Source organism: Urocitellus parryii, chromosome 6 (genome assembly GCF_045843805.1).
Source record: "Urocitellus parryii isolate mUroPar1 chromosome 6, mUroPar1.hap1, whole genome shotgun sequence".
In the NCBI taxonomy this organism is placed as follows: domain Eukaryota; kingdom Metazoa; phylum Chordata; class Mammalia; order Rodentia; family Sciuridae; genus Urocitellus; species Urocitellus parryii.
Genome location: NC_135536.1, coordinates 132,114,840 through 132,171,376, shown reverse-complemented (window position 1 = coordinate 132,171,376; position 56,537 = coordinate 132,114,840). Strand labels below are relative to the sequence as shown.

Sequence of the window (56,537 nt, the reverse complement as noted above, 5' to 3'; positions counted from 1 at the left end):
TTTATTCCCACTTTCTAACCATTATATCCACTTAGCTCCAAACACTTTCTGGTTGCACTCAGCGATATAGGAAAAGGAAGGACCAGTAAAAAAGATTATGGTTACTCCTAATATTCAGCACAGGTTTAGGCGGTGCTTAGCACTTCACTCTGGCAATTGTTGAATGAGAATTATTCTTCTGGGCTTTATTAGTCCTCAACCCATTTCCCTCCCCTGGTACTGGGAAATATAGGCTGAAAGGATGGAGGAGGTTCGATTACTCTAGAAGCATTTATTAAAGCCCCTGATTTATATTAGATCCTGGGAGAGGTAGGGGAAGACACAAGACACACATCCAGAAGAGTTCCTGCCTCCAGGATGGGAGTCACCAATGGAGATGGTTGGGTTTGGGTAAGTGGACCAGCAGTCTAAAGGGTCATGAAGGTGGGGGCGAGGCTGCTGCCACAAGAGGCCTGGATCTTAGACCGCCTTGGCTCCTGTGGATCTAGTTCAAGCTCCCAAGCAGCATGCCTGGCTCCCCATCCCTGGGGCTGCTTCTCGAAATCAGCTTCGGGAGGTTCCTTACTGGCAAAATCCGAAGGGAGCAAGAAAGGAGTGTGGACAGCAGCGGGGGTCGTGGGGTCTCCATTGAGGGGCCCATTCACAGTTCTGTTTCAAGCACAGCGCTTCCCTCCTCCCTGGGCTTTGCGCCGCCACGCCAGCGCAGCTTGACAGCCGTCGTGGGTCAGTGGAGGGGTGGCCAAGGGACTGGGCGCCGGCCCCTCCAGGCGTGCCGTGGCGGGCCGGCGGGGGAGGGACAGCAGCAGGTGACGGCGCGGTTTCGGGCTATAAATAGGGGAGCGTCGTGCCGGCTGCAGGGGCCGGCGGCGGGGCTGGAGGCCGGCTGGAGGGCGGGCAGGGCGACGGCGCCATGGGGTCGCGGAGGGCCCCCAGTCGCGGCTGGGGCCTGGGCACGCGGGCGGGGACGGGTCCCGACGGCGAGGACGATGGGCCGGTGTGGATCCCCAGCCCGGCCAGCCGCAGCTACCTGCTCAGCGTGCGACCCGAGACCAGGTGAATAGCGCCGAGGGGCTGGGCAGCGCCGGGTAGGGCTCCTTTGGGGCGGGCGAGGCTCAGGGTGCGGCCTGCGCCCCTGCTGGCTCGGGCTGCTCCTCCTTGGAGACCTGGGTGGGGCCCGGGCCCTCGAGCGCTCAGCCTAAAGCCTAAGGCTTGGAGATAGGGACAGGGACAGGCCAGAATGCCCCTCATGGCTTCTCCTGACCCCTCGAGGCTCAAGGGCCTCAGGCCTCTGGCAACTGAGAGGCCCAAGAGAGGAGCAAGGCCCTATTTGGGGGATTTCACAGGGCCTGAAGGTTTTCCTTATCTCCCCACCCCACACCCGGCTACTCCCTGGGACTGGATTCCAGAGCTAGCGATAAGGAAAGTCAGAGTGGCTGAAATTCCTCCCTGCTGGTAGGGAGGGGGAGCGCACTGGTGGCAGGGGAGAGGGACGGGGGACTGCCCTGAATGGGACCTGATTAGCTCAGGGTGGGGGACATAGACCAGGAAGAAAGAAACCTTGTAATAAGTAAGGGTCCTCCTCATTGGTCTTCTTCCCAGGGTCTATATCAGGGCTGGTGAGATGATGGGGTGGAATCAAGGGCTGGTTCCTATCTGGGATACCAGGGATTGAGGACCTGAAGCTCTGAGGGAGCCAATTGTCCTGCCCTGTTGGGGGTGGGGGTGAGGTGCCAGAGAGGGGTGGAACTGATGAGCCCTTCACTGGTCTTCCCAGAGGTAAAGAGTATGGAGACTTTGTTTTAGGAGGAGGCTGCCCACAAATATACGGACACATAGACAACTGACAAGCATACAGGCACTGAGAAGGATACATGTATTGCCAGGAGACTGACACTTCCTGCCCATTCTGGGCAACTAAGTTTCCTTTCACTCTGGAGCCTGTTTTCAAAGGGGAATGTGATGGTTTGGCTATTGGGATAGTGTTGTTTCCTGCTCAGAATTTGTTGTGACCATTTGACGTGTGTTATGCAGAAAATAGACTTTACTGTGGGACACTGTCTAGAGATCTGTTATTCTCCCTTCATTAAACAGCATAAAAACAGACATCAAGGACGTTCGGGAAAAGTCCTGGGCACTTCCTCTAGGATTGGCTGAGTCCTATTGACCTTGGAGTTGGAAAAGTTCAAATGTAACCGGAACCTGTTTCTGTATAAAACACGTCAAATGGTGTCACATGTCTGGGGCAGGGCTGAGGGCTCCTGTTAGTGACTGAGTCAGACTTGAGAAGGTCCCTGGCTGCCAGGAAAAAATGCCCCTTCCTCTTAAGTACTGTCTGTACTTAAACACGGGAATGAAATGTGGTCCTTTGTTCTGGTCTTTAATGAAGGGCACTCCCTGTGGGGGCCTCACATTTGTCACAGTGACTTGTCTGGGCTTTTAAATTTTTTTTGTTTTTAGTAATGGGGATTGAACCCAGAGGTGCTCTACCACTGAGCCACATCTCCAGCCCTTTTTATTTATTTTTTTATTTTGATATAGGTTTCCCTAAATTGCCCAGGCTGGTTTCGAATTTAAGATCTCCTGCCTCAGCCTCCAGAGGCACTGGGATATAGGTGTGCACTACCATACCTGGCTTATCTGGGGTCTGTCGCCTGCTTCTGGCCTTGTCCAATACCAGTGCAACAAGGAGAAAGAAAGCAGGATTCTTCTTAGAGCAGTGATGAGGAAGAGAAGGAAAGGTGGTTCAAAATCCAGGTGGATTGGGGAAGACTGTTAGGAACAAGGCTGGAGAGTGTTCGAAGTGCTGCTGTCTGGCTGAGCAGTTGTGTGATGGACATTTTCATTGCATATTTGATGTACTCAAAGTAGTGTGTCAGCCAGAGAGCAGCAGGTGGGAAAGAAGTGGCAGTCTCAAGGCCCCTTGGACCTGAATGGGGATGCTCATAAAAGGACTGAACCTGAGGATTGAACCCAGGGCCTTACACATGCTAGTCAAGTGCTCTACCACTGAGCTACGTCCCCACATCCAAAAGGAGTCTCTTTGCCTTTAGAGGGACAGGATAGGCACAGTGGGAAAGAAGGTTTTTCAGTCTTGGATTTTGGACTATGTTATGCCCCTGTAGTTTTCTGTTTCATGCCAACTGGACACAACTGGACCCCTACCCCACCCCCTCCACAGGTTCTGTGAGACAAGGAGAAAGAATTATTTGGCCTCTGGAAGAGCCTTTGGCCAAAGAGGGGACAATGTGAATGGAACTGCCTGGGGAGGGCCAGCTGGAGGAGGCACCACAGAGTCTGCTGTCCCCCAGAACAGCCTGACTGCCTGTGGGGATGGGTAGAGTGCCCAAGGGAGAAAGAGGGTCCTTTAAGGACCTTGTCAACTATATCTGGCTCCAGTCCAGTTGAGCCTTGACTATCCCAGGGTCCTGACTGTAAGGCAAAGTTCTGCCCCCCACTCACTCTTGACGCCACTCAACTGGGTCTACCTGGAGACCAAACATTTTCTGGGTGTACTTTTACATGGAGCTCTTGAGGCATTATTCTCATGGGTCCTTGTGAGTGTGGGTTCTCCCTGAGAGTCTATGAGCAGCTGGGCAATGGCTGAGGCTCCAGAAGCCTTGGTCCCGGTCTAGATTCTATGTCCCTATGCACATCTTCCTTCCCTCTGCCCCAAGACCCTTGGAGGGGTTTCCAGTCCAATGACAGCTCAAGGATACTTACTGAGGTTAAAGGTGTGTAGAGCGTTCCACCAAGCTGTCTGGACTGAGAGGCCAAGCCTCTTCAGTCTCCCAGCCCGTAGGACCTCGCTCCTATAGGAAAGTGGCATATGGCTTCCTAGAATAGGATGAGGAGTGAAAGCATTTATGATGAATTTGGTTTTATGGGACACACAGACGTTTTATTTCAGATGAGATCGGGCACATTCTGGTTGGTATGGCTATAGGTAGAAATTTCATTTCATTTCATGGAGTCCCAGGTCCTGGTAGACTCAGAGGAACAGCAGAACTATCATGTTATTACAGATAGCTCCAAAACAAGCTTTGTTATTCTTTAGGGTTGGATGTCTAGGGTTAGGGTAACTGAGTCCTCAGGCCAGGACTTTCCATGTGTTTTATGAAATGCAGAAACAACGGCAGGCCCCCAGCTTCTATGATACTCCTTGTTCCCTCCCCAGGTCTACTTTACTTCTTTATGCAGACATCTTTCTTTCCTGGGCCTTGAATTCCCATTCTAAAATATGAAAGCAACACAAAGAACTCTTTAAATAAAGTCTTTCTGCCCCAACATTTGATTTCTCTGATTCAGAACTCCTCAAAGACAGCAAATGTGGAGCTCCCTGCCAGGGCCAGAGCCAATGGGGTACTGGCAGGTCTTCTACCTTCTGAAGACAAGGAGCTCCATCAGCCCAGGATTCCTCCTGATCTAACATGTAAGAGCAAGACCTAGAGAAAGCAGGACTTGGGGCCAGGATGCAGAACTTCACAAACAGCCTGGAGAGAGCTGGTGGGAGGGCTCATTATTCTAGTTCAGTCCCATGCCCACGTGCAGGTGGAACTTGTCATTTCCTCTCTAATTTAGAAAGCTGACTCTCCCCCTCTCCTTCCCAGGGAAGAAATCCAAACCCAAAGAAGGAGAAATATCTCATTTCTAAGAAGAGAGACAAAGGAAGTTTATGGTCCAGGAAAGGATGGAGTTGGCCAGTGCCTCAGAACCAAGGGAAGTTCGCCCACACAGCCTCCAGAGGATTTTTAAGGCTCTGAGCAAAAGCAGCTGCATTCTTGCTCCTTTTTACCATTTTTTTTTCTGGAGCAGTAGCTCCCTCTGGGGGACAGGACCCTTCCTGTTTGACAAATGCGATCTTACACTTCTTCTCCCCTCCCTGTCTTCCCTTCCTCCTTCTTCCTTTCTCTCTCCTTTCCCCTTCTCTTTTCAGAGAACGTGGGTTGAATACGTATTGTATGCCTGGCACTGTGCTAGGAGCTACAGAAACTACAAAAAGATCTAGATTTGAAGGCTTAATGGGTAGGACTTAGTTGAACAGAAGGAAGGAGAGAGGACTTTTAGAGCTGGGAGGACAAAAGTAAAGGCCATGGACACAACCATGCCAATCAGGGACAGGTCTGGCTCCAAGGAACCCGAGTTCCATTGGGAAAGTGAGAGAACCGTAGTTGTAGTGTGGCTGAGAGCAGATCAAGGAGGGCCTTAAATACAGAGTCAGGGAGTTGGGTCTCAATATAATGCTGATCCTGCAGCATTTTGTTCAGAGGTGGAGTTTGGGGTTAAAGAGGAAGGAGACCGAGGTGATCATCAAACATGGAGCCATGAGGATCTAGATCAGAGTCCAACAGTAGGAGCAGAGAGAAAGAGAAAAAGGCTGAGAATTACTGCCTGACTAGATTTGAGGCATGGAGGAGAGAAGGAGTCCAAGATGGTATATTTTGATCTTAGGAATTTGAGAGAATGCTGGTGGTATATACAAAACCAGGAGTATTGGAGGGAAAGCCAGGTTTTAGGGAACAGGATACATGGGTTTTGTTTGTTTGTTTCTTTGTTTTGTGTGTGTGTTTTCTTTTGGTGGTACTGGGGATTGAAACTTGGGTTACTCTACTACATCCCCATCCCTTTTATTTTATTTTTTGGTACCAGGGATTGAACCTAGGGGTACTTAACCACTGAGCCACATCCCCAGTCCTTTTTATCCATTTATTATCTTAAAAAAAAAAAAAAATATATATATATATATATATATATATATATATATATATATATATAGAGAGAGAGAGAGAGAGAGAGAGAGAGAGAGAGAGAGAGAGAGTGTCTCCTTAAGTTGCTTAAGGTATCACTAAGTTGCTGAGGCTGGCTTTTAACTTGTGATTCTCCTGCCTCAGTCTCCCAAATCACTGGGATTGTGGGTGTGCTCCACCATGCCCTTTTACTTTTGATTTTGAGGCAGGGTCTCACTAAATTGCTGAGGCTGGCCTGGAACTTGCCATTCTCCTGCCTCAGCCCTGAGTTGCTGGGATTACAGGCATGTGCCACCATGCCCAGCTAAGATCATTTCTTTAGGATCGCAAAACCAAACCCATGCCAAACGCAGTGGTGCATACCTATAATCCCAGCTATTCTGGAAGCTGAGGCAGGAAAATCACAAATTCAAGGATAGCCCAGGAAGCTTAGTGAGACCCGGTGGTTTCAATATAAAAAATAAAAGGACTGGGAATGTGGCTCAGTCGTAGAGCACCCCTGAGTTCAATCCCCAGTACGAAAAGGAAGGAAGGAAGGAAGGAAGGAAGGAAGGAAGGAAGGAAGGAAGGAAGGAAGGGAGGGAGGGAGGGAGGGAGAGAGGGAGGAGAAAGAAAGGCAGGCACAATAGCTCACGCCTGTAATCCCAGTGGCTCAGGAGGCTGAGACAGGAGGATCATGGGTTAAAAGCCAGCCTCAGCAATAGCAGGGTGCTAAGTAACTCAGGGAGACCCTGTCTCTAAATAAAATACAAAATAGGGCTGGGGATGTGGCTCCGTGGCCAAATGCCCCTGAGTTCAATCCCTGGTAGAGAGAGAGAGAGAGACCTACAAAACAAAAACAACAACAAGTAGACATGGGCACATGCTGTATGCAGTCTTAGAGCTTTCTGTGGTTAGAAATGTAGATCACAATTGCCATTGTACAGGCTGGGCTGTCAAAAAGGAAGGGAGAGTATTTCTGCAGCTGGAGGGGATATGGGCTGGTGGCCTTGGCCATCTCCCAAAGAGCTGAGGTCCAGGGCTCCACAGGAGATATTTGTGTTAGAAAAGGGAGAGGGAGAGGTAGAAGTCAGTCTACCAAGGGCCTAGAGTTCCCTTGGAGCAGCCTTGTGTGGGGCCTCCTCCCTTGGTGCACAACCAGGCCCTGGTTAGTGCCCCAGGCAGGAGGGTGATCAGTGCCTCAAGACTGGAGGGGCCTCCTGTTGGTCTGAGCAATCTGGGTCCCTCGGGGCTCCTGCTGGATTAACTGCTTTTTTTTTTTCTCCTCTTCTTCACTCTCCCAGCTGGTTTGCCTTGCTCTTTAACCAACTTTAACATATTAATAGTGGGTGTTCTCCAAGCCACCTGTCTTCTTCTTAGCTTGTGAAGGGAATTTCCAGGAACAAGGCTCTCCCTCTCAAAAGACAGTGGAAGCAGGAGCTGCCCCCAGCCTGGTGTGCTGTGTGCTGGGGAATTGGCAAAGGCTCCTTCTGAGGACAGAGACCCAAGTGCCCCAGGCACACCTCTCTCCCAGCTCAGCCCCAAGGACCTCCTTCCTGCCTAACCATTTTTCTGGACTCTGCTGCCTTTAACCAGCTCTTGGTTTCAGATACATTGGTGTCCAGTGGTGAGGCCACTTGCTAACTGGAGCAAGCCAACTAAGACAGCTGGTCCCTTTTAATAGAAAGGCCTCCGGGGCCCCAGATGGTGGCCGATTAATACTTCGAGACTGTTGTTGATTTTGCCTCATCCTCTCTTTGCTTTTTTGGCCTAATGATTCCATTTGCTGTTTTTGCTTAGCTTATCAAGCAACCGGTTGTCTCACCCCAGCTCTGGAAGGTAAATGCACATTGCATTACATTTCTCGGACTGCTTTTTTCTTGGGTCTGGGCCTTGAGGGGCCAATGGGTGACTGCTTGTGCGCTAACCAGACTGCATGGGTTGAGGGGAGGGTGGGAGGTGAGAGGGTACTCACGTGAGCATGGACAGGAACCAGAGATGATGCTTGCATGGGCCATTTCAAAGGGGCACAGGGACCCAGGAATAGAAATATGGGCAGGGCTCTCAGATAGATGCCTGCAGTGACCTCTCTTTGCCTTTGGGACAGATACCATGAGAACAGAGCAGAGAGCCACCAGTCACATGACCCACTCCTTCCTCATCCTAAGTTTTCATGTTTTTTGTAACTACATATCTAGGTTTGACGCCTTATTCATCTTCTAACCATGGCTCCTGCCTTTTACATTAATATTTTCCCACAGTCCCTTAAGTTCTTCTTTCACCTTCTCTTTCTCTGATTTTTTCCTTTTCTTGACTCCTCTCCGCTGCTGCAGACTGTGAACTCCGTGAAATCAGAGAATATCATATTACTGTATTCCTGCATTAGCTTGTTCTCAACCTGCTGCAGAGCCAAGGCAGGGCCTGAGCAAGCCCACGGTTGATGTTTACTAGTGGAAAGACTGTTTGTCCTCTTGCCTCCCAAGCTGGGGACAACTCTCTACCCCTGTCTAAACTGTTACCATCACAGTGGGAACATTTCCTGGCTACTTCCCACCCCATGGCCCCATCCCAGACTCCAGAAGATTCAGGGAGAGTGGCTACCTTTTCATGACAGAGGATGTTTTCTGAGTAGCTAACCATGTCTACAGGCATGGTTAGTGCCTACTAAGCACATGTCCTTGATGTTGATGAACATCGAGGAGACTTTGTTCTGGGTGGCTCAGGGTTGGAAAGGAGTATATCCCAACTGATTCAAAGAGTGTGGAAGTGCTGAAAGAGAAAGGATCTGGGGTTTATTCAAAGCAAGGTACCTACCAAATCTAAGAGCAAGGTTAGGTTCCATTGAACATCATGAAAACCAACGATTCCGATGTTCTTTGGAGACATGTGATCAGTGAGTGATGTCCTTATGAAGTCATGGAGTGGGAAAGACTCAGAGATGTCAGGATTGGAAAGATCATTCCCAGATGTGCACAGACCTCCCGGCTTTCTAGGGGACCTGATGGAGCACACTCAGTCCATGCACATCTGAATGGTTTGGAGGATAGGAACAAGAAGCTGTAGACTTTCAGTAGAATATGACAGTGTATACAGTGATTTTCCCTGTCTCCCCAGATGCATCCCAAGCCCACTTCCCTAGAGGGAGGGCTTTCTAGCCACACTTAGTTTACCTATGGTTTTCTAATATAAACTATTTTTTTTAAAGATAGAGGAGAGAGAGAGAGAGAGAGAGAGAGAGAGAGAGAGAGAGAGAGAGAGAGAGAGAGAGAAGGAGAATTTTTTTTAATATTTATTTTTTAGTTTTCGGCGGACACAACATCTTTGTTTGTATATGGTGCTGAGGATTGAACCCGGGCTGCACGCGTGCCAGGCGAGTGCGCTACCACTTGATCCACATCCCCAGCCCTAATATAAACGATTTTATGATATAGTTTAGGTCTTTGTGAGGAAGATTCAAGAAAAGTTTTTATTCCATTCAAAATGAGTCTAGCATGAGCACTTATCTCTGCAAATTTTCTTGAAGCAGTTTCCTTACTTATCCAGTAGTGAAATGATTTTCTTAGACTTGCCCAAGAGCTTTCTCCCTAAGAGTCTAAGCAGAATATTAGATCCAGACTTGTACACAGATGAGATAGGATATAAATTCTGTAGGGGGTCATACTTAGGGATGTTTTGAATTAGTTACAGAATCATAGACATTGAATTACATTTGGCCTGGAATTTTCTAGAAAGTGTTAATGGAAGTTTGGTATTTTCCCAGTCAGAAATTGCTATCAGTATGACAGCAGCAAGAAACATTTCTAGATGTTAATATTTTCTGAGTGTTCAGAGAGTTGATAGCTTTGGTCTCAAAAGACACTCTGTTTGAGTGACTTAGCTTATCGGACAGGTGAGTTCTAGGTGAGAGGGTACTGCACAGAATGTTCAGAATGCATCTGACTGCAGCTGTGCAGTGTGCAGGTGTGTGAGAAGTTGGGATCCCCATCCTCAATAGAATTTTTGGGGGGAGGCCTCCTGTCAACTCCCTGAATGTCCCAGTGTCTGTGGAAAAGCTACAGTAGACCCCCATCAATCCAGAAGTCTTTTTTGATTTGAGACGCTCTTTCTTCCTGGGTCTCAACCTTTCTCCTCAAACTCAAGTCCAGAACAATATTCACAGAAAAGATACACTGAATGTAGAGCTCTTCCCTGAAAAGTACTTAGGTTGCTTGTGCTCCCATAAACTCACTCCACCCCTGATGGAGAGTCATAGACAGATGACCGTTGCCCTTGGGGGACCACCTCTTCCTCCGAGACCTGGAAAAAGGCACCTTTGAATGTTTGTCTTCCTCCACAGTTCCTCCTGCTCTGCCCACTCTTTCCCCTCATTGTCCCTGCTGCTCACAGAGGGTGTGTGCCTGGGAGGGGGAGGGGGGCTGGGCACAGCTTGAGCACCACACCACCTGTCTATGTGGTTGCGCTTCATGCCTGGGAACGCACTGTCTGCTGGCCCGTGAAAGGGGTTGGCACTGTGGTTTGGTTTGCTTCCTGTGTCCAGGAAAGAGTGGACCATAAGCCTTGAGCAGTTTTGGTGAGTTTGTTTTGAACTCAGTAAGCCCATGGGTGACCCTGAATTCTGGGAGATGGACCATCACAGGGGCACTAAGAGTCTCTGGCTTTTGCAAGAGTGGGTCTGTTTGGCTTGGCAGTCCGCTGGTTGGTCCTGGATCTGCCAGCCCTGTTTTCACTTCAGCATGTGGTGTCCAGGGATGGAGCAGGAGACTCACCCCTGGCTTTCCAGTGCTGGTCCAAGGCCCTGTTTGGGGACCAGGAGCCTATGGGCAGCTGCCTGCCTGTTGTGATGGGTGTGGGTCAAGATTTCATCCAACACCTTGGTACCATCCCTACCCCACCTGGCCAAGAGGCCCAGGCTTCCTTGAAGAAAGAAAGGGCTGGAGCTCTGGCCATAGGATGACAGACAGACATGGTAAGATTTAAGCTGTCCTGGACAAGTTCAGGCTATGGTAAGTTTCCTGGGGGAGGGCCGCTCTGAACAGCTCTTTGCCTTTCCTAGGAGCACCTTCTGCTCCATCATTGCTCAGCTAACAGAGGAGACCCAGCCACTATTCGAAACCACACTCAAGTCCCGGTCTGTGTCTGAGGACAGCGATGCCAGGTTCACCTGCATTGTCACAGGTAATGAGACTGTCTATGATCCATGCCAAGGCCTCTGCATGGAGCAGGGTCCAGGGTGGCTGGGGGGACAGGTGTGGCGGGGTGATGGGTCATGTGTACAAAACTGTGCAAGTTGACATTTGCTTTCCAGCTTTGTCTCCGGTTTGATCTCTCCGTGTGGGCAAGTGTCCCTTTCTCCTCCCCTTCTGGAGTCCCATATATACACTGTTATTCTTCAAAATCTGTCCTTAGTAAAGTTTCCTCACCCTCAGGCATACTTACATCCCTGATGAGTTGATCTTTGAAGCCATCTCTCTGAATGCCCCATTTTCACAGTTGAGTAGTTTGTGGCTTGCAAGTATCAAGCCTGAGAGGCAATGATGTGGTAATTCTGATTGCAGATCCTAGAGGCAAACTGCCTGACTTGGAATCCTGGCTCAGCTCCTTTGTAGTATATGGTATTAAGTAGCTTATATCACTTCTTAGCTGCCTTATCTGAAAAGTGGGAACAATAATACAATGAATTTCATAGGATTGTAAAACTGAGTTAATACATGCAAAGCATTTGGAACAGTACCTGGCATACAAGTAAGTACTATGCAAGTTTTAGGAATTAAGACTACGGTTGTTTGTATTTCACTGAGCTCCATGGTAGAATTTGGAGTAATTTTGGCAAACTAGGAAGCAGAGTGATACCCTTAGAAGGGGAGAATGGGAGCTGGGAGCACTGGGAAGTTGGCTTCAGGAGTCATTCCCTCCCCTCACCAAAGCACAGCCTAGTTGCAGGGACTGACCTGCTTCAGGGCCTGCAGAATATCCACCTCCATGGGTCTCTACCCCTCCCAGCTACCCAGCCACCAGGTCAAGGGTCCCTATCCCAGCTTCCTTTGAGAGCCCATTTTCTCAGTTAGTCAAGGGCATGGGTGATTTCCAGCTGTGACATTTCCTGATTCTGGGGCATTCATCCACCCCACCCAGCTAAACAGCTTCTTTGGGATTGGGATTCCCATAGACAGTTCTCTGCCTTCCCTAGAACCCTGCAGCATCAGGCTGAGAACACTGCTCGAGGGACAGAGTTACCTGTATCCCCTACCTGGGCCCAGCACAGTGCATTTTGCAATATTTGTTTCCATTGTCATTGAAACCTTGCAAAACCCTGTGAAGTAAGTGCTATTATTAGTCCAGTTTTGCAGAGTTGAAAGCTGCCTGGGTGAGCTGTCTAGTTCCACAGGACTGGTGAGGAGGAGGTCCTGCTTTTTCTCTGCAGTGTCCACATCTGCATTTCCTTGCCACTTTAGCACTAACAGTTTTCTAGAATAATCCGGTTCTTTCACCACTCTGTGGTTTCTTCTTTATTTAGGATGTTGATAATCCCTATTTTTGAAGAAAATTAAATTTTATCAAATTAATGCACGCATGTAGTTCAAATTATACTAAAAAACATTACCATAACAGTTCATGCCTCCCACGGATTTGTCTTCCCAGAAGCAACCATTTGTAGCTTTTAGTGGTCTTTTGCAGCCTGTATACATTTCCACAGTGCTGAGTAATAAGTAAATACTTCTAACTCTTGAGTCTTTTTTTTTTTTTTGTGTGTGTGGTACTGGGAATTGTACCCAGGGATACTATACCAGTAAGCTCTGTCCCCAGCTCTTTTTAAAATTTTATTTTGAGACAGGATCTTGCCAGTTTGCCAGGTTGGATTCAAACTTGTGGTCCTTCTACCTTAGCCTCCTAAGTAGCTGGGACTATAGGAGTAAGACATTGCACCCTGCCAGAAATTATCTTTTGTATCTTCATTTTCTCTATTTCCCTTTTTTATCTCTTCCATATAGTTATAATGTGATTTTTGCTTAAATCAATATTTACTGTTTCCCTTATTATGCCTTTGTGCTATGAGTCATAACTGAATATTGTAGTACATAATGTTATACTATAATAGTGTACTATGTTATAATCACACTGCCAATGATTATATACTTTGTATATACAATATATGAGCATGTATACATAACATAATAATTATGTATACATTGTAGACTATAATCATACTGTAGGTGATTATATTTTCTCTGTTTTTCCTGAAGTTAGTGCTTTCCTTAGTTTTTTATTTGTTTAGTTTTTTGGTATTTCTAATGTTTTATTTTTCTTTTTGTTTTTTCTTTTTGGTACTGGGGCTTGAATCCAAAGACACTTTACTACTGAGCTAAATCCCCACCATCCTCCCTTCTTTTTTTTTTTTTTTTTGTGGTGCTGGGATTGAACCTGGCCAGGGCCTTGTACATGCAAGGCAAGCACTCTCCAACTGAGCTACACCCCCATTACCCCCATCCTTTTATTTTGGGGGGACATGGTCTCATTAAGTTGCTGAGGTTGGCCTTGAATTTGTGAATTTTCTGCTTCAGGCTCCTGAGTAGCTGGGTTATGGTGCACATCACAAGTCCCAGGTTTTTTATTTGATGGTAGGAGGAGATGTGGTCTCACTATGTTCTTAGGTTGGGTTCAGACTCCAGGGTAGGTGCATGCCCACATGCCCAGCAGCTAATTTTTCCTATACTTCTTAATATACATATTAGTTGTAGATGGACACAAAACCTTTATTTTTTAAAAAACAATTCTCCTTAGCCCTCTCTTTTTGAGAGAGAGAGAGAGAGAGAGAGAGAGAGAAAATTTTTAAAAATGTTTTTTATTTTTAAATTTTTGGCGGACACAACATCTTTGTATATGGTGCTGAGGATCGAACTCAGGCCGCACGCACACCAGGCAAGCACGCTACCGCTTGAGCCACATCCCAAGCCCCTATTTTTATTTATTTATCTTTTTATGTGGTGCTGAGGACCAAACCCAGGGCCTCACATATGCTAGGCAAGCACTCTACTACCAAGCTACAACCCCAGCCCCTAAGAACTTTTTTTTTAAATAACTTTATTTTATTTTTTTATTTTTATGTGGTGCTGAGGATCGAATCCAGGCCTCACATGTGCTAGGCAAGTGCTGTACTGTTGAGCTACATTTTTCTCTTTCTTGATTACATTCTGGTTTGGGTAGTTTCCTAGAAATACTGCATGGGAAGTAAATGTTGGACTTTCTGTAAAAAATGTCTCTTTTACTACTTTATGCTTGGTTGAAAGTTTGGCTGGCTATAGAATTCTTAGTTGAAGATACTTTTCCTTCAGAATTTTAGACACTACCCTCTTATCCTCTTGCTTCCAATGTTGCTGCTCAAAGTAGGAAGACAGTTTGCTCCTAATTCTTTGCATGTGACTGTTTTCTCTTTCTGGAAACTTATAAGAGTGTTATGATATTTCATAATGATGTATTTTGATATGGGTCTCTTCATCCTGCAACACGCTTGGATGCTTTTAGTCGGAAACTGAGAGCCTTTAGTTCTTGGAAATGTGGGATTGTTTTGATGTTGATTATGTTGATTTCCTTTTATTTATTTATTTTTTGGTGGTGCTGGAGATGGAATCTAGGGACTTGCATGTGCTGGGCAAGCACTCTACCACTGAACTACATCCCCAGCCCCTTGATGTTGATTTCTTACTCCTTGTTTCTCTATTCTTGCTTCTCCTGTGGACTTACTCTCTTCTTATTATTTTATTTTTTAATATTATTATTATTATTATTATTATTATTACATTGCTGGGGTAGAACATGCTGGGCAAGTGCTCTACCAAAGAATTATACCCCCAGCCCTTGTTCTGTTTTCTTATCCTCTCTCCTTTCATCTGTCTTTTGTTCTACTTTCTGGGAGATTTCCTCTGTTTTTGTTTTGTTTTGTTTTTTACTTTTGGTACTAGGGACTTATCCCAGGGGTGCTTTATCACTCACTGAGCTACAACCCTGTCCTTTTTAAAAATTTTTTATTTTGAGACAAGATCTTGCTAGGTTTCCGAAGATCTCACTAAGTTGCCAAGGCTGGTCTCTAACTTGCAATTCTCCTGCCTCAGCCTCCTGAGACACTGGAATTACAGCCACGGACAACCATACCAGGCTCATTCTGCCTTTTAACCTAGGAGCCTACTGCTTCTTTGCCTGGCAAATTCTTCTTCTCCTTTAAGGTCCAGCTCAAAGGCTGATCCCCTGGAAAGTCATCTCCAGCACTTCCAGGGAAGCCCCTGCTCCATGGCACAGCTTGTTCACACTTCTGTTTCCAAGAAGATCATGAGATCTGCAAGGACAGGTCACCCCCTGTCACTTCGTGCCTCTCTGGACCTGGTACAAAGAAAACGTTCAGTATTTTATATGTTTGCTAGATGACCACAGTGAACCTTGACTTGTGCTGATGTCAAAATCAGTATCTTCTCTACTTTCCACATTGTCTGTTTACCTCAGCTGTGGCTTGGATGCTGAGGTAACAGCAGCTGCTCTGTCTGGGGATCACTCAAGAGGAGCAAGCATCAGGCACAGCTCCCCCTTCTTTCCTGTCCTTTGAAGTCATGAACTCTGAGAGAAGTGTGGAGATGCCAGAAATTCATCTGGCATACATACTGGCATATATAATCTTGGGTCATTATATTGAAAACTCCCAATGTCATTATGGAACTAAGTTTTTCCTTTTTCAAGCCCAATCCAAGTAAGCAAATTATTTATTTATTTATTCATTTCAGTTGGGAATCAAACCCAAGGCCTTATGCATGCTAGGCAAGCACCCTACCACTGACCTATATCCCTAACCCTTTTTAAATTTTGAGACAGAGCCTTGCTAAATTACCCAGGCTGGCCTCAAACTTGCAATGTTCTTATCTCAGCTGTGCTGAGTAGCTGGGATTATAGACATGTGCCATCACACCTGGCCAGTAGAAAACTTTTATACCTTATCTTGTGACCACCAGTCAGGGCCTTCTGCCCTGGAGCACCTGCCTGCTAAGATCTAAGTCACTACCAATTGAGTCTACAGTTTCTAAGGTTCTGGCTGTCTTTCATATCCACCCCTTAGTCCATTGTTTCACTTTCCCTTTACCTGTCCCCACATACATCCAAAATCTCAGGTTATGCTGGGAGAGGATAGCATATGCTTTATAATCCCAGAAACTCAGGTAGTCTAAGGCAGGAGGATTCCAAGTTTGAGGCTAACCTGGGTAATTTAGAGAGACACTGTCTCAAAATACAAAATAAAAAGGGCTGGGGATATAATTCAGTGGTAAAGTACCCCTGGGTTCAATTCCCAGCACTAAAACCAAAAACAAGCAAAAAACAATGATGACAAGAATGAACTCGGGTTGTCTGAGTTTTATGAGGCAGATTAGGAAAGAGGTCGCTGTCACCACCCCTTGACTGGAGTGCTGCTATCTTCACTGAGCCTGCCCATCTTGGTCTGGCATGGTGGCTTCCCTCTTCCGCTCTCCTCAACCCTCGCTGGTTCTATGTTGGGATATGTGTGCAAGTGCATGCGAGTACATGTATGTTGGAGTGGGAGGAGGAAGCATCAGCCATAGGCAGGCTGGACGGAGGGACTGAGCCTTTAGAAAGAACCAAAGTTCCAGAATAAGTCTTTTTTAGAGAAACATGTTTACTATGGCTGCTGTGAGCAAAAAGTCATATGTTGGTCTAAGAATGCCTATTGGAAAGGGCACTGGAAAAAGAAAAAGGAAACCTGGGGCTATGTCACATGCTGCCGTGTGACCCTGCACATTACTTAGCTTCTCTGAGCCTCCTTTTCCTTTTCTGTAAAGTAGGGATTAAAACACCTGCCATTTTATAGCAGAGAGAGATTTAAATTCTGGCTCTTTTGCTTACTAGCCAGATGACTTGGGACAGGAGCCTTAATTTCATGAGCCTTGATTTCCTCTTCCTTAAATTGAGGGTTTGTAACAGCATATTCCTCATTGAATTTTTGTAAGAATTAGATGATAATACACAAAAAGAGCCAGTCCTATAAGTACACACCTATAATGCCAGCCACCCAGGAGGCTGAGGCAGGAGGATTGCAAGTTCAAGACCAGCCTTGGCATAATTTAGCAGGACCCTGTCTCAAAATTTAAAATTTTAAAAAGAGCTAGGGATGTAGCTCTTGGGTTTAAAAAAAAAAAAGTCCTGTATACGTGAAAAGCATTCATCTCAGTATCTGGCATACAGTAAGTCTTCAGTAGATGTGAACAGTTTTTTTGCACAGAGTTATTCTGAGGCCCAAATGAAATTATGTATTTGAAAGTTCTTTGAAAACTTTAAATTTTCATTTCCTTTTCTTCTGAATCTGAGCTTCTCTTAACCAGGATCCATTGGAGTGAGACTGCAGATCTCTGAGTTGGCTTCCCCAGTCAAACCTTCTGGCTGTGAAACAGAGATCACGGAGTGGGAAAGGGCAGAGGGAGGGCCACATGCTCAGGAACCAACATGGTACTGCAGCCCAGAGCCAAATGTGTGTGTAAGCACCTTACCATAAGCACACATGTGAAAGCATGCATGTGTGAGCAGCTGAGCGAAAAGCACCCAGACCCCCCTGTTTTGTTTATTTTAGAATATAGATGGGACAAGGCAGTATTTTCTCCCAAATAAATTTGCTTCCAAGTCCAATGTCACTATGAAGCCCTAAGCTGTTGACCTGCACTTTGTGTAGAGGCACAAGAGGGTGGCATGGGGGCTGCGAAGTCCACTCAACATCCCTCTCCTTGCCCCGCCCCTCCTCCCTCCCCCAGCTTCTCTGGACTCAGATGCCCTGGAGGCTGAGGCGTGCTGGGCAGGTCATGGGGGCAGGGAGACTGAGCTGGGCCCTTGCAGGGATGAGATCATTCCAGGGGATGGTGAGGACACCTGTGCTGGCCGTGGCCGCACACACACACACACACACACACACATACACAGAGAGAGAGAGAGTGATGTAACCAGGGGCTTTAACCACAGTGGAAACATGGGGCTCACTTTACAGCCAGGGCTGCCTGAAGTTTATCCTGGTGGAGCCAGCTGCAGCCTTGCCTCCCTTGCTCCCTGCTCCTGTACACAGTTCCCCAGAGTGCCCTTTGCTTTCCCTCTCACACTCTGTTACTGTTGGGTTTTTGTCAAGCACACCCTTCCCATCCACTTCTTGTTTGCTCACTCATTTTCTTACTCATTTACTCACTCATCCAGCAGGTTTAAGTAAGTAACTACTATGTCCCAGGTACCATGTTAGGTTAACCAGGCTAAATTCCTGCCCACATGGGACCTGAGACTAGCAGGAGAAAGAGACAAGGAAATAGTCTATTACAATATTATAATTAGCTATGAAGGAGAAGTACAGATGGTGTTAGAACTGATTGGAGGTGCTAAACCCAAATTTTCTGAAATTCTGCCTATTCTTTAAGTCTAATTCAAATGCCACTTACTCCAAAAGCCTTCCCTGATTTTCCAGCTGGAGTTGATTGCTCCCTTCCCTGCACCCTGAGCTCTTTGGACGGTGCTTATGTATTCATCTATAAATATTTAATGAGTGTTGATTCCATATCAGGTGCTATTCTAGGAACTGGGGACACAGCGGTGAATAACACAGATAAATCCCTGCTGTCACAGAGCTGATATTCCACAGTGGGTGGGAGACAGTGTTGGGCAGGATGCTCATAACCTAACAAACTCATAGTGTATATCAGGTAGCAATGTATTCTTTGAAGACAAATAAACATTAACCAGGATCAGAGCTGTGTGCAGTGTGCATGCCTATAATTCCAGTTATTTGGGAGGCTGAGGCAGGTTGATTGCAAGTTCAACGCCAACCTGGGAAACTTGGCAAGATCTTATTTCAAAATAAAAATAAAAAAGGCTAGGGAGGTATCTCAGAAGAATATGAATACTCTTGGGTTCAATCCCCAGTACTGACAAAAAAAAAGTTGGGGGTGGATAGGAAGTTCTAGGGGGGGCATATTTTGCCCAGGGCATAAGGAAGGCCTCTATGAGGAGGTAACAGAAGAACAGAGACCCGTGGGAATTGAGTTGTGATGCTTTTGTGGTATGTTAGGTGAACAGTGGGACCACGTGACTGGGGTGTGGTAGGAAATGAGGCTACTGCAGCACCTGGGCCCTTACCAGGAGAGCTTGGGTGAGACAGGAGCTGTCAGGTTTTGAGCAGAGGTATGCCATGAGCTGACTCTATTTCAAAAGGCTTATTCTGGCTGTTGTGCCAAGAATGAGCTGAAAAGAGGTCAGGATGGGAGTGGTGAGATCAGCTGAGTTATTGCAGATATCCAAGTGGAGATGATGGTGATATGGACCACACTGAGGCTGGGTGGGGAATGGCAAGGTGATCACACTTGGGATCTATTCTGAAGGGAGGGCTGATGTGATTTCTAAGGGAGTAGATGTGAGCAAAAGAAAGGAATGAAAAAGGATCAGTTGGGTGCAGTGGCTCATGCCTATAATTCCCAGCAGCTTGGGAGGCTGAGGCAGGAGGATCACAAATTCAAGGCCAGCCTGGGCAACTTAGTGAGGTCCTAAGCAGCTTAGTGAAAAATAAAATACAAAATAAAAAAGGGCTGGGGGTGTTGCTCAATGGTAGAGCACCCCTGGGTTCAAGCCCTGTACTGCAAAAAAAGAAATAAAAATTTGTCTATACTTGCTATCTTTTTTTTAAAAGAGAGAGAGAGAGAGAGAGAGAGAGAGAGAGAGAGAGAGAGAGAGAGAATTTTTAATATTTATTTAGTTTTCAGCAGACACAACATCTTTGTATGTGGTGCTGAGGATCGAACCTGGGCCGCACGCATGCCAGGCAAGCGCGCTACCGCTTGAGCCACATCCCCAGCCCTATACTTGCTATCTTAACTCCCCTCTTCCAACCAGGCTTTTCACTCATCACTGCATCAGAATTGCTCCTGCCAAGGTCACCCACTTGGCATTACTGAATATGATGGCCAATTCTTATGCCTACATAATGGCTATATCCATAGCCCTTTTTTATTAAAAAAACATTTTTTTAGTTGTAGATGGACATAATACCTTTATTTTATGTGGTGCTGAGAATCAAACCCAGTGCCTTACACATGTTAGGCAATTGTTCTACCACTGAGCTACATCCCCAGCCTCATAGCCCTTTTCATTTTTTATTTTGAGACAGGATTTTTCTAAATTGCCCAGGCTGGCCTTGAACCTGGGATCCTCCTGCCTTAGACTCCCTAGTCACTGGGATTAGTAGGCGCCCGGTTAATATACAACTTTTAAAAATACTTTTGCTGTAAAGGAGAAAGTAGAGAAATGGGGGCAGGCACTAAGGAGGATGTGGGACCAAAGGAAGTTCTTTATAAAGAAGGACAACACTTTAGCAGGCTTATATGTAGACAGAAATGATGTAATAAAGAAGAAAATTTGGATGATGTAGGAGAGAGCAGGAACGATTGTTGGAGAGATGGCCTTGATTGACGAGAGGAGGTGGAGTCCAGTGAGGGTCTGCTCTTGACAAAAGTGTGGTTTGTCCACAGACAGGAGGGAAGACAGAGTGCGTGCAGGTGCCAGGTACACTGCTCCCGTGTGTGGGCACATATCTTAGTTTTTCTAAAGAAAGATAAATTCCCTGAGAACAGAGTCCCTGGCTTACATGCTGTGTGTGTTTAAGTAAATGAATGTTAGGAGTCTTTGATTTCTAACAAGTGATGCTAATCAGTTGGAGGTAGCTCAAGAAATGAAGCAGAATTCATTGGTCAGACTGTGTGCAGACAAGGAATGGAACCAGTATTTGGAAGCAGTTTTTGGAAGCTCTGATTCTATCCTGAATGTCAATTTCATTTTCCCATCACACTGCAGACCAGCTTTATCTACTTCTTAGTTCATGTGGCAAAGCATAACTACTTTGCCCCTTTGAGATATATTTCTAGACACAATGGTAGACTGTTTCTTGGTCCTGTTTCTCAAATCCTAGGTCAAAGGATTGGATTCAATTAGTTCTTTTGATGTCTACTACTGGGCTGATCAGCAGTGGCCAGACGGGCAAGAAACATTTGACTGTAATAGTTGGGATCTCTTTTCTGTGGGTGGCTGGGTAGACACCTCAGTCAGTCTCACTATAGTGACTGAGTGGGTAGACAGGTGTGGAAGGGTGTATAGATGGGTGAAGAATGAATGAATGGATGGATGGACAGATGGATGTTTTAGTTGTGTTGTCAAATAATGCAGCCCAGGAACTTGTAATGAAAAGAGGAGGGCTCTTGGCATTGATGGTAGTAGTGGAATTTTGGGGATACCTCTGAGGATGAAGCCCTTACTACAATTGAGGAGGTAAAATGGGCCACATAGAAAGAGATCTCATTACTACCAGTCAACAATTTTTGGAAATTCTTCACTCCCATTTCTACATGAAGCTAGGAAGTTTCTCCTCCATATTTCCCTTTTAGCTGGAAGTGTAAATGTTTTCAGCTCTCACAATTTTTTCTAATTTCTAAAAATAAGCTGAGTCACACAAAGGGCCCTGTGCTTCCAGGAGGCCTGAGGCAGGTGGTCCTGTCCAATTCTTTTCAGGTGCTCTGGGGAAATCCTGGCTTCCTTTTCTCTCCTCCCACTATTTTGAAACTCACCTTCCTGAAACCCAATCTGCTTCTTTCTCAGGATACCCAGAACCAGAGGTGACTTGGTACAAGGATGACATAGAACTGGACCGATACTGTGGTTTGCCAAAATATGAGATCACTCATCAGGGTAACCGTCACACACTGCAGCTGTACAGGTGAGGGAGAGTGGCCTGTTTTGCACTCTCTGCCCTCCTAAGGGTCCTGCACCTGGATTGTGCCCTCAGAGATGGAGCAGGCTGGGTGGAGGTACCCAGGCACTATCTGAAACAAGAGGCAGGTCTGCCATTGAGTTGAACCACCTGGATAACTGTTTGCCTGCCAGTGGCCGGGATCTCCTAAGGCCAGGGTGGGAGTATTTCTGACAGTCACAGAGCTGAGTGCAACCAGAGGAGATCCTGACCCACATTTTCCATGAGGTCAGCAGCCAAAAAAAGCAACTCTGTCATCGTTACTTCACAAGGGGCTGCGCTGGTCACCTGCTTCTGAAGGGAGCTCTCCTGAGCCCCAAGTCTAATCTAATCCCTTCTGGGACAGCATGAACTTGGTCAGCTGCCACCTTCTTGTTGTGGCCTCAGTTCCTTCAATTCTAACAGAGGGTGAGGGCTGTGGTGACATCTGAGATGGGATGTGGCACTCAGGGCCCGTCTGGTGATGGGGAGGGGGCGCATGCTCAGCTCTGGAAGATTCTGGCTGTGGGGAGCGGCGGGGGGGGGGGCTGTCACCTCCAGGGTGGGGGGTGGCACCTCATGCTCCTACTTCTAGGTGTCGAGAAGAAGATGCCGCCATCTACCAGGCCTCTGCCCGGAACTCCAAGGGCATTGTGTCCTGCTCAGGGGTCCTGGAAGTGGGCACCATGACAGAGTACAAGATCCACCAGCGCTGGTTTGCCAAGTTGAAGCGCAAGGCTGCAGCCAAATTGCGGGAGATTGAGCAGAGCTGGAAGCATGGGAAGGATGCTGCAGACGAGGCGGACACCCTGCGCAAGCTCAGTCCTGACCGCTTCCAGCGAAAGCGGCGACTGAGCGGGGCTGAAGTGCCAGTGTCCTCAGCCCCAACCAGGGAGGCTGAAGATGGGACCTCGGCAGCTTGGCAGGAAGGAGAGAGTGAATCTGAGCACCCTGGTCTGGGTCTGATCAACAGTTTTGCTCCTGGAGAGGTGCCCACCAATGGGGAGCCTGCCCCAGAGAATGGGGAAGATGGGGAGCATGGCTTGCTGACATACATCTGTGAGGCCATGGAGCTGGGGCCTCAGAGAGCCCCCCAAAAGGAGTCTGGGGCCAAGAAGAAAAGAAAAGATGAGAAATCTAAGCCAGATGGGCAGAAGCCAGAATTAGAGAAGGCAGCCCGAAGCCACCGCTCTTCAGAAAACTCTGTCTCCAGCTCAAACACGCCTGGTCCTTGTGGGATACAGGGTCCCATGGACATGGAAGAGGTCCAGACCCATCCTAGAGGCAGGGTGGCACGGGGACCTGAGTCTTCTGGAACAGATAGCACCAGGCAGCCAGCCTCTACTGTGGGCACTCAAGACAAGGCCCAGGATGCCTCTGCCCTAACCCGTTCCCAGTCCCCCGCCCCTGTCCCAGCCCCAAGTGCAGACCAGCAGGTGTATTTCTCCCTGAAGGACATGTACATGGAGAACTCTCAAGCTATCGGGCCTCGGGGGGAGGAGGAGTCCCCACCCCCAAGTGTCAAGGCATCTAGAAACAGTCCCTTGGGGAAGGTACCCATCAAGGCAAGAGGTGAGGGGGCACCTGCCACCTCTGGCCAGCCTACACCCTCCTTGGCTCCCCAGCCAGCTCGGCCTTTCAACAGGAAGAGATTTGCCCCTCCAAAGCCCAAAGTTGAGCCCGCCGCTGACAGTAAGCCCATTTCTTCTTTGGGTCAAGCTCCAGAACATGGGGCCCAGAACTTAGAGAAGGCCCCGTCTCAGGCTTCTGCCCCCGTGCCAACACCCCCTGCCCGCCGGAGACATGGCACTCGGGACAGCCCCTTGCAGGGGCGAGCAGGCCACAGAACTCCAGGAGAGGTGAGTGTGGGTGTTGGGTACTTGGAGGCTGCTCTGGGAAGCTGACCTCATGGAAACTCTTGCCGTAACAGCTTGGCAGCCAGTGAGCAGTGGACTATTTATAGAAGGGGGTGGGGAGGCAAGGGAGTGCCAGCCAGGAGCAGGGGACCATAGGCTTGAACCTTGCTCAGCCAATCTCCACTTGCCAGACATGTAGGCAGCACAGCTTGACTGTGTCTTTCTCTTCTGAGATGTGGGAGTTCACAGCCAAGGGGGCTGTGCCTCAGAAGAGGGAAGGAAGATGTTCTTTGGGGGAGGAATGGGCCAGTGGAGAGGTGTCCCCCCCACTCCATGGGGGGCGGGACTGAGCAGCAGGAGTGTGGTGGAGTGTCCAGTGGCAGGTCTCAACCTGAATGCTCATTAGATTTTTAAATATACTGAATGTCTAGGACATGCTGGTTTAATCTGAGCTTATGTAAGGTTTTAGAGTCGGGTATCTCCAAACTACCTTACCAACTTGTGATATTGGGCCCGTCATAAAATCATATTAACAATACGAACTTCATAGGGCTGTTGTGAGAACTGAGGTGCTTAGCCTGACACATTAAGAACTAAATAAATAGCAATTGGTATAAAATATTAATATTCTGGGAACAAGAGTACCATCAATTTCTGGGGAGAAGGTAGACAACAGAGAAAAGAGGAGGTTTTGTGTGAGGTGCAGGGGTATTGGGGTGTCCACTTGTTAAGGGCAGAGGCAAATGGGTCTAGACACTAAGGAACTGGAGGAGCAGGACTGATAAGATTAACAGTAGGGTTCATGTTTTATGTTCCAGGGGCAGAGGGTGGGCAGGATTTCCCAGGGGTTTAGGGAGCGGGTGTTGTACAGCATGATAGAAAGAAGACAATAGTTCTTATGAGTTTCAAGAGTGATGGTGAAGTAGATAAAATAGATAGAACATATTTATCTATCTGTTTATTTGTTTGATTAGTGGTACTAGGAAGGGAACCTAGGGCTTCATGCATGCTAGGCAAGCCCTCTACCACTGAGTTTTGTCCCCAGCTTTTTTTTTTTATTTTAAAAATTTATTTACTTTTTAAATTTAATTTCTTGATACCAGGGATTGAACCCAGGGAGCTTAACCACTGAGCCAGTAGCTGGGATTATAGGCGTGCAGGGACATATTTATAATAAGAACTTATCGATTGTGTATCTGAAATTCTGATTGAATTGGGTGTCCTGTAATTCTTTTTACTAAATCTGGCAATCCTAAGTAGAGATAGCTTCTGATTTTGGCAGGAACTAAGATAGACTTTTTCTAAGGGTAGAGGAAGCAGGATTCCTGGGCTGGGGAAATAGAGGCTTTCTGAAGAACAGGAAGAAGATTGGGCAGTAGTGTTTCAAAAGTGTGTGGACAGAGGACAGATGGTTTCTTGAAACAGTAAACACATGAGGGACAAGCTGATACAGCACCTCTGAGAGAGCAAAGGGAAAAGAGTGCTTGGTGGAGGTTAAGGAGAGCCCATGTTCAAGGGTGACCAGGGACATGGCTTTATTTCAGTGGATGCTAAGGTCAGACTGTGGAAACAGTTATTTCAGAGGGCTTTGGAGTGGGGCAAACCTCAAGGACCTCGGACCGGACTCTGGACTCTATTGCTTACTTGACTCTTTGTGCTTGGTCTCAGGTAATATGGGGTACTGGTGTGCCAAATTCTTGGGGGCCCAGGGAAAGCTTGCTGGAACTGCTCCACATGCCCGACAGCCTACATGTTGGACTGCAGGGCCTTTCTGGAGAGATGGCCCTTGTAGACCCCTAGGAAGTGAGTAGGCTGATTGCCAAGTCTGTGTGTGAATCTCACTTCACTGGATATGGGGAACCCCACACCAGGGTGGCTTCATCCTCCAGGCAGGGCCCTGGCAGGATGTGCCAGTCCCACCCCTTCCAAAGGTGGGGGATGGCAGGGGTAGTGCAGGCATCTGAGAGGTTGAATTGATTTCACTACTTCTGCAAAACCTTGTGTGATTTTAATTTTTAAAAATTTATTAAAAAATGGAGTCTATGATCTCAAGAATGGGAGCCCCTTGGGCTTTGGGTTGGGACCTAGAATTTTGTACCATAGAAATAAGGGGAACCAGGAATTGAGGTATTGATGCACTCTGAATCATCTGGATGACTAAGTAGTATCTCAGTTTATGAAACTAAATGGTTCAAGACATCTAGTACCAACAGACCCTAGCAGAAGCAATCAAAAATCATATCTGAAGGGTCTCAGTCTCATCTTATTCCTCATATTACTTTAAAAAAAGAGTTTCAAGATCAATATTTACCACCAAACTAAGATGAGCAGGAAAAGAAAACATGAAAAGAACTATCCCAGCAGACAATAAAAACAAGCCCAACTTTTGGAATTATCAGACATGGGCTACAAAACTTGCCAGACATGGTGGCACACATTTGTAATCCTAGCTACTTGGGAGGCTGAGGCAGGAGGATTGCAATCCAGGCCAGTCTTGGCATTTTATTCTATTTCAAAATAAAAAAATAGAAAGGGCTGGGGATGTAGTTCAGCAGTAGAGTATTTGCCTAGCATGTTCAAGCTGAGACCTTGGGTTCAGTCTCAAGTACTGAAAAAGAAAAAAAAAAAAAAAGAAAAAAAAACCCCAAAAATCTAAAACTCTACTTCTATATTCAAGAGGGTAAAAAATCAAGACTGGAAACTATTAACTATACAAAGTAGTCAGATATGGTAGTTTATGCTTGTAATCTCAGCTAGGAGACTAAGACAGAAGGATTGGAAGTTTGAGGCCAGTGTGAGCAACTACTTAGACCTTGTCTCAAAATATAAAAAGAGCAGGGGGTACAACTCAGAGGTAGACTACTTGCCTACCATGAGCAAGACCATAGGTTCAACCCTCAATACTGCAAAAAAGAAAATAAGCCAGCTAGAATTCCAGGAATGAAAAATTAAATTATATACTATGGTTATGGCAGCTATAATTCTCACACTTCCCCCTGTACATCCCATTGAATGAAGGTAAAAATTTAGGCAAAATGCATGGTACAGTTATTTGATAATTTTGAAAAGCAAATAATAGTGATCGATTGGAGGAGTCCAGAATTTAAAGTCCTGCCAAAGCTGTGTGTGGTGGCATGTGGCTGTAGTCCCAGCTCCTCTGGAAGCTGAGGTAGTAGGATCACCTCAGCCCAGGAATTTGAGACCTGCTGGGCTACATAATGAGACCCTTTCTTTAAAAAAAAGAAAAAGCAAAAGAAGAAAAGAAAAAGAGAAAAGAAAGGAAAAAAGAAAAAAGGCCGGGGCATAGCTCAGTGTTAGAGTACTTGCCTGGCATATTCAAGGCTCTGGGTTTGATCCCAAGCACCATATACATACAAATACCATTGATTGAATCAGCAGTGTTTACCTTAATTTCCCTGTTCTGGCATTTCCTGGCCTGGTCTTACTGCAATCCGAAACCATAGGTAAGCATCAATATGGACAGAGAGTCTAGAGAAACCCTCTAGACTAGGCTTGAGGAATGGGAAAGGGATCTTCCAGTAAGGACAGTAGTAGCAGCAGAGGCCGTAGATGCCTAAAACTTTGAAGGAGAAGAATCCTCCTCTTTGTTCAGAGAAGCTCTGGGCCTAAGTGGGTGGGATGAAACCCTGTTGTCTTGTTTTTGGTCCAGGGCAAGGCTCGTATGTGAAAGTATGTGGCAGAGTGGGGTAAATGGAGCCCCAGCTATTTGGCCAGAGGATTGAAAAGAGAAGCCCTAGGGATCTATAAAGTATTGAGGAGATCATGGAGAGGGAGAAGCTTGGGAAAATGACCTCTGAGAGTCATTAATGACCTCTGAGTTTATAAGCTCTTTACAAATTTCTGGGCTCATTTCCAAAGCTGGTCATACAAGGATCTGATTCTGAACAACGTATCAAAAACATTAAGAATGGAACTAACAGATCCTTATCCAAGTTCCAGACTGCCAACTGGGTGGCACACACAGAGGAAAGATCCAAATAGCACTGGAAAGACTTTGAAATTGGAAATGACTTTAAAACTACAACCTTATAGGGTTGCAGCCTGAACACAATCAGGTAGATTGCCTGCTAAGACAAAAATATGATCATTCTCCATAGGATTTAAACAAGAACCAGAGTCTTGTAATATTCAGAATGTCCAGGATGTAACCATAATTACTTGGCATATGAAGAAAATCTCATTTTCATAGGAGAGACAATCCAAGAATGCCAGTACCAAGAAGACAAAGATATATTGGAATTATCTGACTTAAGAATTGTTATAGTAAACATATGACAAGTAAGGGTGAACACTGGAAATGAATGGAAAGATACAAAGAAATAAAAGAGCTGGGTGCACAGTGGTACACTCCTGTAATCCCAGCTATTTGGGAAGTTGAGGCAGGAGGATTGAAAGTTCAAGGCCAACCTCGACAACTTAGTGAGACCCTGTCTCAAAATATAAATACATATAAATGGCTAATTAACTTGAAATTATAGAAAAAGAAATAATTTATTTCTGAACAACAGAGAGAAAAAATTAGAAAAATAAATGAACAGAGCCTCAGAGACCTAGGATGTAATATCAAAATGTCATTAAATAACCAGGAGAGGAGAAAGAGCATGGTACAGAATTTAAAAAAATATGTGAAGAAGTAATGGCTGAAAACTTTCCTAATTTGGCAAAAAACATGAACCTATAGATCAAGAAGTTCCATAAACCTCAAACAGGATAAGCCCGCATAGTTCCTCATCAGAAACAATTGAATTGCTGGAAAAAAAAATATTTAAATTAGCCATAAAAAATAACAAAGAAGAGAAACAATGATTTGAATGACTGCAATTTCTCATATGAGACAGTGAGTTCACAAGGAAGAGGAACAGGGCTGGGGCCGTAGCTCAGTAGTAAAGTGCTTGCCTTGCATGTGTGAAGCACTGGGTTTGATCCTCAGCACCGCATATAAATAAATAAATGGAGATATTGTGTCCGTCTACAACTAAAAAAATAAAAAAAACAAAGAGGAACAACATCTTTTGAATGCTGGAAGAAAAAGACTTACCTATAATTCTATATTTAACATAAATATCCTGAAGTATTGAAGGCAAAATAAACTCATTCTCAGATAAAGAAAAAATTAAGAGAATACACCAGCAGCAGATCTCATTTGCTTTAGAAGAATTGCTAAAGTAAATGTTTAAGAAGAGAACTGAGCCAGGTGTGGTGGCACACACCTGTAACCTCAGTGACCCAGGTGGCTGAGACAGAATTGCAAGTTTGAGGTCAGCCTCAGCAACTTAGTGAGAGGCCCTAAGCAACTTAGTGAGACCCTGTCTCAAAATAAAAGTGAAAAGAGTGCTGGCTGGTGATGTGGCTCGGCAATTAAGTGCCCCTCGGTTCAATCCCTGATACCACCACCATCACCAACAAAAACAACTGATTTTAGAAGGAAACTTGCAAAATGAAGAATGGAGGAAGAGGTCTGGGATTGTGGGTCAGTGGTAGAGTGCTTGCCTAGCAGGTATGAGGCATTAGGTTTGATCCTCAGAACCACATAAAAATAAATAAAAATAAAGGTATTGTGTCCTTCTACAACAACAACAAAAATTTTTTAATGTTTTTAAAAAAGAATGAAGGAAGAGGAACAGAAATGGTAAATATGATAGATTAGTCTTTTCCTCTTGAATTCTTTAAAATATGTTTGAAGCTACAAGCTGGGTTAAATCCTCAGTACCACATACAAATAAGTAAATGAATAAAGATGTTGTATCCATCTACAACTAAAAAATTTTAAAATATGTTTGAAGCTAGAAACTATAGCATTGTCTGCTGGAGTTTTTAATATATAAGTTAACTACAACATAAAGAGGGAGAGGGTAAGAAGTCCTTTATGGTGGTGAGATTACTACATGTCATTTGAAGTGAGATTACTACATGTCATTGACAGTAAACAGACTGTGGCAAGTTAAGTATATATATTGTAATTCCTAGAGCATCAACTAAAACACTATACAAGAGTAAAAAGCACAATATATGTGAAAGTAGAATATTAAAAAACAAGCTGAGCGCATGGCACATGCCCATAATCCCAGCAGCTCCAGAGGCAGAGGCAGAAGGATCACAAGTTCAAAGCCAGCCTCAGCAATTTAGTGAGGTGCTAAGTAACTCAGTGAGACCCTGTCTCGAAATAAAATACAAAATAGGACTGGTGATGTGGCTCAGTGGTTGAGTGCCCCAGTACCCGCTCCTCCAAAAATTCATATAATCTAAAAGAAGTCAAGAGAAGGGAAACTGGAAGGAAAAACAGAGGGAATTCTGTAGTTTGGATCTTAAAAGTCCCAAAAGGCACATGTGTGAAAGGTTTAGTCCCCAGTGTGGCACTATTGGGAGGTGGTAAAACTTTAAGAGGTGGGGACTAGTTGGGGTCTTCCCGTCATTGGGGGCATGCCCTTGAAAGGGACATTGGACCCCAACCCCTTCCTCCCTTTCTCTTTTACTTCCTGGCTATCATGAAGTGAACAACTTTATTTCATCACATGCTCCCTGCCGTGATGCACTGCCTTGCTGTAGTCCCAAAAGCAACAGGGCCAACTGACCATGGACTGAACTCTTCAAAACTGTGAGCAAAAATAAACTAAAAAGGAAATTTTTTTTTTAGTTCTAGATGGACACAGTATCTTTATTTTATTTATTTATTTTTATGTGGTACCTCATATGGGTAAGGCAAGTGCTCAACTGCTAAGTTACAACTCCATCCCTTAATTTTTTCTTTTTAATAAGTTGATTTTTCTCAACTATTTTTTATAGTAGTGGAAAGCTAACTAACACAGATATCAAATACAAAACAAATAATAAATTGACTTTTTTTACTGCTTGCCTAGCAGGTGTGAGGCACTAGGTTTGATCCTCAGAACCACATAAAAATAAAGGTATTGTGTCCATCTACAACTATGTAAATAATTAAAATATGTAAATAATTAAATACTAAATGTAAATGGTATAAATACACCAATGAAAAGACAAGAGATTATGAGACTGAATCAAAAAACATTCCCTAGCTGGTTGCAGTGGCACACACCTGTAATCCCAGCAACTTCAGAGGCTGTAACAGGAGGATTGCAAGTCCAAGGCCAGCTGCAGCAGTTTAGCAAGGCCATAGCAACGTAGTGAGACCCTGTCTCAAATTAAAAATAAAAAAGAGTTGGGGATGTAGTTCAGGGTCCCTGGGTTAGATCCCTAGTATGAATAAAAGTTAATAAATAAAGCAAAACATTCCCAACCCTTCATACAAGAAATTCATTTCAAATATAATGATATAGGTAATTAAAGGTAAAATAATAGAGGCTAGGGTTGTAGCTCTGTTGTAGAGCTCTTGCCTAGCATGTGTGAGGCACTGGGTTTGATCCTTAGCAACACATACAAATATAAAAATAAAATAGAGGTATTATGTCCATCTAAAACTAAAATTATTTTTAAAAGTAAAATAATAGAATTATATATATTCTGTAAATACTAAGCAAACAAATTTGGAGTGGCCGTATTATTATAAAGCAAAGACATCAAAGCAAAGAAAATAACTAGTTGATTTTTCTAATAAAATAATAGATGGTTTTCTCACCTATTTTATAGTAATTAAAAGCTAACTAACACAGATAACAAATACAAAACAATAAATTGACTTATTCAAGAAAGCATAATAATGAAAATGGGTATCTAACAATATAGCTTCAAAATACATGAAACAAAAACTGGTAGAACTGAAAAGAGAAATAGACAGTTGGAAACTTTAACACTCCTCTCTCAGTAATTCATAGATATAATAGAAAATCAGAAAGAATATAAAAGAACTGAATAGCACTGTCAATCAACTGGAGCTAATAGATATTTATAGAATACTAATTCTTTTCAAGTGCATATAAAAATTCACCAAATAGATCATATCCAGAATCATAAAACAAACCTTAACAAATGTGAAATAATTACAATAATAGAAAATATGTTCTCTGACCAAAATGGAATTAAACTAGAAATTAATGAAAGAAAAATAATAGGAAAATCTCCAAATACTTTTTCAAAGAGGAAGATTTTTGGTTTTATTTCTGTTGTTGTAGTACTAGGAATTGAACCCAGGGGTTCTCTACCATTGGGCTACATACCCATCCTCTATTTTATTTTGAGACAGAATCTCTGTTAGTTGCCCAGGCTGCTCTCAAATTTGGAATCCTCCTGTCTCAGCCTCCCAAGTGGCTGGGGTTACGGATGTGCATTACCATGCCCAGCTCAAGGAGGAAATTTTAAGTGCAATTGGGAAACATTTTGAATTGAATGAAAATGAAAATATAAAAGTTTGGAATGCTGCTTAATCAATGTTTTGAGGAAATTTTATAGCATTAAAGGCTTATATTAGAAAAGAAGAAAGGTCTAAAACCAATTACCTAAGCCCTTACCTTAGAAAACTAGAGAAGAGGGCTGGGGCTGTAGCTCAGTGGTAGAGCACTTGCCTAGCATGTGTGAGGTAATGGGTTCGATCCTCAGCACCTCATAAAAATAAATAAATAAGGGCTAGGGTTGTGGCTCAGTGGTAGAGTGCTCTCCTAGCATGCATGAAGCACTACTGAGCACCACATAAAAATGAAATAAAGATATTGTGTGTCCACGTACAACTAAAAAATAAATAAAATAAAGGTATTATTTATATCCATCTTCAACTAAAAAAATATTTTGAAAGAACAGAATGAACCCAAAACAAGCAGAAGAAAGGAAATAAAAGACAAATGAGAGGAAATAAATTAAACCCAAAGTTGGTTATTTGAAAAGATTGGTAATATTTATATACTTCTAGCAAGACTCATAAAACAAGAGAGGAGACACAAAATACCAATATTAAGAATGTAAGAGAGGATATCACTTCAGACCTTGTGAACATTAAAAGGATAATAAGAGGCTGGGGCTGTAGCTCAGTGACAGAGCACTTGCCTAGCATGCATGAGGCACTGGGTTCGATCCTCAGCACCACATAAAAATAAACAAATAAAATAAAGGCATTCTGTTTATCTGCACTACAAAAAAAAAATTTTAAAGGGGGTAATAAAAGTCTATGAAAAATGCACATAAATTCAACAATTTAGATGAAATAGACCAATTCTATAAAAATTACAAACTATCAAAACTGATGCAAAAATGAAATTGATAATTTGAATAATCATATAAGCATTAAATACATTGAATTTGTAGTATAAATTTCCAGCAAAGAAATCTTCAGGACCAAAAGGTTTCACTGGGGATTTCTCCCAAACATTTAATATAATAAAACTCAGTAGCAGCCCTAGGTCTGGCTTCAGGTCTTGACACTGCCCTGTCCCATACCTGTTAAGCTCCTAGCTTTTACTCCTGTCCCCCAAAGTCAGTGCTCCAGGGTCATGCCTCTTGCAGGTTACCAGCCAGACTAGTTATTCAGTTGTTCATTCCTGTGAACCCTGTATGTACTCAGGGCTGTGAAGGATGCAATATTGAATCAGACTAGGATTAGGAACCCTAATCCCTGAGAATTTATGAGCCAAGAGGGAAAGACATGACAGCAAATAAGACCTAATAATGTTATTTGTAGTGAAAAAAACTTTCCTAGAACCAGCTAGGTTCACTCTACTCACATAATTTTTGTTTTTCAGAAATGCACTGTAGATGTACACACACACATACACACACACACACACACACATGCACACACACACACATGCATCCCCTAGTGTGTAGAGGGCTCAGCCCTTGTAGAAGTATACTGAAAGAATTCAGTCATCCATCGGATATTTGTTGATCTATAAATCTGACTCTGGCCTGTGTTGGGCCCTCTGCAGAGGGGTAGAGTTCCCAGATTAGCAAGGTGACGTATACATGAGACAAATAACTACCACACAGAATGAGGGTTTAATGATGGAATTAGTTATATGTGCTATGAATATATAGGTTAGGAAGCCAGTAATGCTATTTGAGGTTGAGGAGTAATCTTGAAAAATCCTCAAGGAAAAGAATAAACTTAAATGAAATCTTCACAATCTTAAATGGATCTTCTCCAGCTGGGCAAAGAGAAGTATGAAAATGTCTGACAGAGAAAGAGCAAAGTAGTTACAAAATAGCACCAGTACAGTTACCTAGTGTCAGGTGGAGGGACCCTAGAGATGAACCTAGAGAGGGAGGTCTGGGATGGTTACTAAAGAATAGGTCTCATTCATCACGCAAGAGTTTATTCCCTTACTTGTTTTCATTTTTAATTGAGTTTTTGTTGAATATGTGCCATGCATATGGCATAAAAATTTAAAAGTAGAAAAAGGTGTATAAAGAACATTACATCTCTCCTTTATCCACCTCCTCCTGAAGTTAGTTCCTTAGGTATCCTTCCAGAGCTATTTTCTTTGCATTTACAAATGTATATGTGTACTGGTATGTTTTCTAGACAAAGCTTGAATGCTTTACTCTCTTTTCTGCTCCTTGCTTTATTTTATTTATTTTCACAGTCCTAGGGATTGAATCCAAGGGCATTTTACTACTGAGCTACATCCCCAGCCCACCCACCCCCTTTTGAAAATATATTTTTAGTTGTAGGTGGACACAATACCTTTATTTTATTTTATTTATTTTATGTAGTACTGATGATTGAACCCAGTTTCTCACATGTTCCAGGCAAGTGCTCTACCACCTAGCTACAGTCCCAGCCCCAAAGACCATAAGTATTTTTAATTTTAATAAATAACGCCACATTGCTATCTGTAGAAGCTGTGCCACAGCCTGTTTCCCCACACCCTGGCTAATGGAGAGTATTTTTAACCTTTTGCTCTTTTAGGCTAGGGCTCTTAGGCTTTGTCCTATAAGTGCTGGTAAGATGCTGAGACATTTTTTGTTATTGTTATTTGTTTGCTTGTTTTTATTTTGCAGTGCTAGGACTTGAACCCAGTGCCTCATCATGCCAGGCAAGCGCTCTACCACTGAGCCACATCCCCTGCCCCCACTGAGAGGTTTTTAAGCAGGGGAGTGCCAAAGTCCAATCTGTACTACAGAAAGATCGCTAGGCTGCAGTGAGGATAAAAGTTTAGCAGAGGCAAAGATTAGCGTCCTGGCTGCCGATTTAGGAGGCTGTCCAGTAGTCCAGTCACAGCCGCCATGTGGGCAGCTTGAAGGAGGCAGTTGACAGTGGAAACAGGAATGAATTTTGAGGTAAAGGGGACATAGGCTCAAGGGACTGATCAGGCTGCGTGGGTAAGCAGGAGTGGAGGGGGCTTTAAGTAGGAGTCTTGCTAGCAGCAGAAAGTAGGCTTGGGAACCAAGTCAGTACTTTCTTTGTAAATTTATAGATCCTAAAAGTCACAAGTTAAAAGAAGGTCCCCATGTGTTACTATTTGTTGACTCTAAGGCATTTTTGTCCGTTAATATCTTCTTTGTTGTCGGAGAAGTTGGAAGAGTATTTCTATTAAAATTCTTTAGTCAAACTTATTCCTGACATTTAGAATAAAACTAATTTTTCCCACATATAAATAAGAGAAAATTCATTCAAAATTCTATATTTAGTAAAGGAACTTTAAATTCTATACTTAATTTAAATATATGTTACATATATTTTTTAAAAGTCTTTCATTAATGTGATCTGTCTGCTTTGTGTGTGGCTTGAAATTAAAAACACTTGTATGTAGTGATTTAATTTACAATTTGAATTTTATGTAATACAGTTAATTCTTTGATCTGTTCAGTCAGTATCTACTAATTTTTTTACATGAGCAATAACAAAGTGTTTATATGTTCTCCCCATTTTCCCTGTTCATCTTCTATCTTATAATAGCCAAAGATTTTATTTCTATATGATTATGTAGTTAAATATCCTATATTTCTGTTACTTGGATTCTCAGCTTTTAGTAATATCTCATTCCTGGCCTTTTATTTTAATTTTTGTGGTACTGGAGATTGAACCTAGGGGTACTCTACCACTGAGCTACACCCCCAGCCCTTTTTATTTTTTATTTTGAGACAAGGTCTCATTAAGTTGTTGGCCTCAAATTGGAGTTCCTTCTGCCTCAGCCTCCCGAGTCTCTGGGATTACAGGTGTGCACCATTGAGCCCAGTTCAGCTTGGCTTGAGTCTTGGCTTTATGTTAATATAATATGAATATATTTAGTGCTTTCCTTCAGCTCTTTTGCTTCCTTGATCATGTTGGGTTGACTGAAGCTTGTTCTCTGTGCTCATGGGAATGAGATATTCGTTAAGTCCTTGTATGTTCAAAACCAGATTTCTTAGCTTAGCAATTTTCAGGTTTCTTCTGGAGTATATTTTTCTGAGATCTGCTGCCACAGGGCCATTCCACTCCCCTGACCCTGTCTCTGCTGGACACTGTCCCCATGTCTTCTGCTCAGCTCCCACCCAGTCCTCCAGAATCCTACAGCTGTGTTCATGGAGCTCGTGGATTTGTCACCTCAGGGAGAGTCCCTCCTCTGCAGTGTGCGTGTTTTTGCTGGCATATTCTGTTTCACAGTTCACCCGTTGAATGGCTTCTCTAGTGCCCCCCGCCCCCGTAGCTTTGGTTCCTCCTCAGCCTACCAGTGTCTACATGTATTTGCTTTTGGCGGCCTTATCCTTGGTTTGTTTTTCGACACTATAGGTTTTATTTGCCTCTAGTTTCCCGGATAGAAAAGTTTGCTTTAGTCTTTTCTTGTTTACTTTGTTAGTATTGGTGGTATCCAGGAGGAAAAGAGGCAAGTTACTGACTTATATCAACATTTAGGCAGTAAGTTTTTAATTTTATTTATTTATATTGGTAATACTGAGGCTAGAATCCAGAGTCTCGTGCATGCTAGGCCTGAGCTACATCTATAGCCCTTTTTACATTTTATTTGAGGCAGGGTCTTGCTAAATTGCCCAGGCTGGTCTTGAAGTTGGGATCCTGCCTTAGCCTTCTGAGTTGCTGGGATTACAGGTGTGACACCCCACCCTTCCATGCCCAGCCCTTAATTATGTTTAAATGTGTGGCACTATGGTATAACAGCAAAGAAAATGGGGTTTGAAACTAGATATACCTGCCTTCTGATCTAAACTCTGCCACTAACTATCTAAAAATGGACAAATCACATCCCTTCTTTGACCATCATTCTTCTCATCTCTAAAATGGGGATAATTCTCATAACAATTTCTCATTGTGGCTGAGCATGGAGGCACATGCCTATGAGGAGGATACCAAGTTGGAGGCCTCCCTCAACAATTTAGCAAGGCCCTAAGCAACTTAACAAGACCCTGTCTCAAAATAAAATATACAAAAGAGCTGGAAATGTGACTCAGTGGTTAAGTGTCCCTGGTTCAATCCCTGGCACCAAAAAAAAAAAAAAAAAAGAAGAAGAAGAAGAATTTCCCATCATTATGCAGAGTAAGGTCATATGTATAACACATAGTAGGCTAGCATAATGCTCTGCAAATAGTAGGTGTTCTAAAGGTAATGTTTCATTGATTTCTTGATGTAGATGCCATTCATGGTTCCATTAACTCTGTTTGGATGGTTATCATGTTATTCCATGAGCCCAATGTCCCTGGTGGATGCTGTCTTTGAGGCATTGTCAGAACACACTTTAGCACATTCCTACTTCATTCATAAGTCTATCTAGGGCAATCTGTACACCAGAGAAGAAAAGATTGATAGCTCTGGGAACCTGGGGGGTCACTGTCCTGCAGGTGGCAGGGCTGAGGGTGGGATTCCCCAGGAGCAAGGTCTTTCGGGCAAGGCAGGATTTTTTTCAGGAAGAGGTCAGAACTAGACTAGGGACTATCCAGAGGCTGGGCCTGGATTCTGGATAGACCCTAGTCTAGTTTCTGGGATCAAGGATTATTGTGGGTAGGCATGAGGCTTTGGAACTTTGTCATAGGTCTGCCTCCCAACTTCCAGCAGGCCTCAGAAACCAGGTGGTAGGATTTCCTTCAGAGCAGTTCTGCATGATCAGAGGTCAGGATGCTATTTTGAAGAGCTCCTAGTGCATGTGCAGTTAACTCTTTGCTTTTGTCTGTGTGGTCCTCAGGTCCCGGAGTCCCAGGCCATCATGGCTCCTACTGTATCTGCTAGCAGCAGCTCTGGCGGAGCCTCTGTTGACTGCAGCACCTCTAGAAGTCAAGGTATCATCGAGCCCATGGATACAGAAACCCAGGAGCATGGGAGAACATCTGCTGACAGAAGAACTGAAAGCCAGAAGAACACACAGACAGATGGAAAGATGCCGGCAGATGGGAAGACCCAGGGAGACAGATCACAAGTAGCCCAGAGGACACAGGCAGACAGAAAGACACAGGTGGATGTTGTGACACAAGACAGTGAGAGGTTACAGTTAGACAGGAACTCAGAGAAGGATGTGGTGGCACAGAGAAGGGTGGAGACACGGGTAGAAAGGACGCAGGCAGATGAGAGGACGCAGAAAGATAGAAAGACACAGGCAGATGGGACGATACAGGAAGACACAAGGATGCAGGAAGAAAGGGGGACACAGTCAGAGGACAGTGTTCCTGCAGCTATCAAAAATCAATCAGACAATCGGTCTGTGATCAGCCTCAGCCCACCATGCAGAGACCCTAAACTCCCACCTTCAGAGCAATCTAAATCTTCTCAGATTACTGAATGTTTTGTACAGACCCCAGAAACATCTTGTATCCTAGAAAAACCTGGCATCATGGTCAGATCTGAGGAGCCAGCAGTAACAGCCTCCAGGAACCACCCGGACACTGTATTGGATCCCCTTTTGGGGAATCTTGGGCATCCAGCACAGCTGCCTCCTAGGAGGAACTTGGAACAGGTGGGAGGAGAGAGATGTCAAGGGCCAGAGTGGTCAGGCCTGGTCAAGGCCAAGTCAGAGGACAGCCTGCTCCAGGGCCCCAAGGAGCAGTGGCCAGGAGATATGCTGTGTGGGGGTCTGGGTGGCTCAAGCCAGGAGGTGTCCACCATGCCCTCTCTTCCTGGGGCTGAGGAGGGGCTGCACAGTACCCTGACCTCTCAGCACATGAGCACAGCTGCCTTCCTGTCCTCTGGGGATCAGGCCTTGCTGAGTTCTGCCCCCGCACTGAACCTGGGGCCGAGGCCCCCCACTCAGAGTCACCCAGCAGAAGCCATGGCCACCAGTGGTGAGGGGGCCTGTGCCAAGGAGCCAGATATGGAGGGGAGGCCCTCAGGCACCCAGAGTTGTGACCCTGGCCTCATAGATTCTCTGAAGAACTACCTGCTTCTGCTGCTAAAGCTATCCAACACTCAGGCAAGTGAAGCAGGAGCTGAGTCCCAGGTGGGGGCTGCCACGGGAGGTCTGGAGCCCTCATCCACTCTGGCCCCCACCGTGGAAGTGGCTGGGCTGAGTCCCCGGACATCGAGGCGCATCCTGGAGCGTGTGGAGAACAACCATCTGGTGCAGAGTGCGCAGTCCCTGCTGCTGAGCCCCTGTACCTCCCGACGTCTCACTGGCCTCTTGGACCGTGAGGTGCAGGCTGGCCAGCAGGCCCTGGCTGCTGCCCAGAGCTTCCGGGCCCCCAGCCCACTCACGGTCCCCACCATTGTGGTGGGCGAGGAGGGCTCTGGGCTGACCTCAGAAGGATTCAGTGTGGGTGAGGGAGAGGTTTCCCTTGAAGGGCCTGGCCTCTGGGGAGCCTCCCAGGAAAGTGGTATGGGTGGGCCATTGGGGGAGGGGGTCAGGCAAACAGCAGAGAGCAAAACTCAGGAACTCTTCCCAGAGGAGGAGGTCCCAGGGGAGGCTCTGACAGATCTCCCTGCAGCCACACCCGAGGAACTGGCTCTAGGGGCCCGGAGGAAGAGATTTCTCCCTAAGGTCAGAGCCGCAGGAGATGGAGAGGTGGCCAAGCCTGAAGAAAGGGAGAGCCCTAGTGTTTCTCCCCGGGGATCCAGGAAGAGCCTGGCACCTGGGTCTCCAGGGCGGGAGAGACGCTCCCCTACCCAGGGCAGGAAGGCGAGCATGTTGGAGGTGCCCAGGGCAGAAGAGGAGCTGGCTGCAGGAGACCCGGGCTCCAGTACCAAGGCCAGTGGTCTGGACACAGAGCCTGCCCTGGATGAAGGCAAGCAGGAAGCTCTGGCCAAACCCAAGAAAGCCAAAGACCTGCTGAAAGGTGAGCAACATAAAGGGTGGAAGAAGGCTTCCAAAAAGCTGCAGAGAGGCGCTGCTGCTCACAGGAATAGCACATCCCTACTAGGGATTTACAAATCATGTTCTTATTTCATGATCTATCTCTCAGAAAGGCCTGGTCCTAGCCAGGCATGGTGGCCCATGCCTGTAATCCCAGCTACTCAGGAGGCCGAGGCAAGAGGATCACAAATTCAAAGCCAGCCTGGGCAACTTAGCAAGGCCCTGTCTCAAAATAAAAATGAAAAGGGCTGGGGGTATAGCTCAGTGGTAGAGTGCTGCTGGTTTCAGTTCCCAGTACCATAGATAAATGGATGGATGGATAGATGGATAGATAGATAGACAGACAGATAGATAGATAAAGGCCTGGATCTTGCTTGGCTCTTTATCCCTGCAAAATGGACATAATAATATGCAGTACCAACCTTGTAACGTTGTGAGGCAGATATACCAAGGACTTAGCACAGTGTCTGGCTTCAGTAGTATCCTCCTTCCATCACCATAATCATCTCTTTACAGATTGGGTTCATGATTGCAAAGTAGTGAAAAAGGATTCAGATGCAGGTTTCTGGAGTAAGGGGCCTAAAATGCACACTGAAGATCCTCTCTTGGTGGTTGTCTTTGTCCTCCTCTGTGACAACATCCCTGGCCTGTGATGGGGTGGAGTTGTGGGTTCATTCTAGTTCCGATGTGTGCTCTGGGGGTTGGGGCAGACACCTGAGGTACAGTGGGAGGCAGCTGGGACTATGAAGTGGTGGGTTTGTGTGGAGTCTGGAATTCTGTTTACACTTTACCTATTCTACCAAGGAGGCCCAGGGAAGCAGGGATATGGCCAGAGAGGGCACAGATTGGGGGATGTGGCCCCTGCCACCTAACTGGGTTCCTGCTCTCAGCCCCACAGGTGATTCGGAAGATTAGGGTGGAGCAATTTCCTGATGCCTCTGGTAGCCTGAAGCTCTGGTGCCAGTTTTTCAACATTCTTAGTGACTCAGTCCTGACTTGGGCCAAGGATCAGCGCCCAGTGGGTGAGGTGGCCAGGAGGTAAGTAGCCTGGATTCCATCTTCAACTAACCTGGCTCCCTAATCACAATAATCATGTTGGGTATTGTCTTAATGCTTTAAATCTATACCGCATTTAGTCACCACAATAATGTTATGAAGAGATTCTGTTATTCCCATGTTATTCCCATAGTAGAGACAAGGAAATTGAGGCTCAGAGGTCTTAAGCCACATAGCTAGTAGGTTTCATGATTGTAAACCAGACCTCTATGATCCAGGGCCAGTTCTTGACCATGGAACCTTTTACTGCCTCCCAGGGGCTCCCAGAGCTGTGTTCCTAGCAGCCTCTGAGAGTGGGGTTGAAGGCCTTGTGTCACTGTGACGGCCCTCATGAGAAGGGTCTCCATTCTCTGCAGTGCAGGGGATGAGGGACCTGCAGCCCTGGCCATTGTGCAGGCTTCCCCCGTAGACTGTGGCGTGTATCGATGCACCATCCACAATGAGCATGGCTCGGCCTCCACTGACTTCTGCCTCAGCCCTGAGGGTGAGTGTGTCCTATGGAGTGAGGTGGGGGGGTCTGTCCAGCTTGGCCCCTGCAGGGTGGGGGCAGTCACCTGGGTAAACCAGTCTGAAGGCAGCAAACAGCTCCCTCTTCTTTTTTCTCACATAGTATTGTCTGGATTCGTCTCCAGGGAGGAAGGTGAAGGTATGTGGCCCCCCTGGGGGAGGAGGGACGGGTCTTCCTGCCCACCCCTGCCCTCTACAGTCAAGATCTTCAGTAAAGGCTTGGACTCTGTTCCCAGTCCACAAGATGCTGCCCTTTACTGCCCAGTTTATGATATGACTGAGCGGGGTGGAATGGAGAAGGAAACTGATGTTTCAGAGGATGTAGGAGAGAAAGTGGCTAAGGAGGACAATTCCATCACAGTTTAATTCAGCTCTGGGCTCTCTGCCTATGTCAGAGTCCTTGATCAAGAGCAGGACTGACCACCAGGGCATGCCTTATCCTGCCAGCTTCCCACCCAGAGTTTCTCACCATGCTCTGTGGATTCCTGCATTAGACTCATACAAGGAGCCTGCTAAAAATGCAGCTTGGTCTCCACTGCAGACATCCTTAATGTCTAGGAAGGACCTAGGAGCAATGCATTTGGTGATGTTGAGACACCCCTAAAGTGTAACAAACACTTCAAAGCCTCAGAAATCAGGAGGAGAGTCCATATCGCACCTGCAAGACTTACACTAAGGCTTAGGCCCAGGAAAATACCAGTGATGGAGATACCCAAGGAGCTTCACTTGCTAACAGATGCATTAATTCTTCTGTTCATTCTATCACATTCGATCACATGTTCACCCAACCAGTGTTTTTTGTTCAGTTATCAAATAATTTAAAATTTTGGTGTTTTGTTTGTTTGTTTGTTTTTGTGTGGGTGTGTGTGGTACTAGGGATTAAACAGAGGGCCTTGAGCATGCTAGGAAAGTGCTTGACCACTGAGCTGCATCACCAGTCCTGATCAATTCCTTTTTAAATTAGAAAAATAGCTGGGCATGGTGCTGCACACCTGTAATCCAAGCTACCTAGGAGGCTGAAGCATGAGGATCACAAGTTTGAGACCTGGGCAACTTAGCAAGATGCCGTCTTAAAATACGATTTTTAAAAAGGGTTGGGATAAAGAGCTTGTGGTAAAGAGCTTGTCTAGTATGTGTGAAGCCCTGAGTTCAACTCCCAGCATGAAAAAAAAAAAATTCTGACACAACCCCCTTTATTATCTTGGGGTTTTAGCAGTCACTAATTATTGTCTAAATCCATTATTTCATTAAGAGTGACAATGTGGAGGTATTTTAATTCTATCATTTTGTCTTTAGTAGCTGGAATTTTTCTGTATGATTATTTGGTTATCCTGATACATACAGATCCAGCAGAAAATGAATAAGTACTTGCATTTTTCCCCTCTGTACTCACTAGATTTCAGAATAGTGAGTTTGTATTCTAGCATCCTCCAGAGGTGACCAATGAGGTTTGTTTCTTTTGATAGAGGAAATTGTTTATTAGTACCAGGGAATTGAACTTTATCACTGGGCTCCATACCCACCTTTTTATTTTATTTTTACTATTTGGGTAGTAAGGATTGAAGCTAGGGGTGCTTTACCACTGAGCTATATCCCTAGCCCTGATTTTTTATTTTGAGACGAAGTCTTGCTAAGTTGGAGGATGACCTCAAACTTGAAATCCTCTTGTCTCTGCTTCCTGAGTAGCTGGGATTACAAGCATTTGCTACTGTGCCCTGCTAATTATTTTTTTTGCCAGTTACCATTATGAACAAATGAACTTTAAACATGTATGATATGTGTACTACATTGCAATAATTACCTTTGTGGCTAAGATTGTTTCAGTTTTGGTCAAAGTTTTGTTTGCAGTTAGTTCCTGTGGTGTTTTTTTTTTTTGTTGTTGTTGTTTTGTCCTGAGGATTGAACCCAGGTCTCTTAATCACTGAGCCACATCTCCAGCCCTTTTTTTCAGATTTTATTTTGAGACAGGGTCTCACTAAATTTCTTAGGGCCTCACTAAATTGCTGAAGTTGGCTTTAAATTTGCAATCCTCCTGCCTCAGCCTCCTGAGCTGCTGGTATTGCAGGAGTGTGCCACTGTGCCTAGTCCTGTGTCCTTTTTGACAAGTCTCCAGTAGCAGTGGTTTTTTTTTTTTCCTCTTCAGTGCTGGGAATTAAATGGAGAGGGCCTTGCACATGCTAGGTGAGCTCTCTACTGCTGAGCTACATCCCTAGCCCATTTAAAAAATCTTATTTTGAGCTGGGCATGATGTCACATGCCTGCTATCCTAGCATCTTGGGAGGCTGAGGCAGGAGGATTGCAAGTTCAAAGCCAGCCTCAGCAATTTAGCAAGCCTTAAGCAATTTAGAGAGACCCTGTCTCAAAATAAAATATATAAAAAGACTGGAGATGTGGCTCTGTGGTTAAGCGCCCCTGGTACCAAAAAAAAAAAAAAAAGTCATTTTTTTGAGACAGGGTCTTGCTAAGTTGCCCAGGCCTCAAATAGCTTCCAGTAGTTTTTTTTTTTTTAACTTGTTTATAGACCTTTATCTATTTATTTATATGTGGTGCTGAGAATCAAACCTAGTGCCTCACATATGCCAGGCAAGTGCACTACCACTGAACTACAACCCAGTAGTTTTTTTTTTTTTAATATTTATTTTTTAGTTGTAGTTGGACACAATACTTTTATTTCACTTATTTATTTTTATGTGGTGCTAAGGATAGAACCCAGAGCCTCACCCCTGCAAGGTGAGCACTCCACTGCTGAGCCATAACCCCAGCCCCGAGCTTCCAGTAGTTTTTGACACTTTTCTTATCTCACAGAATATTTCAGATCTGTTCTGTATACTTCCTACTAAGTGCTATAGCCTACCATTTCTTTCTTTTTTAAAAAATATTTTAAACATATTTTTTAGTTGTTGATGGACCTTTATTTTATTTATTTATATGTGATGCTGAGAAATGAACCCAGTGCCTCACACATACTAGGCAAGTGCTCTTCCACTGAGCTACCACCCCAGCCCCAGCCTACCATTTCTTTATGGAGCTCTGATTCCTTTTGGTGGGAAATGGTCTTTAGCAATCACAATTTGAGCATTAGGGGTGCTCACTGCTACTGGATTGGTCCTGCAAAGTTTTTATTCCATCAAACATGTTGGTTGAGATGGAGTCTTTATTATACTTAGGTCTAGAACAAAGTAATTCTGGTATTCTGTATTGACTGCTACTGCCACAAGAACACTCCTGCCTACTTGGGTACTTTCTGGACATTTACTATAGAATGGGTACCACCCGAGATTGTTAAATGGCAAAGGTTGAATCAGATGCAATTTCTGCCCCAAGCAGCTTTCAGTCTGTTAGGGGACTCAAGGTGTATACAGCAGAGCACTTATGGACAGACAGGGAGCACACAGGTACACAGGTGGAAGACTGTTCTGGCCTTTTCATCCCTGTGGATCTCACATTGTTCAGGCAGGGTCTTCTAGTTCCCACATTTCTCCTGTTCCCCTTCAGTTGGAGAAGAGATTGAGATGACCCCCATGGTGTTTGCTAAGGGTCTGGCTGACTCTGGCTGCTGGGGGGACAAGCTCTTTGGGCGACTGGTGAGTGAGGAGCTCCGAGGGGATGGACATGGGTGTAACCTTCGGAAGGCCTCCCAAGCCAAGGTCATCTACGGGCTGGAACCCATCTTTGAGTCAGGCCGCACATGCATCATCAAGGTGTCCAGCCTGCTTGTGTTTGGGCCCAGCAATGAGACTTCTCTCCTGGGCAGAAACTACGATGTCACCATTCAGGTACTACTTCTTGTCACTGTACTGTCTTACCTCCTTCCCTTTGCAAGCCTGGGTCCTGTTGGGAAGCCCAGTGTGGGGGCAGAAGCCATCTCAATCTCAGCCTATGAGGTTCCTATAGTGGCCCTAGAGGAGAAACTGAGATGTAGCCTGGAATCTAGACATGGCCTCAAACAGCTTGAGAGCTTCAAAACCATTTGGGCCCTAGGTTTCAAACTATATATATGTTTCAAACCTGATCTCTCCTAGAGGTCTTTTTTACATGGGAAATAAAGAAGGAATGATGTGGGTAGGGATGGTCTACCCTTTTTTCCACTGAGGCACTGCCTCCTAGCATTAAGGCTCCAGGAAACATAGTTTAGAAACCATTTTGAAAACCTCAAACTGAAAAAAGTCCACAGCCCCTTGTGATTCAAATGAGAAGATGAGTCACAGAATAGGGAACAGGAAGGAGTGAGCCCCATTGTACCCCAGGGTTGGCATCCTCCTGGAGTCCCTTAGCAGGTGGCCCGCCTACTTAGACCTAGGCATGAGAGAGAGATGGGGAGGTTCCTTGCTGATTAGATTCTGTTTCCTCTAATCCACAGGGGTGCAAGATCCAGAACATGAGCAGGGAGTACTGCAAAATCTTTGCAGCTGAAGCCCGGGCAGCATCCGGCTTTGGAGAGGTGCCTGAGTAAGTGCACGGGAGGTGGGGACATGCAGTGTGCGGAGCTGTTGCCTCCCACTTCCGCAAAGACAGTGATTTCCCAACCCCTCACGGGGCATCCTATGGCCAGGTACAAATAGGCTCATGCTACCCCATGCTCAGCTCAAAGGTCCCACAAAATCTAGAAATGAAAACCTCAAGATTCACTCCCTACTTGAGAAAAGTCTCTGGTTGAGTCTCCTCCCACCCACCCTAATTCCTCACTTTTTAACCCAGATTTTACCAATTACATGTTGTGCATACCAGATTCTGGGACTCTGTGGAAGATGTGGGGTGGGCTCATCTAAATAAACTGGTCAGGACTCTCCTGCCATGGGTAGGCAGGGTCTGCGTGGACTTCCGTAGGAGTCAGCTGTGAGTCATAATTATTTCTGTTCTGAGACTTGAACTCTGACCCTTGCATATCTGAGGTTTAACTGGTACTTGATCATGACCTGTTTGAATCTGCTCTGGAGGTAACCTTTCTATTTGACACATACTGGCTCAGCCCTTACCCAAGCATGGTTGACCTGGGACCATAGCAGGGTTTGGTTCTGGTCCCATTGATCATAGAGAATAGACAGGACTCTGATGTCAATGGCTTCCATTTCCTTTCCTGAACTCAGGATGGAGCCTCTGAGAAAGGCCCTTCTTTTAGATCCAAGAATAAATATAGAATGGGGTTGGAGAGAGGAGCTCTCTGGGCCATATTTGCTGCTTACTGCAGAGTTCCACTATGTTTAGGATCATCCCACTCTATCTGATCTACCGGCCTGCCAACAATATCCCCTATGCTACCCTGGAGGAGGACCTGGGCAAGCCCCTGGAGTCTTACTGTTCCCGGGAATGGAGCTGTACTGGGGCTCCAACAGCATCCAGCAGCTCTGAGGCCTTGCAGAAATGCCAGACCTTCCAGCACTGGCTGTATCAGTGGACAAATGGCAGCTTCCTTGTCACAGATTTGGCAGGTATGAAGGTGTGAGGATGCACAGGTGCATGGATATAAAAGCATGCAGAAAAGGCAGAGTTGTAGTGCATGTTTGATAATTTATAAAGCACGTTTGCATTTTTTCTCCTTTGCTTTTTAAAAAAAGTATTTATTTTTTAGTTTTAGGTGGACACAATATCTTTATTTTATTTTTTATGTGGTGCTGAGAATTGAACCCAGTGCCTCATGCATGCTAGGCGAGCGCACTACCACTTGTGCCACATCCACAGCCCTCCTTTGATTTTCATAACAGTCTTGTAATGTAGATTGGACAGGGACCATTTTGAATGCAATCCTAGTATACACCCTTGTGTCACCCCATTTATAACTGCAAAGTTGCATTTAAAGGAGTCAGATCCAGCCCACTTAAAGTTAAAAGGAATCTGTTTCAAGTAGTGTTACATAGGATCTATTTCAAAACCCACAGTTACCCTTTCCCTTTTCAAAACTTCCTATCTCTGCAGCTTGGCTTTGGATTTTTTCACTCTCCAAATCTCCCAAACTCTCTTCCATCCTAGTACAAATAGCTTTCTAGTCACTCCTCATCTTCCTCCATTTTTGTTAGTCTTTAAATATAAGCCTGTCTGGCTTTCTTTTAGTTTTATCTTTTTTTAATAATTCTTTTTAGTTTTGTATGCCTTTATTTGATTTTATGTGGTGCTAGGATTGAACCCAGTGCTTCATACTTGTGGGGCAAGTGCTCTACCACTGAGCCACAGCTCCAGCCCCTTTGAGTTGTATCTCTATGTCCCTGTTACCCAGAAACTCCTTAACAAAAGAAGGCGGGAAGCATGAATTCTCCTTTATTTGTTTGACCAATTCTCTCAGGCCAAGCTCTTTAACCAGAACTGGACAGGGGAGAGAAAAAGAAAAACTGCTGTCTACAGTGGGAGGAAAGGTAGCTGGCAATATCACACATTGTTAAGTCTTGTCTCTGAGGCAAAAAGTGAGACCAGCCAGGTGTGGTGGCACATGCTTATAATCCCAGAGACTCCTGAGGCTGAGGCCATAGGATTGAAGATTGAATGCCAGCCTGGGTAACAGTGAGACCCTGTCTCGAAATAAAAAGTAAGGGCGAGGGATGTAGCTCAGTGGCAAAGAGCTCCGGGGCTCAATCCCAAGTACAATCAATCAATCAATCAATCAATAAATGTAAGAAGGCCAAGGACAAGAGATATAAAATGGACTCCAAGTATCTTTTCACTGGGGTTAGGCTATACAATAATTATTGTACATATAATTCCATATGTCAGACGAGGGGATCTAGATAACATCAAGCCACCATTATTCAATCTATTATGTCACAAATTCATGTTTCCACTCTTCTATCCAATATTTATTAAATATTGGGAAGATACAAGATAAATTGGTAGTAGTCACTGTCTTCAAGAAGCTGTGAGAAATAGCCTCTACCATGAAATGACAACATGTTGTCATAGGAAAGACTTAGGAGTCAGAATAGTTTAAGACCAGGCCCCATTATCGCATTGTTTTTTCTGTTTCTCAAAGAAGAAAACCAAAGCTCAGACAGGTTATGTCTTCTAATTGCCTTTCCCTCTCTAGGAATACTGTCTTCTTACCTGTTTTCAGGATTAAATGAGATCATATTTGGGAAAACCTGCAAACTGAAATTCTGTGCAAATGTGAGAGATCATTATTATAATCAAATGGAATGTGAGAAATGACAAAGAAATTGACATTTATTTCATAACTACTGTGCTTCAGACACTGAGCCAGAGTCCTACATGTATTGTGGTCTCAAAACCCCTGTAAAATGGGCATTATTATTCTCTCTTTCACAGTTGCAGATTAGAGGATTACATGTCTTGGTAAATTCACATGGCCTAGAAGTGAGAGAGCTGAAACATAAATCTAGATCTGTCTGGTTCTAAAGCTGACACTTGTGCTACTCCATCATGTGATGGTCCTCAGCCCTGTTAGTGAAAGGCAGCCTCTTAGAAAAATCGTGAACAGTTTGAAAATAGGAAAAGAGGATCACAAATCTAATACATGAATGCTGAGATACTAGGGTGGACTGAGCAGGGTGGCAAATTTTTCTCTCCATCATCATTTTGCCAGGCTGTGTTCTTCCAAGGCTGTCTTAACCATCTGGCTTCCTGAAGAATTTGCCTGCTGCCTTTACGAGTAGCGTAGAAGACAGTTTTTTCCAGTGATACCTTTCTGCTGGTCCATACCTGACTTTTCTCTCATTGCCATCTTCTCTATCTTGGATAGGCTACTAATCTAAGAGAAAGGAAGTTTTAGTCCAAAGCTAGAATCCAGTCCAGTTTGTGACCTGGTTTGATCTAGTAGAGGCAGGCTTGCATAGCTGGAAGAGTTTTGGCTTTAGGAGTCAGGAAAACTAAACATTTACTTTGACTCACAATGATCATTGCACAATCAGTGCTCAGTTATTATAAAATAAGCATGAATTTCCCAAGTCATTGAACTCTGAGCTATCTTAAAAATGGGAAGATGACTAACTATCAGGGTGTTAGTTAGGTTTTTGTCATTGTGACCAAATGCCTGACACAAACAAAAAGTTTATTTTGGCTCATGGTTTCAGAGGTTCAGTCCATGGTTGGCCAACTCCATTGCTCTGGGCCCAGGGTGAGGCAGAACATCCTGGCAGAAGGGTGTGGCGGAGGAGAGCTGCTCAGTTCACAGCAGCAGGGAAAGAGAGAAAGACAGACAGAGGGTGGGGGGAGGCTGAGAACAAGCTAAATCCTTCCAGGGAACACACCTTCGGACCTTCTTCTTCTAAATAGGTCCCACCTCCCAATAACTCATTCAAATTATTGATCCATCAAGTGGATTAATCTATTGATGAGGTCAGAGCTCTCATGTTCCACCCCTTCCTAAAAGTCCCACCTCTGGACATGGCTGCACTGGGGAACCAAGCTTTGCCATATGAGCTTCTGAGGGACATTCCAGATCAAAACCATAACAACTAGTCATACAGAGGCTTGTGCAGTGCCTTCGAGTCAGGCTGGTGGGGATGACCTTTGAGAGGACGGCCGAAGACCTGCCTCCATTGAACTCTGGGAAGTTCCCATCTAAAGTGATGTCCTTGCTGAAGACATGGAAGCCTAGGACCCAGCCAGGCTGCCATCAACCCCTGACTTTCTCTCTTTTCAGGGGTTGACTGGAAGATGACTGATGTGCAGATTGCTACCAAACTGCGAGGGTGAGTGGTTCTTGGGGATAGCACACTCTAGTCTTCTCAGGATGTTGGACATCCTGATTCCTTCTGATTTCCATCCCTGGGGTGTGGGTGACACCCTGAGGCCATTAATTCCCCCCACCCACCCCGGTGCCCTTGACCCCAGGTCTGGACTGGCAGCTGTAATCAATGCCCATATCTACATTCTCCTGAAATTCCGGGCCTTTAGGGACTCCTCCACTCCTTCTCCCTTGAGAATGCTCATCAGGATGTGGATGGGCAAGGGCCCTGGGATTAGACGGTTGACCTCAAGTCTGCATCAGTTTATATTTAAAAGGCAGACTCTCCTCACACTACAGGATGGCGCAAAAGTGAATCCTGTGTGTCAAGGTGTAATGAGACCAGTTTTTAAATCAATGTTTGGGATGCTGCCACCTGAGGTAGAACCCAAGGGAATAGGGTAGAATATACCCTAGTGATGGCCACCCCAAAGTCGGCCCCCAAGGGCCTGTCACTCTGGGTGCGACCCACTCAGCTCTTACTGTTTGGCTGCAGATACCAAGGCCTCAAGGAGAGCTGTTTCCCTGCCCTGCTGGACCAGTTTGTCTCTTCCCACCAGTGCAACACCTACTGTGCGATGCTGGGGCTGAAACCCCTCAAGGTCCCTGAGACTGCCCATCCCCAAGCCAAGGCCAAAGGCTCTAAGAGTCCATCTGCTGGCAGGAAGGGCCCCCAGCTGAGTCCTCAGCCCCAGAAGAAAGGCCTCCCTAGTCCTCAGGGCACCCGGAAGAGTGCTCCAAGCTCCAAGACCTCTCAGGCTTCAGAGGCAGTCACTATCCAGTCATCGGGACAGCCTCCCATCCAAGATGGAGGCTCCAAGGCCCAGGGCATGCGGTAGCCCCAACAGGAGGCTGGGGGCCTCCACCCAGCAGCAGACCAACCAGGAAGCAGCTTGAACCGGATGGAGACATTCTCAACACAGAACAAACCAGAGAAGGTGACCTAAGGAGGCACTTCTTGGGGACCTCTCTGAGCAGCCTCTCCTCAGTCAACTCCTCATTGGATGGCTCTGGGCACAGCACACAGCCCATTGGCCTCTCCTGGTGCCATTGTTATCCAGGGCTTGCAGGCCTTAAGCAGGCCCTACCTCCAAGGGCCTGGAGATCTAGGCCCTTCTTGAAGTTTACACATGCCACTGCTGGAGGCTTCCCCAAGTCCTCTGCATGATTTCTGTAGCCCGAACCCTTGCCCCAGCCAAACCCTTCAATTAATGTTGTACTCCGGGGGCCAACATTTGCTGTTTTGCCCCTGTTTGGCCCCTATCTCTCCCTGTCATCAGGGCTCCAGACTTCCTCTGGTGGGTCTGGCTTGGTGATGTTCAGGGGATCTTCTCCTTCCCGCTACTTAGCCTCATTCAGCCCAGCTTATCCCTCAACTAACCTGTCCCGAGCACGCACAGTGCTCAGGGCCCTTCCGAGCCTGTCATGTCCTTCTGCGCTGGTCTTTGATGAGGTGTGTTCCTGCTGTTCCTTCCCATCACTCAGACACCCACTCCCCTGCTCCCATGTTCCCTTGTACCTTCATGCTTTGAGTTGCAGCCTGCTGACTGCCCTTCATCAATTCTTTGCTTGTCCCTTTGTCCCAGACCTTCCCTAGGCCTGACCCACACCCTGAGGCCCAGCCCCTCTGGCCTCTCCCTCCATCCTGGTGCCCTCTTCCTCTACCTCTCCCAGGTTCTCTGCTCATGAGGTGAGAACTGGCATGAGGGTGCCAGCAGCAATAGCCAGAGGGAGGGCGTTGACTTTGAGAGGCTTCATGCCCAATATTGAAAGGAGTGGGGTTACAGTGAGTTTTGCACCCGCCTCTCAAAGGGGTGGAGGGAGGGCTGGGACTCTTCCTCACAGGGGAGTCCACATGGGTGTTCTAGGAAGGATCCGTTCACATGCTTGGGTGGAGTGTGTCTCCATCTGGGAATTAGGACCCCTGCCCCCCAACCATTAGCCCATTAGCTCTTGATCCTGGGGCTCCAGCTCTGTGCCCTCATGCCTGGGCTTCTGAGAAATTCTGTGCTGGGCCCAACACCCTGGACATCCCTCCTGGAGACCTGGAGTGGGGCAGGTCTGGAGCTAGCCTGCTCCCCTGGAATGCAATAAAGGCAGCAACCGTGTGTCCTGCTTGCCCTCATCTGGTGTGGTTATAGTCAGGATCCCCTCTTCCCAGTGGTACTGCAGGCTGTCTAAGGTATCCTATAGTTCCTGGGTCTACTGGAAAAATGAATCAACGTTTTGGTTCCTAGCCTGAAGTTCCATCTCAGTCTTCTCTGGCTGCAGCTGGACAGTCTGTTACACAATTCAGCTGATGGCTTGTGCCCCTTAGCAAGGTGTTTGGGGGACTTGATGACTTTGGAATTGCACCTTCGTTTGGAAGAGAACATGAAAGAAGGAACCTAGAAAGGAAGAACAGAGCTGGGGACTCAGCAGAAACTCCCCATATATCTGGCCGCCTCTGCCACAGCAGGACTGGTCTGGATGTCAAGCAGCATCTGCCCCCAGCTACTTGCTGACCCTTACGTGCTTCTCAGTCCCACCTCACCCCACCCAGGGCTTTCCCTCACCTGAAGTTTCCTCCTCCATCCTCATGATTTTAACTTCTCTACCTCCTCTTTGCTCCGGTAGCTCCCTACTTCCTTCTCTTGCCCCAGGGGGCCCTTAGTTCTCCCAGACTATATACCCAGCTTACTTTGGTGAATTGAAAGTTGGATATTGTTCATCCATTAATCATTCACCCATTCATTCAGCAAATTGTGAGCACCTACTTTATGCCAGCCCCATTTATGCGGGAGGAAAAGATGTATAGGCAGTCTTAGGAGAGAATGCCCATCCTTGGTGTTTGAATTTTGAGCAACAGAAATTAAATTGGACCAACTTAAGCAAAAGAAGGGTTCATGGGAAAGATGTTGGGGTAGCTCGTGGAACCAAAAGAATTATTGAACAATTAATTAGCCTTGGAGAGAGTGGGAACCAGGGCAGCTCCAGTGCTTGCCCCCAGGAGCTGTTGCTGTAGGTCCCAGTGTCTCCCTCCATTCAAGATCCAAATTCCAGGTAAGAAAAGCTGGCCTGGAGCTCAGGGCCTCACAGAGTGAGAGAGAAGCAGTTTCCCAAAGGATGAGGATTCTTACCAGAAGAATTATGGAGAGTGGAAGGGTAGAAAGGGTTTTGAAGTACAAAACTAAGAGATATTCCCTGACACACACATGGTTCTTCCCATTTGATGTATTGACTCTCCCAAATACAACCCAAAACAAATTCCTCTCTGTTTAAGAAACTCTAGGTCATATCCAACTACTAAGTCCAGGGGCCAGGCACCATCCCGACTCGGCTGCGGCTCTCAACACAGGGGTAATGACAGGGCTATGGTTTCCCCAAAGTCCAGTTATCACTAGTAATAATCCCACTTTGAAATCCTGCAGTCCATGGTTTAACTGATGAAATTAACCTTGTTCACCCGAAATTGAAAGAAAGGTGGTATAGGTAAAGACTGCAGGACATTTCTACAGTTGGTCATGAGAACTAGTGTCTATAATTAGGGCTTTTCAGCCCATTGGAGTTCAGCTCTGAAGTGCAGCCCCTTAGTGGTACTTCCTTTATGACAGGCATGCACTGCTAGACTTGGCAGTACCAGGAAGCATACCAGGAATCTCCCATGTCCATCTCTAGTCCTGGCTATGTAGCAGCAACCATATTTTCCCTCCTTGGGGTTCATCATCCTAGCTATACTCTCAACCTCTTGTTCTCTGTCCCTTAGAGGCATAAGGAGCCCGAAACTGGCTTCCTTTTCAGTTGAATCATTACTCTCTCTTTGAGGATGTGTTTTTCCCTTGGGGACTAAAACCTCTACACCAGACTGGTTCCAAACCTTAAATATGAGAAAAGCAGTGAGATAGGGTGATAGCATGTCCATCTCCTCACTTTTTTCTAGCCCTGTAGGAGAAATGACACCATATTTGATTGACAGTTCACAAAGTTTATACCTCCTCCTGCAGGCCTGAATCAGCCTCTCAGGTTGTTGTATTTGGTGCCATGTTTTCAACGCACCATTTCACCATGCTATCAAGTCAACTGGTCTGTGGGAATCTCACAAGCTGAATGAAGGTCCTATATACTAACCCATTACTTTTGTTGTAAACTGAGTTCTTTGGCTGAGTGCAAGGTGTGAGGACACCACAATGATGTTTGTGGTATTTGATAATTCACTGCATATTGATGGTGGGAGAGGCATGATGGGTAAGGAGAACCAATCCAAATCCAGAACAAGTGACTGAGCCCTCTTAGGGCCATAGGTGTAGATGGAGGGAAGCTCAGCAGTGTGGTAGGAGGTGGCAGAGTGGGGGAGTGAGTGAGCCATCCACATGTACTGCTTGTGCCTTTAGAGTCCCATCCTGAAGTGACTGTGTCCACCTGACTTCATGGCTGGTGGATCAGACAACTCCCTGAAGGCAGCATGGCTGCCTAATGTGCCAAAGCCATGTGTGGACCCCCTAGAGCCTAGTGGAGAGCCAGAGGGGTATTTCTCAAAATACCTGTTGGCCTGAGCATCGCTTGGTTCTGAATGCTGGATTCCCCTACCACATGTCTCTTAGCAGGACTCACACGTTCCCTAGAGCACTCTGCTCTGTCACAGGCTCCACATGGCTTCCTGATGTGCCACACACAGACACATTGAATCTGGAAGGCCATATGACTTGGTGGCAGAACCAGTTGTACAAAAAGGCTTTTCCAGTAGGAGAGCTTTCACTTGCTCTAGGAGCAGCCTAAAGCTGGCAACTTACTAGATCAGTCAGTAATTGGTTTGGAGTACGATGCCCCAAAGTGGCACACGTTGCCTGGACAATTCCAGGCCGAATAGCCTTAGTGGTAAGGAGTTTGGCCCATATTATGAAGGAAATAGTCAACCCCCAGGACATTTTCAAGGGGGCAATGTTTGTATTGTTTGTGTTTTCATGTGATTTATCTCTTACCTCTGACTTTCATATGTCTTACCCCTAAGGCACCTAGGGAAACTGTGGACCCCCAGACCCTTCTATAGACCTAGATACATGGACACAGATCCCTTTGGGGTAAGGCTGCAAGGAAGGGTCACAATATGCATCAAAAGTTAAAATAAGCCTTTCCTTCAAAAAGATATTTGGGGGCTGGGGTTGTGGCTCAGTGGTTGAGCGCTTGTCTCCCATGCATGAGGCACTGGGTTTGATCCTCAGCACCACATAAAAAAATAAAGAAAGAAAGATATTGTGTCCATCTACAACTAAAAAAAAAAATACTTAAAAAAAGATATTTGGAGATTTGACTTCCTCTCCAGTTAAAGCCTAGGGAAGGAGATCTTGAGACTTTATCTTGGCAGCTTGAAACAGACCTGTAGGCCCAACCGGGAATTATTGCTCAACCAGTTACAAGACTTACTAGGTGATATTTTAGGAACTGCCTGTCCTTTTTCATTCCCAGGACTCAGCGGTTGATTAACCACAGCTCAAGGTCTGGTTTTCATGTTCATGGCTATTTTCCTGACCATCCAACTTTGTTCCTTCTGACTATCTCTGATGCTGAAGTCAGGGAGTTTGTATTTATAGCAGCTCTTCCAACCAGCATTCCAGGCCTAGAGATAGAGAGGAAGCCAGCAGAGCCTCACTCATTTATTTCTCAGGGCAAGGAGGGAGCCCACCTTCCAATCCTGCTAGAGGACAATGAGAGGGCAGGTGGGTTGGATACATGCCAGGGACTCAATAAAGCATTTTTGTCTTCTGAAATCTTTGAATTCCTTCCTTTCTTGGATTTTTTTAAAAATGATATGAGAGTTTTGATATGTTGTTCAGCCTGGCCCCAAACATCTGGGTTCAAGTGATACTTCTGCTTCAGCCTCCCAAGTACCTGGGATTATAGGCACACACTACCACACTTGGCTTGTTAGGTCTTTTAATATAATCTAGCATGAGCCAACATTTAGTCTAGAATTATGTTATCCAAGGCCCCCTAAATTAGTTAGAACCATATCTGGCTATGAGTTTCTATAGTGAGCAAAGAATCTCTGATAAGTGAACATATCAATAAATACAATCTAAACCAAAAGTATGTTCTGCTCATCTTGGTCAAACAATAAGTTTCTGTAAATATCCTTTTTTGGGGGTGGGGAGGGTACTGGGGATTAAACCCAGGGATGCTAAACCACAAGCCACATCCCTGGCCCTTTTTAGTTTTTATTTTGAGACAGGGCCTCACTAAATTGCTGAGGCTGTCTTTGAACTTGTGATCCTCCTGCCTCAGGCTCCTAAGCCACTAGGATTGTAGGTATGCGCCACCACGCCTGGCCTATATGTTTTTGACAACATATGTCCTCTAATTGATAGTTTCTTCTAAGAATCTTTCTTCTTCCTGATTCTGAACTACCACCACCACCCATCACCATCCCACTGTGCTAGGTATCCAACCCAGCTTTGGGCATTCTAAGCAAGTGATGTTCTACTGATCTATATCCCCCAGCCCTGTGATTCTGCTTCTTATCCTCTGGGGTTTTGTCAGTTGTGCAGTTGAATAGTAGTGTACTGTGGGGCAGGAGGGATGTGCTTTGCTTTCTCCTACAAGAGTGAGATATGCTTTCTTGCTAAAGGAAATGTTTCTGTGGGGTTACATTCAGTGTTTTTATATCCTCTGAATATTCCCAGACATCATTGATCCAACTGACAAAATTCTACCCTCTTCTGAGATGGGGTGAGATTGTGAATTCGGCTACTGGTGAATTTAAAAATTTTACAGAATTAATCTCTGAGTTTATTTTTAAACAAACCCAATGGATTCGAGCTGTAAGGA

The 56,537-nt window shown here is 45.4% G+C and overlaps 1 protein-coding gene across 2 annotated transcripts; it reads left to right on the top strand.

Moving 5' to 3' along the window:
* The first annotated feature begins 849 nt into the window (after positions 1–849).
* Positions 850–54,841, top strand: Alpk3 (alpha kinase 3). 2 transcript variants are annotated; one of them, XM_026388238.2, is made up of 14 exons: positions 850–1,053; positions 7,524–7,562; positions 10,777–10,898; positions 21,384–21,501; positions 22,109–23,372; positions 37,409–39,485; positions 40,393–40,540; positions 40,915–41,042; positions 41,169–41,204; positions 44,561–44,841; positions 45,426–45,514; positions 46,271–46,494; positions 49,653–49,701; positions 50,233–54,841. In XM_026388238.2, exons 1-14 carry the CDS (start codon positions 911–913, stop codon positions 50,573–50,575), a joined length of 5,061 nt encoding a protein of 1,686 aa, XP_026244023.2. In that variant the 5' UTR covers positions 850–910; the 3' UTR covers positions 50,576–54,841. The 2 variants fall into 2 exon arrangements, with proteins under 2 accessions (XP_026244023.2, XP_026244022.2); XM_026388237.2 differs by lacking the exon at positions 7,524–7,562 and having other exon boundaries at positions 867–1,053.
* Positions 54,842–56,537: the final 1,696 nt, after the last annotated feature.

Bases quoted from the DNA above. Each gene is read 5' to 3' on its own strand.
- Alpk3 (XM_026388238.2), top strand. From the start codon at position 911: ATGGGGTCGCGGAGGGCCCCCAGTCGCGGCTGGGGCCTGGGCACGCGG. The intron at 1,054-7,523 runs GTGAATAGCGCC...GTTTTTGCTTAG, and splicing joins AGCGTGCGACCCGAGACCAG to CTTATCAAGCAACCGGTTGT. The intron at 23,373-37,408 runs GTGAGTGTGGGT...TGTGGTCCTCAG, and splicing joins GCCACAGAACTCCAGGAGAG to GTCCCGGAGTCCCAGGCCAT.